The sequence below is a fragment of the Dreissena polymorpha genome, chromosome 4, assembly GCF_020536995.1.
Source record: "Dreissena polymorpha isolate Duluth1 chromosome 4, UMN_Dpol_1.0, whole genome shotgun sequence".
In the NCBI taxonomy this organism is placed as follows: Eukaryota; Metazoa; Mollusca; class Bivalvia; order Myida; family Dreissenidae; genus Dreissena; species Dreissena polymorpha.
Genome location: NC_068358.1, coordinates 100,777,680 through 100,849,768, shown reverse-complemented (window position 1 = coordinate 100,849,768; position 72,089 = coordinate 100,777,680). Strand labels below are relative to the sequence as shown.

Below are 72,089 nucleotides of genomic sequence, written 5' to 3'. Positions count from 1 at the left end.
ACGAGTACATAGAGAATTCCTAAGAAAAATTACTATGTCACGTAAAAGTACTCCGTCATATATGCTATACGGTGAACTTGGTAGATATCCGCTACATGTCACTATTTACAGCAAAATGATAGGCTTTTGGAGTAGAACTCTTTTAGGAAATGACAATAAATATTCTAAAAAAATGTATATTAACCTTATCAACAACAACTCGCGTAACTTTAAATGGATATCTAAAATTAAACAAATATTGGATACGACAGGCAAATCGATCGTGTGGCATGAACAAAACTCGCCCAGTATGAAATCACTATCATTACAAGTTAAACGTGTACTCATTGATCAATACATTCAGCAGTGGCATGCAGACTTGAACCAATCAAACAAAGGAAAATTTTATAATTCATTTAAAAACAATTTTGAATTTGAGAATTACCTTAAGCTTCTTCCCAAATCTAAGTATGTACCTATATTAAAGCTACGCACCGCTAATCATCATTTCCCAATCGAAACTGGCAGATGGAACGGCACACCCGAACTAAATAGACTGTGCACTTTATGTAATGAAGGCTATATCGGCAATGAAGAACCTTACATTTTAAACTGCACCCACTTTACTACCGCAAGAATCGATGTAAATATGTTCTCAAGACCTGTTCCTACTGTTAATAAACTCAAATATATAATGACCACAGAAAATGTTGATTACCTACATAGATTTAGTAAATTCGCTAACACCCTTTTAAGAAACATCAAATAATTCGACCTTTATCCTAGTTGTGTGTGTCCAAACATATATAAAATTGAAGTGTAAATTGTATTGTTAATTGTTTTGTGAATTGTATTGTGAATTGTATTGTGAATTGTGTTGTAAATTTTATAGATGTTTGTAATACTTCCCATCATTTATACGAGTAAGAAAATACAACGCTATTTTGTTCCTTGCATTATCCCAAAGACCTATATATAGATATATTTGTATTATAGGTCTTTGATTATCCCACTAACCATTGTTTTTCTGTTTGTTTTTGTTGTTGTAATTTTCTGTCTATTTGTTTTTGTCTCTTGTACATGTATTTTGACGGTACGCCGTTAACCGCGAAGCACATGTGCATTGAAATATTGTATAACTTCACATATATTGTTCCTCTTACTGCATACTTGTATGCCTGAGATGTAAATAAAGTTGTGTTCTGTTCTGTTCTGTTCTGTTCTGTTCTATGAACGAGCATCCTGCGGTTCTTCAGTAGCAGCGACATCTGTTGTCCACGCAGTGCCACCCCTTGTTGCAGGTTCGATCCGCGGTGTCACGGCAGTCGATCTGTAGCATGCATTGGGAATTGGCTGAAATGTTAGATCACAACCCGTATAAACGATGGAGGTGAAATAATCGCATAACACTATGGCGTAAACGCTTCATATATCTTTGTATTACGGCTTGTTTGCTGTCGGCTTTTTGTTTAAAGCGAGACTATATGATTTTAATATGTGTTTAATTGTAACAAATTGATAAAAAATATGTTACAATAACACAAAGTAGGCACGCAAAAGTATACATTGCAGACGAATTTCATAAAATGCAGCAATGACAAATTAGCGCCCTGAGCCGATTGTGACGAAGATATTTCGTACATATTTTTCTGCAATAACCGAAGCATTAGTCTTTTTATTAGGATCGGAGCTAGGGTTCGTGTGTCGTATGAATAGATATCATTGCAGGAATTTTAAATGAACCGTTAAACTAATTTAAGATGCACATCGTGCATGCATGATATACATGCTGGCGAATTCGACTGTACAGACATTTTCGATTTCAGATTTAAATATCCGGCTTATTTCGCATTTTTCGACACATTTTTTTCTTAATTTTTATTTTAATTTATGTTGAAATATATGTATAATAAGTTTTTTTACACATCTTATATAAATTCATAAATATTTGACAAAATCGTATAATCTCGCTTTAAAAGGGACGTCCAACAGATTTTGGCATGTTTTAAAGCTTGTCATTACCTGCTTTAAATGCTTTATACTGATAAATTTAACCATTTGAACTAAAAATATCCAGTAAAATAATAAGAATACAATTTAAAAAAAGGAAAAAAAAACGTTAACCTCCACAGGGCTCGAACCACTGACCCCTAGAGTCATGGAAGCTTGGAGTAAAATGTCTCCCGAGTTTACCTCTCGACCATCCACGCTCACATCAAATGATAAGGTATTTTTAAGCTATATAAGCAATCCTCGTAGTTTACCAAAATATCGATTCGCGTCGAACGACGCTTTAATCTGTTGGACAGTCTCTTTAAGTAAACATAATTATCACATGATATATCTACACATTTGACGTTCAAAATTAATTACCATATACTTGTTATTTAATTGACACTGATGCACGTTGGGGTCAAGTAGTTACCAGACCCGTGGTACAAAAGATCAGCTATGGATCAGTGACGAGTTACTATGTCAAAAACGAACTGGCTTTATGATCCCAATAGCAATTGTAAATTTAGGCAGTGTAGAGTAAATATTATAATATGTAATATAAATAATGCTGAATATACATATTACACAGTTTTTTTTAAATAAGGACACTCTTAAAAACGCTGATTTGAACGCATATATAGATGACCGGAGTTTTCTGTGAACTGTGGTTTCGCTAAAAGTTTTTCAGATAAATAAAACGTTGAAACTTTTTTAGAAACTGAAATTTAAATATAAAACTGAATGCTATGCCAACAAATGAATGCAGTCAGACATAGCACTTTGAAAGTTAAGAATGTATTGTGTTTAGATCAAATTAGAAACAGGTTAATAATGTTCATACAATAATATGTTCGTTTTGTACTAATTGTGTTAAAGCTTAAATCGTGTTAAGTTTTACTGTCCCAAATACACTGAAGTTTGCCATCTACTGTTTGATAGTGCTTGTAGTGTCACACATTCGATTTTTATTGATTTTTATTGTGATGTGGATAATTAAGCTCCCTGTTGTCTAATGAAAGACTTGTAAATATAACTGCTCAATCATGCACAGCTATGACAAAAAATAGTAGCCATTGTTTGCTCCATTTTTAAATAAAAGGACGTTTTATTTATTCAAGTTTTATTTTACTCTAATTACCATGATAATTTGATCATACTTTAAGGAGATTTTCAAATATTATGTTTATACATGAAGCAAAAAGTTGTCTTATTTTATATAAGGGTATGCACAATAACTTGTTACATAATTTCGGTATTGCGGCATACACATATTAATAACTTAAACAATTCATATGCATGTTAGTCCGTGGTGTTGCTTGGTAGTTTATAAATTCGAATGTTAGGAAATGTAAGTTAAATTTTTAATATTCCAAGATATTGGATACATACGTGCTCGAATAAATATTACCACCAATATCAAATTTAAATTAAAATTTAACATAAAATGGCCAATTAATACTGTGATTCACTTTTTGTGATCTTAAAGATTTTTTGTTTTAAATGTATTCTGAAGATGCATTTATGTATTTTAGTTTAAAGCGATTGAATAAATTCAAAAGCCTTTAACATTTTCTTAGATGTATTACATTTTATAAGAATAGTATCGGTATTAAACTACGAGTAATCAGCATTTCGTGAAACACTCGCTTGAGCACGTGCAAATTCTGTAAATGCATTCCCTGTGAAAACCGTCTGCACAAGTGATATGGGTGCATTCTTCTTTTACGTTGTTGGTTGGGCAGTCCTCCGCCATTACCATAGTGACTGAAATTATAAAAAGAATACGCAATTAAATTTTATATATATATATATATATATATATATATATATATATATATATATATATATATATATATATATATATATATATATATATATATATATACACATTATATATATATATATATAATATTTCAATCGCCCTTCATCATCGGCAGCATGGAATTGATATGAGCTAAGCTCAGAACCAGCCATATATGTGCGTGGAGGTTTACACGTTCTTCCATGTAATTTAAAAAAAAATTGATGTTATTGATAAAATCCGATTAAAACCATCAAGCTTTTGTAAACAAACGTAACTTGCAGCAGCTGTGAAGACCATTCTGCATACTTTTTTAACGGCGGAAATCTATTGTTAAAGTACTAACTAACAATAAAATCAATGTTATATTACAAAAACATTTCAACGAAATTTACCAATGGCGACAGCAATCAAGCAGGCAATGGTTTTCATGGTGGCGTTTGTTCTTGAATCCGATGAACCTTTTATGAGACTGTTCTATCATACATAAGGCAATTATTTTATACTGATATTCAACGTCTCTGTGACACATGACTTTGTGCGAGTCTCAAGTGTATTTATTCTATTTATGACAAATCGTGAAAGCACTAAGTCACGTAGTTTTGTTTGACTCTAGATTTGCCTTCTAAATAAGCGCCCACATAATGAATGACCCCCTCTCACCAGGTACTGAATGTCAAAATCATGCTTGTTACGTGGCTATATTTGGTCACTTTCGCATTACTATGTATGTGCTTATCGCTTATATATTGTCAGTTTTTTATATAACGATGAACTGATATTGTTCAAGTTATATGAATAAACTTTTTGTTCTATTCTGTTCTGTTCTGTTCTGTTCTGTGCTATTCAAAACCATAACACCGAACTGATCATAATTATATCGGTGTAATATCATATTGGTTTTACGTATTTGAAAAGACGATGTTTTCTAAACAAAAACGCACAAACAAAACTCCGCTAAAATAATTTTTTTCATGTATGGATTAGCGACGCTACAAAACATTAAAAGGAGAAAAATGTTACCATCTGTGAGTCTTTTATTTAAGACAGGAGACCAAGTGCCTATTTACATGATAAGCAGGATTAAAATACTACACATCATTAAACACGAATACAATTGAAGCTGTGGTATCAGCAAATGAACGGTCATGCAAAGCATTTGGTATTTTCCAATTAAAACACGGTCTACCATATGTGTTATGGTGTACCACTCTTTGACCACAATAAGTTAATAGAAGAGAGCAACCAGGGTTATTATTGAAAACTAAACGTTTCTTTTGAGTAAACCATTACAATGCACAAAGCATTAAAAGTGTACAAAACATTTTTTTATTTCATATAGGTATTTCTCTTTTTGGGTGGTGAAATTAGGTGCCTATGTTTTTAATCTAAAACCCTATTGATACCCAAGTAAATTCTATTTTAAGTGAAGAATATTCAAATCCATAACCACCGGTTTAATTCCATCCCAATATTTAAACCACTTTTATTAAGCCCTTGTCAATATAACGGCGGTTGGGCATTTTGTGTAACCCGTGTCGGGCAAACTACATGTTACCCGTGTATGCTTTTTGTAAAATTTCGAAGCTCAAGCTGCAATCAAGAACGTAACAATTCATTTAAAATTGGAATATGTCTCGCTGGTTTAAAATTGCATGGCATGTTACATCCACCCGTTTTTGTTCTGGATAAAATATTTATACCACAAATGACAGAACGGGGCAATGGTATAAATATTACAATGTTATTTCATCCGCATTTATGTTGTAGCAATACAATGCTTGATCGGATGAAAAACGTGCTTCGGTGTAATGCTTACTTTCTTTATAAAGATCACTTTGTTTCTTTAGAAAGTATTTGTTTCGAAAAAAAGAAAGAAAAATTGCATTCTATGAGGACAATCATGTGCGTAAGGATCGAGTGCCAGACGAACATTTAATTTATGTGTATATGTCAAGGCGTAAAACGCAAAATAAAGCTAATAAACCTTTAATCGCGCAAAACAAACAAATTATCATTTTAAAATATTGTGAAAAACTATATCATACATACAACTCACGAACAATAATGATTGTACAGTATAATAATCCCGCTCTATAATCATTTTCATTGACGGGCCAAATATAATTTAAAAAAAAATTAATTTCGATAAAAATTCATTTCTTTTATTTGAAGAAGCGAATACATATCTCCGGTAGATAAAGGTTTAAATCTCGTATCGATCATAAGATACAAGCAGACGAGAATAATCCATGCGTGAAATCGATTTCAGTAGTGACTGTCCTACGTCACTAATACGGTATATAAGCTCGGGTTTCACTTATCTCGTCGAGCCCCCAGGTCCGCACATAAGGCTGTCGTGAAGACGCAGCGAGACCTGTAAATAAACTCTGACATTCACACATCTCATCGAGCCCCAGGTCGGGCTGCAAAGACCTCGTGAAGAGGCCAGTAGGACCTGTAAATAAACTCTGATACAAACAAACAAATCTCGTCGAGCCCATAGCAGCCAAGTTCCAGATCAGGCCACGATACTAACCTGTCAGAATACAATAACACATAGGAATGCTGCCTTTGTCACCATATATATTATAACCAGAAACATTAACGTGCGCGCCCTCCCTAATACCAAATACACTAATACCTCAAACTCAGCCCCTCTCTTCTTTCGTCAAGTAAATGATCTATCAAAACTAGTCCGGCCCTTACAACACCACAGTGCCACAGACACCCAACTCAGCAAAAGGAAAGAATGTATCTAGAAAATGTCCCCAATGAAAGAGTCTTCTCGGTCCAATCACACACACTCAGTCCCTTTCTACTATCGTCAAGTACATGATCTTTCAAAACTAGTCAGACCCTCACAGCACCATACAAACAATATCCATAATGGCAACATAATGGGAGAGTCCGCGCCACTATAAGATCTGGCAGCAGAATTAGATTTGAACCAATACTAACACCATGTACTAATATGTCCTCCGCGAGGGACGTTAAAAGGGGGTGCAGTGTATCGGTGCTATACACCAGGCACTTAAAAGAACCAGGGGTGCCTCTGAAATCGGGGCGTTTTCTGTATCCTGCTCGAAACCCCACTAACACCTCTCTTGGGGCGGAGAGCACAACAGCCACACATAGATAAACGAAAACTAAAAGCAAGGCCATAAACTATAATACCAGGGGTTTTACAACATAATATCAATCATAAGTAAAATAATAAACATATGCTATAACAACGGCATTCATAGATCATTTCCTATTACTTTACCTATCCAATTATAATAAATGCAAAATAAATACAGTCCAGCTTGATGCATGGTCTGGATGTTTGACAGGCGGGTGGGAAAGAACGATGGTGACTCCGGGTGGGACTTTGTGATGCTCCTTGATCGGCCTTTGACTGACATGCTGTCAAGCAGCAAGAGGGTGGATGAGGGTGCTTGTCTCGAGAGGCTTCAGCGGCTGGGGGCTCGGGCCGGGGCCGTATGCGGGCGCGAGGGGGGGGGGTGCGCTCGTGCGGGGGTAGCGTGCTCTGCGCTCTTGGAACTGAAACGAGATACACCCTTCCACGACTGACCGACGGACGTAAACAACCGACAAACTCCTCCTCTTCCGCTCCAGACAAATGCACAACAAACACATACCACAAACTATACATAACCATCTACATATCACAAACACAAGACCCAGAACACACCGATATAACACTCACAAACACATCACTCACATACAAAACACTCCACATGATCCACACCACACCATCAGCACACGGTACAGGGCACATTAAGGTCTCATTGGCCAACGTGCACTGAACTTTATATGTTTGATACTTCATTCCAATATGTCATTTTTGCGGAAATTCTATGTCTTGGAGGTGATCGGAAGCATTAAAAGTATAAATATGTAACTATATAATGATGTTCATACGTCCGGGGGAGGTAAACTTAGCATTGTGTTGTCATCTATCACGTAGTGCTAGTCTGTGTGAGGATGGCAGGAATGCTTTCAAAATTATATTCGGGATAGTATGGGTATTCTAGTACTCGCTCGATGGCACGGCGTGCTTAGGCGTACCTGGAATAGCTTTTTTTGGCTTTGGAAATTATTGTGGCATTACGAATATTTTAATATATGTTGCACTGGACAATCTACGGTACGGCGTACCGAGAATTAATTTGGCCGGTTGCGGTGGCCTTAGCGATTTCCCGTGTATAATATCTTTTTCCGAACCAGCCAAGTGTTCGTTGAAATAGGAATTGCATAAATAAATATGAGCACATTGCGGAGCTCTTGCGAAATAGCATATAATGCGGTGCATTATCTGGTGGCGATTATTGCATAAACGAGAATCTAAATCAATAGTGCAACTGGGGTTGGGGCTATATTTAGGGCAGTACGTCCGGTCGCCTCCTTGACATGCCTCAGTTGTAGTGCTAGTTTATAGCTGAGGTTTATTTACTCTAGTGCTTTATTCTTGATTTTTTACTGGAGCTTTTTATATCCAATGTTTACATTTATCAATATAAAACATTAAATGACACACTTCAAAACAAGCCAAAATCTGGGAAAAGGCCCTTTTAAAAAACATAATCTAACACAAGATGGTCATTTTTTCTACGTATCAATAGTTTACAAGTTTAATCAATGATATGGAACGCAAAAGTTCATTATAATTTAATTCTGTCTAAATATAAGAATATTAAGTCAAAATAACCATGTTAAATTGTAAACATGTATGAACATATTTGCACTTATTGCTTTTCCGTGGATGAATATTCAAACATTCCCGACCATTTGATTATAAAAGATAGCATTCTAAGAAGTACACAAATCCTCTATAGCTGACCGGTCTATAGTTTAACACCATTCTTCACATGACTTTGTTTATATACATGTATTTGTTTATAGAGAAACCGATTATCCAGCCCGTAAGTGTACAGTCAGATAGCAGAGTTAGCATTGTGAATGTCCAGACAGAAAGCATCCAACCGTCCACGAGTACCTTTCCGTCCACACGTGTCCATTCAGAAATCACAGGTATTGCTTACAGTCTTTACTTGAATTAATAATGTTAATATAAATATATCGAGGCAGGGGCGTTCCTGAGGCTATTTCAACTATACGCACGACCGAGCAGCGAAGCTGCGAGTGGGGGTAGGTGCGGGATGGGGTTTGCCCTTCCTGCTAGGGAGGTTTGGGGGGCCTCCCCCTAGAAAATTTTGTAAAAATTCATTGCAGATGGTGCGATTTGGTGTTATCTTTCAGCCACGTTTTGGCAATTTAATCCGTCAATTTCTTGCTTGAAAAAGACCGATAAAAGAAAAGAAAAAACTAAGCCCGTCATTATTTTCTGCTGAAACTGATTTTATGTGGGGTATTTGGTAAACATAAAATTAAATTCTTTTTTAATTAAACTGTCAAAGAAACACTGTTTGAATGAAACAACAGCATGCTCGCTGAGTATTGAGCGAGCATGCTTAACTTTAATTTAACTCTATCAATAAAACAAGTTTGGACTATGTGTAATTTATTAAAAAGAAAACATCCTCTAATTTCACATGAAACACAGGTCCACTTGTATGTGCAATACTACACCCTGAAAAGTAATGCTTATCTTCGATCTATTCTTTGTGCAAAAATGTCGACCACATGCTCAGCGTTAATTTCTCTTTCCCTATATACATTAAGGAGTCCAAGTCCAGACAAGCGTTCCGTCCCCATTGTACTCCGCAAGTATGTCTTGACCCTTCGCATTGTGGAAAACGATCTTTCTGCAGTTGCGGTGGAGACAGGCATAACGAAGAGCAGCATGAAGCATTTTCTGATGCTGGGGTAAAGCTGCTCACTCGCAAAAGCTATGCTCTCTTCAAGTGTTTCAGCGGGGTCAAATCAACCCATTGCACACTTAAAATTAGTCGCAATCATGCACCTCGATGCAGGATTAACTTAAAATAAACCTTAATTAAAAGTTTAAGTGTTTGAGCTAGTTTTGGTATAAAGTTAAGATAATTATATTTTTCTACTGAAATTAAAAATAAAAAATAAACTAGGAAATGGTTATATTAGAAGAAAAAAAAAGTAAAGTGAAAGGTTCTTGTGGGGATCGAACCACTGCCCTTCAGGTCAATAATGGGACAAAATGTCGACCAGCTAACCGATTGCGCTACAGGGACAAGTACTGCAAAATGTCATTGATGTTTAATATACCTATATATATATAAACTAAATAGTGAAGAACAATTTCGAATAAAGATACCTACAATAATTTGAATGAAAAAATAATTTGGGCATTGCCTATCAATTTTTCATGATTTGAACGTCAAGAAATGTGAAAATTCATAGAAATGCTAAATTTCAGAAATACATTTCAAATTCAAGAACGGGTAGATCTATAAATCGAGTCTTAATCGACATATCTTAAGGGAAATGTAAAGCTGTGGACATTTTCCCACTTAGCTGTCAAAAGAGCTAGCTTCTGAGTCTCATCTCATGTTTCGCTGACGCTATCTCTAAAAACATCTGGATAAAGCGGAGCGTTCGCCGAAATTTTTGAAAATGTGTGCCATGTAAACATAATCTGGTACCCGTGTCCGAATATTGGTTCACAAAAAAATTGAAGGGCGACAACACAGTCGTAGAGTAGAGTCTACACAGTGATTACTACCCCTCATCAGTGAAAAAATACTTAACTTCGTATGTTTGGAATTAAGACTGTGTTGTGTTTTGTACCCACTGTTATTTTCTAAAAGTGGACCTCTTGTTTGCTTGTTTACATAATTATACCCCTAACCCCCCCTAAGCCTTCACTTTTTTATTGCATTTTTCGAGTTTTCAATTTTTCAAGTTTGAAACTGAATTATACGCACGTGCGTACTGCCGTATGCCTAGGTACGCCCCTGCGAGGCATTTTGTCCTCAAAAAACTTTGTATACGTTAATACGCCCTTAATACGCAATTTGTGTCACAAAATGAGCAAATGGGGCCTTATGATTATATCAATATCGTATGATTATAATTATAATTACAGTTCAAATTATAAATTACGGTGATTTAGCGCGAGAATCACGCAAATGATGTGCACAACATCTTTATGCTAAATCCACATTAAGTACATGTATTTGTTAAATTTACTGCTTTCAGTTGATGACAGTCTTCTTCATCAATATTGTATTGTACAGTACGACAATGTGCCGTATCCTGCGTTGATCACGAACGTTGAGTCTGATGGTGCAGGTCTGGAAGTCAGTGTGATGCACAGTATTGGCAACAATAGATGTTTTTTGGCCTAGAATGGAAGATGTGTATGTCTATGAAAATGAGGATGTTTTGTAAAAAGTAAATGCATCGGAACTTGTTGCATAGTATAATCAGACGTGTATTGTAACTATATTCGGAAACCCATTGCATAACATCAAACCAAAATGAAATAAAAGTCCTTTATCTCACATTTTTACGTGACTTTTTCAATTTAAGATGTATAAAATTAGGTTTTGTCCGGTTTGGGGCTATTAATTTGTCACCTGTTATGCTCTGTCATTTTGAACATAAAAAAGTAACACATTCCTTGTGAAGTTTTGAAATAAATTGTTAATTAGTACTTATTTGGTTCATTTTTTATAACGTTGCGGAGTGGAAAATTGTACATTGAGTCCGTCTTTTGAATGGCAAGTTAAAGGTCATTTATATCAATATATTTCATGGCCAATCAAGATGTGAATAGGTAAATGTTGTGGGAGTATAAAGCACCAAAAGAGCATTTAAATTTGTCATATTTATTATTTCACAATCACTTGAGCGAAAAGTAGCGCAATACGTCGTTTCACTGAACTGTGTGCCTTAAGTGATTATGCATTTCAAATCATTTAACAAGTTTGCTATAGCTATTTGTACAAATGCTTTGTATACCGGGTATGTACCGAACACAATGCAATTTTACCAGATTCCCATACATTTCTAGACAAGAACATACGTTATCATTTACAATTTGGACGATACAGAGGGTTCAACAAAAGTAGCGTCTTCAAGGACGAAAAATACTATGTCTCACACTCCGGGTCCCAACATTATGCAGCCTCGACGCGAAGGTAACTCATTACCTTGGAAAAACACAAATACACACACTGGGTGCAGCCTAGGCGCGTATAGACTCAAACAAGGCAACAAACTCAAGTGCGGGCACAATCATTTAAAATTTACATATTGAATACGATATTCTAACAGAAATTACACAACCACCTTAGTGTACATACCATGTTTGATATTTCGTTCGATTGTTAGATTTCAGCATATATATGTATAAGGTCATTTCGCTATTAGTTAACTTATCCATATGTTCATGGGCGAACTCGGATAGTCAAGTGCTCATACGAATGAGATCACATGGTCCGGCTATGTGCTCATACCTACTTTCGAGAATCATCATGAAGGTATTGCCATACTTAATGAACAAGAATGTGACCCGCCTCCCAGTTTCGCTCAATGGGTCAAGTTAACCACGGGTACTACTCCCCCGTACCCCTAAACTTTTTTTCGTACCAAAAATGTTTCGTACGCAAATTTTTTTCCTACCAATTTTTTTTTCGTACCCAAAATTTTCGTATCCAAATTTTTTATCGTACCCAAATGTTCGTATCAACATACACAATTGTGGTGATATAGATAAACTTTAATTGATGTTTTATATTCATCCTCTTCAAAAGCATCGTCACACCAGTACTGCCAGTACTTTGATTTAGGTATTTGATTGATTCGCCATCAATAAATGAATTATTATGTATGATACAGTAATACGGTTTTACCTACTGATGGTGCATCTGAGGTTTCTTTTTGTTTATATTACAAATGTTGGTGTTGATCTTATTCAAACTCAAACGCAGATATTACTTCTCGTACATGTTGATATTAATGATTACAATCACAAGATTTTGAAGGATGTTCGTGGTGAATGTTAAGATTTGAAATTGTGAAATTGCATTCTGATTTCGGATACACAATTTTATAAATAGTGCAGTATTTTGTGCAGTGTAACCGAATGGGGTTCACATCTTCCGTCGCACGGAATTGTCACTGGTGGCCATACTGGTCGAGACAGCAAGAACACCGGTGCAATGTTAACAGCACGAGTAGCATCATCTCTTGTGAGACAGCTTCCAAGGGCAGTACCGAAGGTTAGTATTGATGTATTTCATTGCAAAAACACGTCTAGACGTTTGCACTCGTTTTATGTGTGCGTATTTTTTACTAGAAAAATTGGGTCGCCGGTGCCCTTGCTTGACCTGGAAGGATTGTTAACACTATTTGAGACAATATTATTGATATGCATCTACTTGACATTTAAAATAGCTTAAATATAAAGATATGTTGCTTTACATTATATGGTCAAATTGTTTTCGTATTTTGTCGTTGCTATGATTTTATTTTAATCCAAGCACTTCCCCACCCACTTTTTGATAGGTTTTTCCTGTTTTCAAATTCAATATAAAATATTTTCTCCAATCTTAATTACATTGTGCAATCATACATATCATGGACATCAAAAAAATATTTTATATGAATAGTTGCTTTTTCTCTTTTCTCATTGTCTGACTGAGGGAGATCTTTTTTGAAGGTGACCCTTTCTTGAAGTCAAAAGCTTCAAACTGGACATGATATGGCTTGTCCAAACAGTGATTGCATATTACTATTCCTGACATTAAAACCAACTGGTGTGGATAGTGTAAAAATACTTTCCTTACAAGGTACGGCTGTTTCTTTTTCAGGTCTGCCGCAATGCCCTTGGAGCTAGTGCAGTGGCCAGTCGTAACATCTCAACGGCAAGCCAACTTTATGCAGCCAAATCTGGTAAATATTTTAATATTTTAAATATGACTTACTCAAAAATTCTTAAACATAAACAAATAAAAGAGTGCAGTGATATGTCAGTGATTGTAATCAGTGTTTTTATGCCCCCGGATCGAAAGATCGGGGGCATATTGTTTTTGGCCTTTCTGTCTGTCATTCATTCATTCATTGTGTGTGTCCCAAAACTTTAACCTTGGTTTAAGTTTTGCAATTACTTTTGCATTATTGAAGATAGCAACTTTATATTTGGCATGCATGTGTATCTCACGGAGCTGCAAATTTTGAGTGGTGAAAGGTCACCGTCATCCTTCAAGGTCAAGGGTCAAATATATGGCTTCAAAGCAGCGCAATAGGGGGCATTGTGTTTCTGACAAACACATCTCTTGTTTTTTCATTAAAAATCTGGTCTGGTGATCGGCCCCATTCATGATGGAAAAAAGTTTATATTTTTCCCAAATGGGAGCTAAAACTTCCCAATGGAAGGTTTCCAAAAATAATTTTTATGCCCTTAAACGGAGGGCATATAGTGATAGCACTGTCAGTCTGTCCGTCACGCTTTGCATTTAGGTTTAGAAAAATGCTCATAACTTCCAGTTTCTGACAAACACATATCTTGTTTTTTTTGGCCTGATATGCAATGTACATGTATACAACTGCAGTCTTGTGGAAATTGAATCCGATTTGCTGTTCATCTGGACAGGCAAGTTAAGATATATTGCTGGTCCAAAAACAAAGGTGCAGCTTGGAAACATTATAATGCTAAATTAAGGAAAGGAAGTGAAGAAGACAGGTTTACTTCTTGTCTTTTATTGTTGTACATAATCAATACTCATAAACTGTGTTTGTTAAACAACATAATCAAATTCTAGTGAACAAAGATGAGACATTAATTTTGCCGTTTAAGTTTTCTTTATTTACTTGAGTATGGTGTATGTTTAAGTTTTCTTTATTTACTTGAGTATGGTGTATGTCCATAGTCTTTATTGTTTGGGTAAAGTCAGTTAAGTATGGTGTGTTTTGTCTATGATTAGGTTCCAGGTTTGAGTAGCAGTTAAAGAGTGTTCTAACAATCTTCTTTAACACCAAATTTTGGTTCTACCTAAGGAACATACTCCAGTGTAATGCTACTAATTGGTTTAAACTTTGGAGACCCCTAGGCAGCGATTGTTTTTGCTTAATTGGTGTACCCACACCAGCCCAATCGGGAACAATTTGCATGAAAACAACTGAAATTGGGAAAAATCATGTAGTGAAGTCTTCATATTGGTTTGAATCTTCAGTTCGGATTTTGTTTATAGCAAGTGGGAAATGTGTAGTGTTTTTCTAATTGAGAAAGTGACGTTTTCCGGTACTTTATAAAGAAGGACAAAAATCACTGCTAGGAAAAAAACATCAAAATATTCCATATATCTATCAAATAAACTGCATTTTGGCAAAATGAGCCTCCCTCTGTGAAAACTGGTTTTAATGTATGTGGTAAAGTCACGTCCCAGATTAGCCTGTGCAGTAGAAACAGGCTTATCAGGGACAACACTATTACCCTTAACTGGATTTTCGTTGCGAAGTCTACCTTTAAACGAAAAATGTAATTAAAGCAGAAAGTGAAGTTCCTGATGTGCATGCTTATCAGGGATGACACTTTCTGCTCTTCTTAATGAATGTGCATGCTTATCAGGGATGACACTTTCTGCTCTTCTTAATGAATGTGCATGCTTATCAGGGATGACACTTTCTGCTCTATTACATTTCTTTTTAAAGGGAGACTCTTCTTAATGAAAATCCAGTTTAGGACTGCACAGGATAAAATGGGACAGCAATTTGCGCCCTTGAATTTAACCCCTTTTTACTCAGAGCGTGATTATTACATTTTCTAATGGAACATAATGTCAGTTAATGTTGGCTTGCAGGCGGTGCTGAAGTTTCATCCATCTTGGAGGAGAGAATCCTCGGTCAGTCAACAACAGCCAACTTGGAAGAGACTGGTCGTGTGTTGAGCATTGGTGATGGTATTGCTCGTGTATATGGCCTTAAAAACATTCAGGCTGAGGAGATGGTGGAGTTCTCTAGTGGGCTGAAGGTGACTGGCATTAGATTGTTCAGATGTGTTGCATTCCCATGAATAAGTGTACATTTTAATGAAACTATTTAATTAATTGGCTAATTATTTAATTTCCTTACCCCAGAGTAAACACTGATTTTTATCAAATAATTGAAGTCTTTATGTGAACCATGTCAATTGTGGTAATAAACAGTTCACATGGGAGTTAAGTACATACATTTAATTTTCATTCTGTTGAAATAAGTTTGTCTTGAGCACTGTGGTAACTTTTTATTATTCTGTTGTCCTGTGTTACTGTCACTAATAAAACACCATGGTAACAGGGCATGGCCTTGAACTTGGAGCCTGACAATGTTGGTGTGGTCGTGTTTGGTAACGACAGATTGATCAAGGAGGGTGATGTAGTAAAGAGGACAGGAGCCATCGTGGATGTGCCTGTGGGACTTGAGCTGCTTGGACGAGTTGTGGACGCTCTCGGAAACCCCATCGATGGCAAGGTAGGCACCATTAGAGCTTCACTCTGGGAATACTAGGCTTTCTGTATGTGCTTAAATTGTGGTCTCACCAAATTCACTTTAGCTGTGCGCACGGGCTTATCAGGGACTACACTTTACTTTTTGCTTTTATGGAATTGTTTCATTAAAAGAAGAATTGTTTCATTCTCTGAATAAAAATCCAGTTTAGGCTGATATTGTTGTCCCTGATTAGCCTGTGGGGACTGCACAGGCTAATCAGGGACAACACCTAACACACCTGAAATAACCCATCTCCAAAACATTCTGACTTCAGGGGTTTTTCAGCACTGTCTGCGCCTCTGGAAAACGAAGGTGTTCCCAAAGCAAATGGACCCGATCCCAAACCGAAATTATTTTAAAAAAAATCCCATTCCCCCCCCCCCCCCCCCCCCCCTTCAATTTTTTATTTTTTTAAGAAATAAGTGTCTTATGACTATTAGATTATTAATGTCCAGCTGATGTGTATCATACCAGCAAGCACTGCTGTGGTTGAGCGAGGATTCAGCACCATGAACCTGCTGTGCTCCCCATTACGCAGCACATTCACACAAACCAAACATACTCATCTGATGCTTACCTGCATTGAAGGTCTAGATCTGAATGACAAAACATTGGAGAAGCTGTGTGATGCTTTCAAAAACAGAAAGCAGAGAAAAATTATGCTGTAACTTGTGTGACTAACAAGTGTTTGTTTTGGTAAAATATATCTGCTATAAGTTTTTGACTGTACAGTTCTTATCTCAGAGTGTAACTGTAACTGAAAAACAAAATTGCAGTACTTTAATAAACGTTGATCATGCCCAATATTGCATGTGTTTATATAAAGAAGACAAAATAACAAATAAAAACACATTTATTTGTTAAACCACCGACTTATTTAAGCATGATAAATTCACAATGTTTTCCCAAAATGAGCTGTTTCATCGAAGCAAGAATTCCCAAAATGGACAATTTTGTCCATATAAATTCCCAATTTGGTCAGACTCCTTTTCCCAAAATAGGCAGAATAACCCCTGGACTTGGTGCTAGTTAATCTTTTCTTGTCCATAAGCATATGCATGTTGATTTCATAACATTATTTATTACCAATCAGTGATAAAAAGCTGATTTGTATCATTTTTAGCTCGACTATTATATATAAAATATATATAGTGGAGCTATCCTACTCACCCGGGCGTTGGCGTTAGCGTCTGCGTTAGCGTGCAAATGTTAAAGTTTTCGTACTTCCCCAATTATTTTCATTGTCCCTTGACATATTGCTTTCATATTTTGCATACTTGTTTACCAACATGACCCCAACCTATAAACAAGAGCAGACAACTCTATCAAGCATTTTGTCATAATTATTGCCCCTTTTATACGTAGAATATGCATATTATTGATAAATCTATGTTAAAGTTTGTGTACTACCCCAAATATTTCCTATATCCTTTGACATATTGCTTTTATATGTTGCATACTTGTTTACCAACATGACCCCAACCTATAAACAAGAGCAGACCACAGTATCAAGCATTTTGACATAATTATGTCCCCTTTTACACTTAGATAATTGAACATTTTGCTTAAATTGCCATGACTTCTTTATTTATTATCACATTTTATTATTACTTTGACAAAACAACACTTACCTGAAGACCACAATGGATTCCACCCAAATGATACCCCACGCCCCTACCCAGAATCCCTTCTCCCCCCCCCCCCCCCCTTACCTCCCCCCTCCCATTTTTTTTTTAACATAATCTAATAAATGACCCCACCCCACATTAAACCCACTCTCACCCCCCTACCCCTCCCCCCAATTTTTTTTTAAACATCATCTAATAAATGACCACACCCCACATTATACCCCCCTCTCACCCCCACCTACCCCCTACCCCTCCCTCCCAATTTTTTTTTATGTTTTTTTAAACAACATCTAATAAATTACCACACCCCACATTTTATCCCCCTCTCACCCCCCCCCCCCCCCCCTACCCCCATAACATTTTTTTTATTTTATTTTTTTTATTTTGAAAGATCATCTAATAAATGACCACACCCCACATTATACCCCCTCTCAACCCCCCCCCCCCCCCCCTTTGAAAGATCGTCTATTAAATTATTGAATATGAACAGTTTCCCCATGATGTTATACTTTATACTGTCAAGCATTCGAATAGTCGAGCGCGCTGTCCTCTGACAGCTCTTGTTATACATGTTCTTCAAATATCTTGATTTTGTATTAATTGTAAAGTTATGTTAAATAAAAAAATCTAAACTTTTTTCCCATATCACTTCCTTGAATAACTGCTAAAAGTCGTTTGATTAACCATCTTATTTTCCCACATGTAGGGCCCCCTTAACTGCAAGACCAGGGCTCGTGTGGGAACCAAGGCCCCAGGTATCATCCCTAGAATCTCCGTAAAGGAGCCCATGCAGACCGGCATTAAAGCCGTGGACAGCCTGGTACCCATCGGTCGTGGTCAGAGAGAGTTGATCTACGGGGACAGACAGACTGGGTAGGTTTGATTAAGTAAATGAACATTCCAGAAATTGTGCATGAATTTTATACAGTTTAGCAAGAAAAGCAAAAAAAAAAGATTTTTTTTCCTCTTTGTGTGCATAAACAAAGGTTAGTTTGGTTTTTGGCTGAGTCTTTCATTCTGCTAATCATGGGGAGTTCTAGTTTCTATCTTAGTTTATAAGTCACACTGTGATGACACCCATGCACCACTCTAATGGAGAATGATGATAACCAACTTACTGTCTGAGTGTGTATAAAATAAAATAGCTAATTACTTAATTCCTTCCTAAGTATGTTGTTCCAATTAACCTTGATAAGTGTAATAATTGTATGTAGTGCTTTTTCTCACTACTTTTGGAACATTACCTGAACCCGTTACAAAAGGAATTGAAGTATCAGTTATCTTCAAATTGATAATCAAGTTTTATTGTTTTATTTAAAAATCATATTAGTGAAATTCAGTGGAATTGGACTGTATTATTATCCCCCGCCAAAGGCAGAGGGATATAGAATTGGCATCCATCGGTCAGTCCGTCTGTATGTCACAAATTTTATTATTGGTGGGGGAAATCAGTTCAACAAATTTCTTGTTTTTATTAGCACAGCTGTTTTCGGAGAAAACCCGAGGTATTGTCATAGCCAGTTTGTCGTGTCGTCCGCCATGGGCGTCGTGCTAAAACCTTAACATTGGCTCTAAAATAAAAGTGCTTCCACCTACAACATTAAAACTTCATGTGTAGCTGCATCTTGACGAGTTCTACACGCCACACCCATTTTGGGGTCACTTGGTCAAAGGTCAAGGTCGCTGTGACCTCTTACAAAAATCTGACAAGCTTTCTTTTATTCAAAACTGCACGTGCAGCCGAGCGTTGGCACCCGTTATGCGGTGCTCTTGTTTTATTTTTTGCATTCCTGTACTTGTTTTCAAATACTGCATATGTGAACCACACGCATCATGCTTGTAGAGAATGGTCACATTATCGATGTCAGTAAAAAAAATCATGTCAGAGATAATTTAATAGACCTGAAGTTAAAAAAGATGGCTTAAAATGTTGGTACAACTGAATAAATTACAGGCCCGCTTAACAGACTAATCCCCAAAGCAAAATTGTGAAACAAATCCTAATGATGATTATATTTCAATTTTATTAAAATTCCATCTAACCAAATATATAAATATAAATGATTTTTGACGATGCTGCGAAGCAGCTTGTCTAAGTTATTCATACCATGAAAAAATTCTTCACAATGGCGACCTATGTAAAAGACCTAGCCAGTCCAATTGAGATAGCTCGATTTTTCTAATCAGCATACCTCGCTGATTATCATAATACCCCCACAAACGAAGCTTGGGGGGGGTATATAGGAGTGAACTTGTCTGTCGGTCGGTCTGTTTGTCCGTACTAAGTGTCAGCTCTCTTATTCAAGTAGTTTTTATCCGGTCTTCACCAAACTTGGTCAGAAGTTGTATCTACATGATGTCTTGGCCAAGTTCGAACCTGGGCCTTGCAGGGTCAAAAACTAGGTCATGGGGTCACTAAGTGCGTTTTAAACATTCAGCATGTTGTCCGCTCTCTAATTCAAGTAGTTTTCATCTAATCTTCACCAAACTTGGTCAGAAGTTGTAACTAGATGATGTCTAGGCCAAGTTCTAACATGGGCCTTGCCGGGTCAAAAACTAGGTCATGGGGTCTCTTAGTGGGTTTTAAACATTCAGCATGTTGTCCGCTCTCTAATTCAAGTAGTTTTCATCTGATCTTCACCAAACTTGGTCAGAAGTTGCATCTAGATGATCTTAAGGCCAAATTCGAACATGGGCCTTGCTGGGTCAAAAACTAGGTCAAGGGGTCACTTAGTGCGTTTTTTAACATTCAGCATGGTGTCCTCTCTTATTCAAGTAGTTTTCATCCGATCTTCACCAAACTTGGTCAGAAGTTTTATCAAGATGATCTGAAGGCCAAGTTTGAACATGGGCCATGCCGGATCAAAATTTAGGTCACAGGGTCACTTAGTACGTTTTACACATTTAGCATGGTGTCTGCTCTCTAATTCAAGTAGTTTAAATCCGATTTTCACCACACTTGGTCAGAAGTTGTAACTAGATGATGTGTAGGTCAAGTTCGAACATGGGCCATGCCGGGTCAAAAACTAGGTCACGGGGTCACTTAGTGTGTTTTTAACCTCACCATGTTGTCGGCTCTCTAATTTGAGTAGTTTTTATCCAATCTTCACCAAAATTCTTCAAAAGTTGTATCTTGATAATGTGTAGGGCAAGTTTGAATATGGGTCATGCCGGGTCAAAAACAAGGTCACTGGGTCACTTAGAGCGTTTTAAACATCACAATGTTGTCGGCTCTCTAATTCAAGTAGTTTTCATCCAATCTTCACCAAACTTGGTCAGAAGTTGTATCTAGATGATGTCTATGTCAAGTTTGAATATGGGTCATGCCGGGTCAAAAACTAGGTCACGGGGTATCTTAGTGTGTTTTAAACCTCGCCATGTTGTCCGCTCTCTAATTCAAGTAGTTTTTATCCAATCCTCACCAAACTTGGTCGCAAGTTTTATCTAAATGATCTCTAGGAAAAGTTTGAACATGGGCCATTCTGGGCCTAAAACTAGGTCACGGGGTCACTTAGTGCATTTTTTAACATTCAGCATGGTGTCCGCTCTCTAATTCAAGTAGTTCACATCCTATCTTCACCAAACTTGGTCAGAAGTTTTATGGAGATGATCTTAAGGCCAAGTTAGAACATGGGCATTTCTGTGTCAAAAACTAGGTCAAGGGGTCACTAAGTGCTTTTTAAAAATTGAGCATGGTGTCCGCTGTTTTTTGTGAAGACGACATGCAAAATATTATGTGTCAATGCGGCATGTGGGGGTATTCGTCAGGTCTGTGACAAAGCCCTAGTTGATAAAGGTATAGGAAGCTGAGGTATAAATAGGACAGCATATTCTGGGAAAAAGATTTAATAATAGTTTGAAAACGTTCATTTTAAATCAGTTATATTCAATCCATTATATGTTTATAGATCAATGAAACAACTATGCATTTTCTGTATTGTATCAGGGTTCTCAATAACTTTTGAGCCAACAGGCCAAACTGCGAGGCCAACCAGCCTTCTAGGGGGGTTCGGGGCTCATGCTCCCCCTGAAAATTTTAAAATTGAGCATTTGATAACCTGCATTTTGGGCCATTTTATGGCTATTTTAATGGTCAACAAGGCACTTACATTTGAGCATTTTTTTGTGCATTTTATGAATTTTAGCTTTTTTAACTAACAACAGATAATTGAAAAAAGCTATTTATTTCTTTTGTAAAATTTTAATGAATATAAAATGCGATTTTTCACAAATAAAGTGTATCATAATTCGGATAAATACGACTTTAGGATACGTTGCACTCAATTTTTAGGGTCAATTTTTACGATTTTGACGTTTTTTTTTGCACAAGGTTCCAATTGGAACATTTTGTTCTGATAAGGAAAAAACTTCAATTTTGGATTGGGAATGTGGCCTAAATTCGGCCCTACAGGACAGGGGAAATGGCCTGATCGTCCTTTTACCATGCACATTTTGCGTGACACTTCTAGTTTGAAACGTAACTGAATTAAAACAAACTTTCACAACAACAAAAAAATTCACCATGTGATGGAAAAACGTCAAAATATTTGACTGTTTTTTTACCGATTCCAATTTGCGCCATTTCATTGTTGTTGTTGTTGTAATGCGTTTAGGGAGATAATCAAGCGACGTCTTTGCTTAATAGCAAAAAGGAGCAAAATTACAGAAAAGACACGCAAATTTAGAAAAGTAAATTGCCGATATTCGGAATCTGAGCGATTTTCAACCGGCCAAAATCTGATTTCAAACGGCCGATTTGGCCGGCGGCCGGCTCTTATTGAGAACCCTGTTGTTTTTGACATTTGTCGTGATTCAGTAAATAAATTGCGAATTAAAAGGTGTATAATTAACTTTCAACGCGATCATGAGTGTAAAGAAAACGTATTATTTCAAACCTGCCTTTTGTAAACGTTGTAGCGACTATGGTATATGAACAGCATATTACAGTAGCCATAGGACGTCTGTGAAACCCGCTCTTATGAGTGCTTTCTCATTTTGCATATTTAATAAACTTTTCAAACAGAAATTACAGAGCCACATCAGTGCACATACTATGTTTGAAATTCATTCGTTTGTTGTATATCGATTGCCATTTTAAACACATATTAGGTCATATCGCGGAGATTTAGTTAACCTTACCATGTGTTCATGGGCAAACTCGCGTATTCAAGTGCTCTTACGACTATGTGCTCATACCTAATTTTGGGAATCATTATGAAATTATTGCTGTACTTAACAAACAAACATGCCTAAGCTTATTGAATTAGAGAAAAAAACAATAATCAAAAGAGGAAAATTATATGTTCATGCACATGGGTATGTGAAATCAGGTCCATACACATAACATCATTAGCTTAGGAAAGAAAACAACGAAATATAAAGTTTGGTATGATATACATGTGAAATTAAAGAGCATGGTGGAATTAAAGAGCATGTCAAGTTTTGAATTTATATGCTGAAACTTCATGTTATAACCCACAAACGTTTTACTGTAACAGAACGTTTTTAGCTCATCTATTTTTTGAAAAAAAAATTATGAGCTATTGTCATCACCTTGGCGTCTGCGTCGGCGTTGGCGTCTGGTTAAGTTTTGCATTGAGGTCCACTTTTTGAGATAGCTCGATTTTTCTAATCAGCATACCTTGCATTCAAACTTGGTACACTTACTAACTATCATGAGAGGACTGGGCAGGTAAAGTTAGATAACTCTGGCGTGCATTTGGACAGAATTATGTGTCCTTTTTATACTTAGAAAATTGAAAATTTTGGTTAAGTTTTGCGTTTAGGTCCACTTTTCTCAGAAAGTATCAATGCTATTGCATTCAAACTTGGTACACTTACTTTCTATCATGAGGGGACTGGGCAGGCAAAGTTAGATAACTCTGGCGTGCATTTTGACAGAATTATGTGCCCTTTTTATACTTAGAAAATTGAAAATTTTGGTTAAGTTTAATGTTTAGGTCCATTTTATTCCTTAAGTATCAAAGCTATTGCTTTCATACTTGCAGCACTTACTAACTATCATAAGAGGACTGTGCGGGCAAAGTAATGTAACTCTGACTGGCATTTTGACAGAATTATGTGCCCTTTTTATACTTAGAAAATTGAAAATTTGTTTAAGTTTTGTGTTTAGGTCCACTTTATTCCTACAGTATCAAAGCTATTGCTTTCATACTTGCAACACTTATTAACTATCATAAGGGGACTGTGCAGGCAAAGTTATGTAACTCTGACTGGCATTTGGACGGAATTATGGGCCCTTTATACTTAGAAAATTGAAAATTTGGTTAAGTTTTGTGTTTTGGTCCACTTTACCCCTAAAGTATCAAAGATATTGCTTTCATACTTGGAACACTCGCAAACTATCATAAGGGTACAGTAAAAGGACAAGTTGCATAACTCTGGTTGTCATTTGTACGGAATTATGGCCCTTTTTTTACTTAGTAACTTTGAATATATGGTTAAATGTTGTGTTTCGATCCACTTTACTTCTGAAGTATCAAGGCTATTGCTTTCAAACTTCAAATACTTTCATGCTATCATGAGGTTACTGTACCTGGCAAGTTGAATTTTACCTTGACCTTTGAATGACCTTGACTCTCGAGGTCAAATTATTAAATTTTGCTAAAATTGCCAACTTCTTTATTTATGATTAGATTTGATTGATACTTTGACAAAACTACTCTAACCTGACATTCCACAATAGACTCCTACCAAACCATCCCCCGTGCCCTTCCCCCCTCCCCCTCCCCCCCCCCCTCGAATCCTCCCCCCCCTAAATGTTTTTTTTTTATCATCTCACAAATGACCACCACACCCTCACACTATACCCCTCCACCCCACCCACCCCCTCAATTTTTTTTTAAACGGTTAAAAAACCCAAATATTTTTTTTATTATTTTATGTTTGAAATACCGTCCAACCATCGCACCCAAGAATCCCCCCAACCCCCCCTCCCCCCACCCGAACCCCCCCCCCTTATCTTTCTTTTTTTTTTTTTTAAGATCATCTCACAAATGACCACCACACCCTCACACTATAACATCCCCCCCCCCTCCACCCCCAATTTTATTTTTTATTTTTTTTGAAACGGTTAAAAAACACAAATATTTATTTTTATTATTTTATATTTGAAATACCGTCCAACCATCGCACCCCCCCCCCCCTCCCCCCGAATTATATAATTTTTTTCCGCATTTTTGGAAAATAATGTTATATGTCCACACCCCCACACTATACACCGCTCTTCACTCCACCCCTCCCTCCTTTGTGATTGAAAATGAGAGTCCCTTCACCTTTAAAAAGAAAATAGATGAGCGGTCTGCAACCGCAAGGCGGTGCTCTTGTTGTAAGATAAGTGGTACAGAAAATACATGTTGAATATCTTTTTAAGATATGTCTTGTTATATTTGATCGAAAATGTAACCCGCCACCCAGTTTCGCTGAATGGATCAAGTTCCCCACGCGTACTACTTCCCAGTACCCCCATTTTTTTTCGTACCCAATTTTTTTCGTACCCACATTTTTGCTCGTACCCAATTTTTTTTTCCCACCCAATTTTTTTTTCCTAACCAAATCTTTATTCGTACCCAATTTTTTTTTTTTTTCATAATTTTTGTACCCAAACTTTTCGTACCCATTTTTTTGTACCCACATACACAATTGTGGTGATGTAGATGAACTTAAATAGATGCTTTTATATCAATCCTCTTCAAAAGCATCATCACACCAGTACTGTCAGTACTTTGATTTTTAATACTTATCTGAATTATTTTCAAGAGTTATATTTTTTTTATTCCCAATTCAGTGCAATTTTAGCCGAAAATAACACTGAAATTGCATTTTTTCCTCAATGGCCAAAAAAAAGGCCTGTATAAAATAACAAAAATATCAGTTTTTCTATTCACAAACCATCTTATTAGTTGGTTGGAACTTTATGCTTTAAAAAGTTCTTCATAAACGGCCCTCAAAATAACCTGTCCATCTTATAACAATAAGAAATAGAAAGGGACAAATGAAACATAAACTTGAATAAAAATAAAATTTTACCAGCCACTTAACCCTTTGCATGCTGGGAAATTTGTCGTCTGCTAAAATGTTGTCTGCTAAATTTCTAAAATAAGCATTGTCTTATATTTTTTTTCAAAAAATACTATCAGAATAGCAAACAGTTTGGATCCTGATAGAACCACGTTTTGTGGCGTCTCATCTGAATCCAAACTGTTTGCAAAGGCCTTCTAATTCCGGTTCCAGCGCTCAAAGGGTTAAATGTCTGTCGGGTTTTATTCTAATTGACAATTTTCACAGTTATTGTTACTTCAAAGAATGAAAGGTGACCCAAAATTCTTCTTGATTTCAATGATATAAAATTGATGTCAAAATCAAGTGAAACATCGTCACTAACAAAGAGCATCTCTTTTTTTCTAGCAAAACTGCCATTGCCATTGACACAATCATCAACCAGAAACGTTTCAATGAAGGCAAGGATGAAAAGAAGAAGCTGTACTGTATCTACGTGGCCATTGGTCAGAAAAGATCCACTGTTGCACAGATCGTCAAGAGGCTGGCAGATGCTGGTGAGATGTGGGAGACAAAACAAGTCGCATTATGGGAAAACTGGGCTTAATCAGGGTCAACACCTACCACCTTGATGGAATTTTTGTTTAAAAGTCTCTTCATAGCGCAAATCCAGTGTTAGCTGAAAGCTGTGTCCCTAATTAGATTTTGCAGACTGCACATTCTAATCTGGGATGGAACTTTACTCACATGTATTAAGCCAAGTTTTCCCAGAACAGCTTAAATAAGCACTGGTCACAAGCAATGCACCTCAGTGATTCATTTTGAAATCTACATCAATGAGTCCCTGGGACTCGCATATTTTGAAACAATGGGTCCAAACTGAAAACAATGGGTCCCAGATTGTGTCTTTGTAAATTCGTTACAAATAATCTTCTTAACATGATACACCTTAGCCAGGGGCTCTTTTATGCAATTTTACAGCTAAAAACAAAAATAGGTATATAGCAAGTAAAATCTTTATTTGTTTTACTTTTAATAACAAACAGTGAAACATTTAATATCTTACACAGAGAGCTTTTAACATCTTTAACAATTCGGACTGACTAGAGTTTTAATAGATTGGATGACTAGTGTTTATAATTTTTTGGTCAAAATTAGCCCTTTCGAACAGTGTGACAAAAGACAATTTCTCCTTTGGTCAAAAGGTTAACACCTTCAATACATATTAAGTGTAACAACATTGGTACTCTGTTTAAGGTGTATAGCCTTCTCGCCTTGTTTTTTTTCTCCAAACAGGGAGCTTTTCCACAAATTCATTCTGGGCAAAATTGCACAACTTCACTCTCATAAGTTTGTCTGGTTTGGACTTTTCGCTAATTTTGTCATACCATTAACCTTGTTGTGGTCAGTACACACTGAACAAAACATGTAGCCTTCCGCGTTTTTTTCACTGGGGACATAGCCAAGAGTAGAGCCCGAGCCACTTTGTCTGAAATTTTCTTCTTTTTTTTCTTTAGAAACATCATTGTCATTGTAGTCTACGCAGGGAGTGTCAGTTTTGAGTTCTTCGGCCGAGGAACTGGTGTTTTTAAAGAAAAATATTAATTTATATTGTTGAGGACCAATTTTGAAAACCTTTTGGGTGGCATTTTCTTTGTTTACCATCCGGGAAAGCCAAATAACCGTCAAACGAACTTTTAATAAAACGTCGTAACTGATTGGATAATTGATATATTTCAACCAATCAAAATACGCGTACTACATTCCGAATGTGTTGACGTGTTTCGCTTATCACCACAAATCGAACTCTGTATGTACAACTTTGACGATGTTGAAAATCAGAGTTTTTAAACATTGCGTCCCAAGGACGCACATGTTTGAGAATGATGCGTCCCCAGAAAAACGTGCGTCTGGTACGCTGGACGCACAGAAAATGAATCACTGCAGACTTAAAGTTTCACAAAAGATAGTTTTGAATATTTTCTTGCATTAAAGTAATACAAGAAATTGGATATCCTTATCCAAATTGATACAAGAAATTGGATATCCTTATCCAAAAGCCTTAATTTGAAGACAAATGAAACATCTTAAGAAAATATTTTTTTAATATATAAAACATTTTAATATTTGATTTTGCATTGTTCATGGTTATGACTCTTTGTTGGGTTGTTAGATGCCATGAAGTACACCATCGTTGTGAGTGCCACGGCCTCGGATGCTGCCCCCCTGCAGTACCTGGCGCCCTACTCTGGTTGCACTATGGGCGAGTTCTTTAGAGATAACGGCAGACATGCACTCATCATCTATGATGATCTTTCCAAACAGGTGAGTGGGGATGAATTCAATTGTGCCTCGCTCTAGGAAAACCGGGTTAAATACATGTGCTTAAACTCAATCAATGCAAAAAAAAAAAAAAAAATGTTTCAGGACATGAGGTCCAATAACTTTTAAAATTAACATCACTAGATTTTACTGGACCTTGTTCTGCTTTAACCAACAATAAAAAATATTTTTTATTTTTATCATTATGACGTTCACAATGTTTAACATATCTAAATACACAGGTTTTTTTTTACCTCATATATAAGACGCCGAATATCGGCGTCTTCCCCCACGAAACTAGGCTGGTTTTTTTTCCCCTTTCTGGACCCAAAAATTCCCTCTCCCAAAAAAAAATTTTTTTTGAAAGATGTGTCTCATGATTATGAGAATTTGTTTTTTTTTTGTTTTTTTTTTTTTTGAAAGATGTGTCTCATGATTATGAGGGTTTGTTTTCTTGTTTCTATCTTAGTTCATTATGCACACTGTGATGACACCCCATGTACCAATCTAATGGAGAATGATGATAACCCATCACCCAACTTTTTGTCTGAGTGTGGTTTTATAGGACTGTACAATGTTGCTTATTAAGCTCAAATAGTCAGTTTGAAGACATGGGTGTAAGCTTTGTAAACAGGTCAGTATAAACAGAATGTTAATTAGTCTGTTCAGGCTGTATTAGCGCTTATTGACACACTGGTAAATAATTAAGACCAGGTATTGCAAACAAACCATATTTATTGATACAAATGCTTTTTCAAAGATCAAGTAAAAGCCAGCTTTTATTTAAATTGAAAAGATTTAAGATGTAGAAAGCAAGATATATTTGCGCTTCAGTTTCTGTGTACATTAGTAACATAACAAAATGTTGTGTCCCCCTTCCAGGCCGTAGCTTATCGTCAGATGTCCCTGCTGCTGCGTCGACCCCCCGGCCGAGAGGCGTACCCTGGTGACGTGTTCTACCTGCACTCTCGTCTGCTGGAGCGTGCGGCCAAGATGAATGACGCTCACGGAGGGGGCTCTCTCACCGCTCTACCTGTCATCGAGACACAGGCCGGTGATGTGTCTGCATACATCCCAACCAACGTCATCTCCATCACTGATGGTCAGATATTCTTGGAGACAGAGTTGTTCTACAAGGGTATCAGACCTGCCATCAACGTGGGTCTCTCTGTCAGCAGAGTAGGGTCTGCCGCCCAGACCAAGGCAATGAAACAGGTACACAGTTGTAAACAAAGGAGCATCGCGTTTAGTGAACACCCACTTTAGCATGTGCAGTCCGCACAAGTTAATCTGGGACAACACCTCTATGGACTGGATTTTCGTTTAAAAGACCTATTTTTAAAAAATGCATACAAGTGGAAAGTGTCCTGTGATTTGCCTGAGCAGACTATGGGCTTATCTGGACAACACTTTAGGTACATGCATTTAGCTCCATTTTTCTAGAAGAGGCTAAATTTAAACTATATTTGCATAAGCAGATCAGTGTTTTGTTCACTTAAGGTCTTTAATTTGAGTTGCCAATTGCCATAGATACAGGACATGAATTCCTGATGAGTACAAACAAAAATGGATTAACTTGAGGTCACTGCCTAAGAACTGTTGATGAAAATCATATCATTGACTAATGAGGGTTTAAACTGTTTTGTTTGGCACACACCTCATGCTTAGCTCAGTGCTATTGACTTAAATGGCATATAACACCACACAATACATGAAATACAAACACTGAAATGAATAAATGTGGTGTCATTGCTCTAGAAAAGTCAATTCAAAACAAATTGCAAGCTTGTTTTATCATAACCAAAATGGTTTTAGCATATTTATGCCCCCCTTCGAAGAAGAGGGGGTATGTTGATTTGCACATGTCGGTCGGTCCATCCACCAGATGGTTTCCGGATGATAACTCAAGAACGCTTAGGCCTAGGATCATGAAACTTTATAGGTACATTGATCATGACTGGCAGATGACCCCTATTGATTTGTCGGTCAAAGGTCAAGGTCACAGTTACTCAATATAGTTTAATTGTTTACGGATGATAACTCAAGAATGCTTAGGCCTAGGATCATGAAACTTCATAGGTACATTGATCATGACTCGCAGATGACCCCTATTGATTTGCAGGTCAAAGGTCAAGGTCACAGTGACTCGAAACAGTAGAATGGTTTCCGGATGATAACTCAAGAATGCTTAGGACTAGGATTATGAAACTTCATAGGTACATTGATCATGACTGGCAGATGACCCCCAGGGGTTTTTTTTAGAGAAAGGGGAAGACGCTGGGTGAAAGGGGAAAAAAGTGCGAAAGAGACATTTTAGGGGAAAAAATAAAAACTGTTCATTTCAATGTCTATCACTCATCAAAAGATGCTTGTCTCTGTCCTTTTTGTTCTTAAACACATTTAACACGTATTAAAGTCAAAGTCCTTAATTAAGTTGCAGGTGTAGATCTAATTATGGGAAATGTTTTCAACTATATTTCTGTACTGGGGCCGGGGGACGATGTCAATTTTGTGATTTCAATTTCATGATGAATGGGTTGACGATATTGACCTGCTACCGTATTGGAAGAGAAAGGAGCGGCAGCTGCTTATTGTCTACTTTCACTTTCACAATGTTCGATGTTGATTTCCTCAGAATCCTGCTGGGTTATAACGGTTTTTGATGATTCTTTCCTTAAAAAATGCCTCGATGCATTCAGTATCTTCCGAGTCCGAATGTTTTATTTTGTTTGTGTAAGAACGCCAATTGTGAGACATTTTTTTCTGTTTTCACGTTTATATCTTGGCTTGCACATAGCCCGGATGAAAATTCGACTGGTTTCCGGTAATTTATTGATGAAACACCCTTCTCGCGCAAGACCGGTATCCAGTAAAATAGTCACATGATTATTACGATTAGTTGCCCAGTTTACATGACGTAATTTAAGAGCTATATTTAGAATAACTGGGATTCCCAGATTTTTTGTGTGCGTCTGGAGAGAGAGAGAAAGATCGTTGTACATGGTGCAAATTGGATAATTGTCGAATGCTTAAAGGAAAAATAAACATTTCTTTGTGAGAAAATATTATATTTTGGTGAAAAATGATATTTTTGGTGGGGAAATTGTATTTTGAGGGGGAAAATTCTGGTAGGGGCTATAATAGAAACCAGGAGTGCAACTTGTTTTGCCGAAAAACTACACATCTTTACTTTAAACCATGTATCACGAACAATTTCTAACGAATAAACTGCACCCTGGTTGTTTTCGAAAGCTAATAAAATAAATTATCAGGATATATTAACATCAGTGCCATTGATCCAGCAGTATTTGATACCAGCCCGCAAAAGTTGACCCATTTCCAAAATCATGTTTGGTTGGACATCTTTGTGTCCACATAGAGATTTTCCATGTCGATCACTTATAAGAGCTAAATCTCAATAACCAAGTCATTAAACGGTAGATAAACAGCACCTGTATTCACATTATACATTTTTCAATCGGTTACAATACCCATTGTTATCGAAAAAGTATGGTAAACACCATTTTATCGCGTCTTTCGATCGGCGAGTACAAAATCTAATCAGAAAAATTCTATTTTGACTCTGGGAAACCCTTTGATGACTTCCAAGATTTTGTAAACACAAAATACGATTGGTCGGTTTTCATCAATTTCTCACTTACCTTTTACGGAGAACCTCGGGAAATTCCGCCCAACCAATAAAAAGAACGCATGCGAACACAATGCTTTATCGATTGACGTCAGAGGATTCCCACACTTCCTTCACAAATTAAACCTCTTGGTTGTTTACTTACACATCAGAGTGAATAACACTTTTGATGGTGTGCGAATGACTATAAAATGTATTGTTATCGATTCATAGATGTTTATTGAACGGGAAATAACCGTTTAAATGACGAACAGTCATGTAATCTTTGTGCTGCTGTTTGAAACAATCGGGAAACGAAGCTTTTTTGGACACTACGGTGTCCGACCAAAATGTTTTCCGTGAGTGTCAATTTCCGAGGGCTGGTATCTAAATACTGCTGGATCAATGGTACTGATGTTAATTTTTCCAGATAAATAATTGTATTAGCTTTCAAAAACAATCGGTGTGTAGTTGCTTTGTTAAAAATTGTTCGAGATACATGGTTTACAGAAAAGATGGTGTAGTTTTTCAGCAAATGAAGTTGCACTTCTTGTTTCTATTATAGCAAATATATATATATATATATATATATATATACTATGGGCTTCCCTCTTGTGGCTTTATGCATGTGTGTAGAGTTTCATTCCAGATGAGCCTGTGGTGCAAGGTATAAAAAGCTTTCTAACTTGCGTGTATGTGTTTTGCAGGTGACAGGCTCCATGAAGCTGGAGTTGGCCCAGTACCGAGAGGTGGCTGCCTTTGCCCAGTTCGGCTCTGACCTGGACCAGTCTACACAGAACCTCCTCAACCGTGGAGTGAGGCTCACTGAGCTCCTCAAGCAGGGACAGTATGGTATGTGCTGCACAGCGGGTTGTAATCTTCAGGGTCTCATGTAGAAATAAGCTACTGTCTGGGAAAACTGGGTCTTAATGATTGTTCATAAAATGTTGTCCCAGATTAGCCTGTGCAGTCCACACAGGGTAATCAGGGACAACAATTTATGCCTGAACTGGATTTTGATAAGGAGAGACTTCTTTTAAACAAAAAAATACAATTAAAAAGGGAAAGTTTCTTATTGTGTGCAGACTTCATATAATAATCTCGGAAGACACTTAGCTGACATGCATAAAGCCCCGTTTTCCCAGAGCTGGCTCAAATCTAAAAAAGGTACAATCATGTCACACTTAAGCCTAGATTTCTTGTGAGGATTGGGATAAAAGGAAATGACCCAAAGTTGACTTATCTGCCCTCAAGTCACACTGTGATGACACCCATGTACCACTCTAATGGAGAATGATGATAACCCATCACCCAATTAATTGTCTGAGTGTGATTAATGTCCATTAAAATAACTAGCTCCAGGAGGTCAAGTTTGATTGTGTCTAAGGTACTTACACATGCAGTGTGTTTTTAGCTCACCTGTCACGAAGTCAGGGATTGTAATTGGGTCATCTAGGGTCAAAAACTAGGTCAAATCATAAAACCTTGCGTAGACAGCAGAGGTCACAGTTTTCATTAGATCTTAATGAAATATAGTCAGAATGTTTGTCTTGTTAAAATCTGAGTTGGGATTATAAGGGTCAATTTTCACCCCGGGGACATTTAAGTTGATGTAGCAAGGTTAGTCAGGTGAGCCATTCAGGGCCATCATGGCCCTCTTGTTTTAATTTGTATTATCAAAAACTAATTTTACACATTTTAAAGGGGAACACAATTATTGTTATAAAAAGCTTGTACTGAAAACTAATTGACATGAAATCTTATCTGTTGCCCTGCACTTGTGAGAAAATAGATGAGCACACATCTGCCTGTTTACACTGTGATGACACGCATGTACCACTCTAATGGAGAATGATGATAACCCATCACCCAAACAGTTGTCTGAGTGTATATTTTGTTTCATAAAATATTGGTAACTGGATAAGAGATTTATTATGGCAGTCCGTTGCAGATTGAAGTTAACAGCCATGTCGGGTTCACATCCACTACTTTTGCACTTGAGGCCCTAACTGAACTTCCAATATAATGCTCATTTTTATGCCCCCATTCGAAGAAGAGGGGGTATATTGCTTTGCTCATGTCGGTCAGTCTGTCGGTCCGTCCACCAGGTGGTTTCCGGATGATAACTCGAGAACGCTTGGGCCTAGGATCATGAAACTTCATAGAAACATTGATCATGACTCGCAGATGACCTCTATTGATTTTGAGGTCACTAGGTCAAAGGTCAAGGTCACGGTGACCCGAAATAGTAAAATGGTCTGGATGATAACTCAAAAACGCTTATACCTAGGATCATGAAACTTGATAGGTAGATTGATCAGGACTCGCAGATGACCCCTATTGATTTTCAGGTCACTAGGTAAAAGGTCAAGGTCACGGTGACCCGAAATAGTAAAATGGTTTCCGGATGATAACTCAAGAACGCTTATGCCTAGAATCATGAAACTTCATAGGTAGATTGATAATGACTGGCAGATGACCCCTATTGATTTTCAGGTCACTAGGTCAAGGTCACGACGACCCGAAATAGTCATATGGTTTCCAGATGATAACTCTAGAAATCTTATGCCTAGAATCATGAAACTTCATAGGTAGGTTGATAATGACTGGCAGATGACCCCTATTGATTTTCAGGTCACTAGGTCAAAGGCCAAGGTCACGGTGACCCGAAATAGTAAAATGGTTTCCGGATGATAACTCAAGAACGCTTATGCCTAGGATCATGAAACTTGATAGGTAGATTGATAATGACTCGCAGATGACCCCTATTTTATTTCAGGACGTGGTCAAAGGTCAAGGTCACGGTGATCCAAAATAGTAAAATGGTTTCCGGATGATGACTCAAGAACGCTTATGCCTAGGATCATGAAACTTGATAGGTAGATTGATCATGACTCGCAGTTGACCCCTATTGATTTTCAGGTCACTATATCAAAGGTCAAGGTCACAGTGACCCAAAATAGTAAAATGGTTTCCAGATGATAACTCAAGAACGCTTATGCCTAGGATCATGAAACTTCATAGGTACATTGATCATGACTCGCAGATGACCCCTATTGATTTTGAGGTCACTAGGTCAAAGGTCAAGGTCATGGTGACCCAAAATAGAAACATGGTTTCCGGATGATAACTCAAGAACGCTTATGCTTAGGATCATGAAACTTCATAGGTACATTGATCATGACTCGCAGATGACCCCTATCGATTTTCAGGTCACTAGGTCAAAGGTCAAGGTCACAGTGACAAAAAACATTCACACAATGGCTGTCACAACAACTTAGAGCCCATATGGGGGGCATGCATGTTTTACAAACAGCCCTTGTTCACTCACTTTTTTCCCAGAAGTTTGGACTGAGAAAGGTGGAACATTCCTAAAACGTATTTTAACTTTAGTGCTGCTTCGTAAAACAACCATGCTTTAAACACCACTTCTGATGACACCAATTTACCACTGTTATGTCATAATGTGAAGTTCTGATAATCCATCTCCAATACTGTTGTCAGAGTTTTGATCCATCACCCATGCAGTTTCTTTTAGTATAATAATTCATCATACAAATATTATGTATTAAATTTTGATCTGTAATATGATGTTTATATTCAAAGTAAACGTTCTGAAATGAATGTTGAAAATTCTTTACTGATCAAAGATCAATTATTTTTTGTGGAAACTATTTAATTTTAAGACATACTCTAGGATCCTTTATTCCAAACTTTACCCTATTTTGGGTATTGAAACTTTATTGAAAGTGCACAACTGCACTGTTTGTTACAAAGTGATCCTGACATTTGTATAACTCTTGTTTATAACGATATTTCACCAGATTAAGCTGTGAAGTTTTAGTCCCTGTTTACACTGTGATGACACCCCATGTACCACACTAATGAAGAATGATGATAACCCATCACCCAAACAGTTGTCTGAGTGTTTACCATTAATATTTTTTTATAAGGTATTAATAACACTAAGTATTGTTATTTAAGTACTCCTTTGTGCAACAACCATGCTTTGAACTTACTAAAAACTCTTTCTGTTTACACTGTGATGACACCCCATGTACCACTCTAATGGAGAATGATGATAACCCATCACCCAAACAGTTGTCTGAGTGTATATAGTGGGACCGTGGTCTAGTGGTAGGACGCTGGTCTATGAATCGGAAGGTCTCTGGTTTAAATCCCACTCAGACCACGGAATTTTCCTGAGCAAAAAATAAATCCCAATGTTGCTCCTCTCCACCCACGAGTATATATGGGTACTTGTAAGGGAAGTAAGTCAATGTGCTGTGGCTGCATACTGCGCAGAATGTAAATGGACGATATATCTTATTGATCAGGGTGTAAATGTCAAAGTAGATTAAAGATGAGTCTAGTATCAAAATCAGACGATAACCCATGCATTTACCATCAACCATAAATATCTGTAATAGCACATGTAAATTGAAAAGGTTTCAATAACACTTAATATTGTAATTGAAGTGCTTCTTTGTGCAACAACTTTCTTTTAAACTAAAAACTTACTGTTTACACTGTGATGACACCCATGTACCACTCTAATGGAGAATGATGAAAACCCATCACCCAAACAGTTGTCTGAGTGTATACCATAAATATCTATAATAGTAATATAAAGGTAGCAATAACACTAAATATTTTAAGCCTTTTTGTACAACAACAATGATTTAAACACTGTTTTCTGTTGACACTTTGATGACACACATGCACCACTCTTAAAGGAGAATGATGAAAAGACATGCAGTTTTCTGAGTGTGTATTATAATATAACGTTATTATATTTCACAGTTGATGTTTGGTCTTTGATGTGATGTTCATATTCAAAGTAAACGTTCTGAAATGAATGTTGAAAATTCTTCACTGATCAAAGATATAATTGCTACCTAAACACAGTTTTATATAGAGCCATTGTCCTCCTTGCAATCTATTTTATGTACATGACACTGTTTTTGAATGCCAAAAAGTTGATTTATGGTTACTACAGTTTCTCTGGTTTCAAATTGCCCCACATCTAGGGGATAATTTTTAGCTCATCTATTTTTTGAAAAAAAATTATGAGCTATTGTCATCACCTTGGCGTCGGCGTTGGCGTTGGCGTTGGCGTTGGCGTTGGCGTCGGCGTCCGGTTAAGTTTTGCGTTTAGGTCCACTTTTCTCAGAAAGTATCAATGCTATTGCATTCAAACTTGGTACACTTACTTACTATCATGAGGGGACTAGGCAGGCAAAGTTAGATAACTCTGGCGTGCATTTTGACAGAATTATGTGCCCTTTTTGTACTTAAAAAATTGCAAATTTTGGTTAAGTTTTGCGTTTAGTTCCACTTTTCTCAGTAAGTATCAATGCTATTGCATTCAAACTTGGTACACTTACTTACTATCATGAGGGGACTGGGCAGGCAAAGTTAGATAACTCTGGCATGCATTTTGACAGAATTATGTGCCCTTTTTATACTTAGAAAATTGACAATTTTGGTTAAGTTTTGTGTTTAGGTCCATTTTATTCCTTAAGCATCAAAGCTATTGCTTTCATACTTGCAACACTTACTAACTATCATAAGGGGACTGTGCAGGCAAAGTAATGTAACTCTGACTGGCATTTTGACAGAATTATGTGCCCTTTTTATACTTAGAAAATTGAAAATTTGATTAAGTTTTGTGTTTAGGTCCACTTTATTCCTACAGTATCAAAGCTATTGCTTTCATACTTGCAAGATTTATGAACTATCATAAGGGGACGGTGCAGGCAAAGTTATGTAACTCTGACTGGCATTTGGACGGAATTATGGGCCCTTTATACTTAGAAAATTGAAAATTTGGTTAAGATTTATGTTTTGGTCACTTTACCCCTAAAGTATCATAGATATTGCTTTCATACTTGGAACACTCACAAACTATCATAAGGGTACAGTAAAAGGACAAGTTGCATAACTCTGGTTGTCATTGTTACGGAATTATGGCCCTTTTTTGACTTAGTAACTTTTAATATATGGTTAAATTTTGTGTTTCGATCCACTCGAAGTATCAAGGCTATTGCTTTCAAACTTCAAATACTTACATGCTATCATGAGGTTACTGTACCTGGCAACTTGAATTTTACTTTGACCTTTGAATGACCTTGACTCTCAAGGTCAAATTATTAAATTTTGCTAAAATTGCCATAACTTCTTTATTTATGATTAGATTTGATTGATACTTTGATGAAACTACTCTTACCTGACATACCACAATAGACTTCACCCAAACCATCCCCCGTGCCCTCCCCCCCCTCCCCCCCCTCCCCCCCCCCCCTAATTTTTTTTTTTTTTTTTTTTTTATAAGATCATCTCACAAATGACCACCACACCCTCACACTATACCCCCACCCCACCCCCCCACCCCCCCCCCCCAAATTTTTTTTTTGATTTTTTTTTTTTTTTTTTTTTTTTTTTTTAAGATCATCTCACAAATTATCACCACACCCTCACACTATACCCCCCCCCCCCGATTTTTTTTTTTTTTTTTTTTTTTTTCGCTTTTTTGGAAGATAATGTAATAAATGTCCACAACCCCACACTATACACCCCTCTTCACTCCACTCCTCCCTCCTTTGTGATTGAAAATGAGAGTCCCTTCACCTTTAAAAAGAAAATAGATGAGCGGTCTGCACCCGCAAGGCGGTGCTCTTGTCTATACTTGCTTTGATGGTATAAGAAATTGTTGTCATTTTGTAACAATAATTATAATCTTGAGCAGGGAAAATAAAAAGTCCTAGAGAAAGATCTGATTAAATGTTATAACAGAACATAAGTGAATGCATCAAGCAAATGACACCTTATAATGACCTTTGATGAGAAGTTGAGTCGCACTCTAGGAAAACTTTGCTGACTGCCAGTGCGTAAAGCGTTGTCCAGGATAAGCCTATGCAGTGCACACAGGCTATTCAGAGATAACAATTTAGGCATAAACAGGATTTTTTCATACAGAAGAGAACTTCCTCCTAACGAAAAACACAAGTACAGAAAGCGTGTCTCTTGTAAGTCTGGGAAAACTGCACTGGCTAATATGGGGCTACACCCCATTTTCCAAGAGCAAGGCTCGAGTTAAAGCAATAAATACTGTCAAACAATAAGACTCCTTAAAATACTAAAAGGTCCTTCTCTCATTTTCAGCTCCGATGGCGCTGGAGGAGCAGGTGGCGTGTATCTACGCCGGGGTCAAAGGTCACCTGGACAAAGTTGACCCCTCAAAGATCACAGAGGCCGAGGAGGAGCTAATGGAGCACATCCGCCTCACAGAGAAGGACTTGCTGACGGACATCAGGGAGAAGGGCATGATCACCCCAGACACTGACGCCAAGCTGAAGGCGACCATTTCTGGCTTTATGGCTGCGTGGAAGCCCAAGCCTTGAGTGCCGACACCAGTTAGGGAACAAACGCTTGTAGAGATTTATAATAATTTGTGTATTTGAGACTTTAACAAATGTGCTGCAGCTGTTTTTGAAGGAAGTATTTTCTGATGTGTGCTAGGATAAAATGCTCGCAGTTTGCTGGATGATGTGATGTTAACACGTGCTCTGAACTTCAACATTTGTTGAGTAAAACAATAAAATTTAAACAAAAGTTGTATTTATTTTTGGGGGATATTCACTTGACAGCACTCAGTCTTAGCACTTGTGGTGTTGTTGATTTGTTTGATGATGTTTATACAAGAAAATTAAAAAGATTTCCACATGTTCTGTTTCTTTTTCTTAATTATTGCTTGTTTAAGTTCTTTTCACAGCTTTTTAGCTCACCTGTCACTAAGTGACATGGTGAGCTTTTGTGACCGTGTGATGTCCGTTTGTGCGTGCGTGTGTGTGTCCGTCAACAATTTGTTGGTGTAGACAGTAGAGGTAACTTTTTTCATCCAATCTTTATGAAATTTGGTCAGAATGTTTATCTTGATGAAATCTGGGTTGGGATTGTATTTGGGTCATCTAGGGTCAAAAACTAGGTCACTAGGTCAAATAATAGAAAATCCTTGTGTAGACAATAGAGGCAGCAGTTCTCATCCAATCATTTTGAAATTTGGTCAGTATGATGAAATCTGGGTTGGGATTGTATTTGGGTCATCTGAGGTCAAATAATAGATAAACCGTCGACAATTTGTTTGTGTTGACAATAGAAGTCACAGTTTTCGTCCAATCTTTATGAAATTTGGTCAGAATGTTTATCTTGATGAAATCTGGGTTGGAATTGTATTTGGGTCATCTGGGGTCAAAAACTAGGTCAAATAATAGAAAAAACTTGTGTAGACAATAGAGATCACAGTTTTCATCCAATCCTAATGAAATTTGGTCGGAAAGTTTTTCTTGATGAAATCTGGGTTGGGATTGTATTTTGGTCATCTGGGGTCAAAAACTAGGTCAAATAATAGAAAAACCTTGTGTAGACAATAGAGGTCACAGTTTTCATCCAATCTTTATAAAATTTGATCAGAATGTTTATCTTGATGAAATCTGTGTTGGGATTGTATTTGGGTCACCTGGGGTCAAAAACTAGGTCACTTGGTCAAATATTAGAAAAACCTTGTGTAGACAATAGAGGTCACAGTTTTCATCCAAACTTTATGAAATTTGGTCAGAATGTTTATCTTGATGAAAACTGGGTTGAGATTGTATTTGGTTAGTCAGATGCAATTCAGGGCCATCATGGCCCTCTTGTTTATTTTACTTTGGTAAAACAAATTAGATCTGTATGACCATACATTTTAAGTTAGGGAAATGGGTTCAATATTTGTTGTGTAACTTGCAATTGAGGTCCTCTTCATGCAGTTTGTTCAAATCATGCCACTGGGGTAAATTCACATCCCAGGGTCAATTTTCATGCCCCCCTTCGAAGAAGAGGGATTATATTGCTTTGCACATGTCGGTCCGTCCACCAGGTGGTTTCCGGATGATAACTCAAGAACGCTTGGGCCTAGGATCATGAAACTTCATAGGTACATTGATCATGACTTGCAGATGACCCCTATTGATTTTGAGGTCAAAGGTCTCGGTGACCCGAAATAGTAAAATGGTTTCCAGATTTTCAGGTCACTAGGTCAAAGGTCAAGGTCACAGTGATTCGAAATAGTAAAATGGTTTCCGGATGATAACTCAAGAACGCTTAGGCCTAGGATCATGAAACTTGATAGGTAGATTGATCATGACTCGCAGATGACCCCTATTTATTTTCAGGTCAAGGTCAGGGTGACCCGAAATAGTAAAATGGTTTTCGGATGATAACTCGAGAACGCTAATGCCTAGGATCATGAATTTTCATAGGTACATTGATCATGACTAGCAGATGACCCCTATTGATTTTCAGGTCACTAGGTCAAGGTCATGGTGACCCGAAATGGTAAAATGGTTTCCGGATGATAACTCAAGAACGCTTATGCCTAGGATCATGAAACTTGATAGGTAGATTGATCATGACCCGCAGTTGACCCCTATTGATTTTCAGGTCACTATATCAAAGGTCAAGGTCACGGTGACCCGAAATAGTAAAATGATTTCCGGATGGTAACTCAAGAATGCTAATGGCTACGATAATGAAACTTCATAGGTACATTGATCATGACTCGCAGATGACCCCTATTGATTTTCAGGTCACTAGGTCAAAGGTCTAGGTCACAGTGACAAAAAACATATTTACAAAATGGCTGTCACTACAACTGAGAGCCCATATGGGGGGCATGCATGTTTTACAAACAGCCCTTGTTTTATTTTGAAATGAAATTTAAACTTGAAACATCTGCAACTGCATATGAGATGGTTTTCAAGCTTGATAGCAATAGCGTAAAATTTAAATGCCAGATGTATGATAGCTGAGCATAGATTTAACGAGATACAAAATGTCAGTTTGTACTTTTTGTGTGAAAATATATTCCATGTGAATTTCCAGCGACAATATCCAATTATTTACCTGCGAATAGGATATTAGCTTCGGTTGCTTATAAGAACTATGTTGTGCTTCAAACATTGCTCGAAGGGAATCTTGCGTTTTCTCATTTATGTTCGGATATCGTCTCATGAAATTTAAATGGAATATATTGTGACACAAAAAATAAGGCGCATTTTGTATCTCGTTGAATCTGTAACCATACCACATCTAAAGTTGAAATTTCGGTTATTGCTATAAGGAACACTGATTTTTAATGGGTTAACTTAATTTTACGAAATATTTATTGATTTTGAGTATTTATGTTGCTTTCATATTGGGTGGACTTTACCAAGTTTGTTAAATAATGTACCTGACATCAAAATAGACCCCCACCTTTACTAAGTGTGACTTGTATTCCATATATTTATGTTGGCAAAACTTACAAAAATATAATAAACCACATTCCCTAGAGGCTTTGTATGAAACACACTATGGTGATCTACAAAGTTTATTTAAATCTTGTCCATCCTGGGCTCAAATTTGCCACGCTCAAGGGGTCAAATGTTTAACATAATTGTATAGTGAATTAACTTTTATGAAACAAAGTGGTGTAAGTTTTTGCATATCAAAACCATATATAGTCCTTCAGCCAAGTACCCAAAATTGAGGTGGGGTGTACCAGTAAGGGGGGCAAAACTACATCTATATTTCTTTGAAGATGCATGCTAGTAGCATATGAAAACGGTTGATAACAGTCTGGTACTGGCAGCTTTTGGTATTTTTTTCTCCTTTAAAGATGGGGCATCAATCAGCTTAATTTTCATAAACTGTCTGGGAGAAATTAAACCGCAAAATGCATGTAGTATTAAAGAAGGGTCAATATATGTTGTTGTTTTTTTTAACTTTTTACTGAACCTGGTAGGGTAGAAGCTCCTTTAAAACATATCAAAAGTTTTTCACAATCGGACCTCCGGATGTTTTTTTTCGAAATGGCCGCCAAGATGGCCGCCAATACCTATTAATGATCATAACTATGAAACTGTACAATCAAATTTGATAAATTTGGTATCTATTCCTAGGTTTCAAGGGACAAAGAACACATAAAGATTATACGACATTGTTTAAGTGTACAATAGAATACACAAATCCAACATGGCGTCGAAAATGGCCGCCAAAACCTATAAATGATCATAACTATGTAAATATCCACTCAAATTTGATTATTTTGGTGGCTATATATGGGTTTCAAGGGGCAAAGAACACATTTAGATCACCATACATTGCATACGTTTAATATAATACACCCAAATCCAAAATGACGTCCAAAATGGCCGCCAAGATATCCACAAAAACCTATAAATGAGCATAACTATGTAACTATACACTCAAATTTGATGGATTTGGTGTCTTTACCTACGTTTCAAGGGGAAAACTACACATAAAGATCTTCAAACATTGTTTAAGTTAACAATAGCACACACAAATCCAACATGGCGTCTAAAATGGCCGCCAAGATGGCCGCCAAAACCTATTCATGATCATAACTATGTAAATATCCACTCAAATTTGATTATTTGGGTGGATATACATAGGTCTCAAGGGACAAAGAACACATTAAGATTATCAGACATTGTTTAAGTTTATTATATTTCACACAAATCCAACATGGCTCCAAAATGGCCGCCAAGATGGCCACCAAAAACTATTTATGATCATTACTATGTAACTTTCCACTCAGATTATATAATTTTGTTGTCTATACCGAGGTTTCGAGGGGTAAAGAACACATTACGATTGTAAGATATAGTTTAAGTTTATTACGTTACACATAAATCTCACATGGCGTCCAATGACACAATACGAAGGACCGCAAGTCCATTACTTTTGACGTGATGCTTGTTATGTGAAACGCCATAGTTTGGACCTGCCGCGATTTCTGGATTTTGACAAAAGGACCGATATTTTTCAGCTTCAGGCAAATAATTGGCAGGAAAGGATCTGTATCTTGCATCAGCAAAGCCATTACCCTGGGCTGTTGTCAGTCGAATTCTTGCCTATGATTAATATGTACAATGGGGACAAAGCGTGCATTTTGTCAACATAAGTCTTAGTTTGCCACAACCTTCACACCATTATAACGTTTGACCAACCCTTGTATTAGAAGACTGCCGAAACCATCATTGATGCGCCACAAAGTTGTTGAAAATGTTGGTCAGAATTTAGGATGTTTCATAAACGTATGAATTTGCGAGGGGGGGGGGCAAAGGATCCCTCATGGAAGAAACCGCAATCAAAAACATACTTGAGGCTGTCTATTGAAAAATGCAATTGTGCACATTTTGACACGAAACGCTGTCCAGAGGGCCTCACGGAACCATCTCCTTGTTGAAAAGTGCATACACAGCCAGCTTTCAGCCGAAATGACCAAGGAAGATCCAGACATTCAGATATTGCTGGATCATGCCAAGGATTTGTACTCTTTCCTTCTCACTGGGGGCTGACGAGGTCAAAGCGTAGTCCGTTTCGCTACGACGTCGGGTATATGTTTTACTACGAAAACATTGTTTATTTACACATGACATCGAGAACGGATTAGTCAAAAATTGTGTTTAAAACATGTAAGATTATGCTCTTCTAATAACAAAACTTTTAATTTAAGCATAATGACATTTCACAGGTCTGTAACATCAAATTATAATCCAAGATGTGTGTGGTTTAAACATGAAATATACCGCTGATTTATCAAGCAGAAGTCAAGTTTCACTTTAAAAAATGCAATTAAGGTTTACACCTGTTTTTAATTGACACAATTTGACAATTTCCATATTGATCTATGTATCGTTAAGCCAATGGTGTGTTTAGAAATGTGTAGGTTGACTCAGTTATCAGAAATAAAGGCAAAATATTATTATTAGGCATAATCATGTCTCTGACAGTATACGTATATGCCTCGCTACGACAACGCTTTTGCGTGTATGCGTTTCTCAAAGAAGACGTATTGGTTATCTCTCGAAGGCAAAATAAAGAAAAGTTTTTTTGATACAGAGTCATGGAGTGGCTGGATGTTTCCTTTGAGGAAGAGTTAGTAACAACGGCACAACATGATCTGAAGCGCACAGTCGACATGGTAATGCACATTATTATGATATAATTAAATTCACGACTAGGCCAAAGGAAACGATTAAAATCGAAAATCCAAATATAAGATGACAGTTGAGAGTCAAGAACATAATGTCGTCGGTCTCAATCAAAATGACGCATCTTCACCTCGTGACAATCCCTTATACGTTCATTTTGATAGAGACCGACGATAGGTTTTCAGCATACGGTACTCTTTGTCAAATAACATTCGATTCTCGTTATCCCAACTCGCTTATCTCGAAACTCCGCTTATGTCAAAGTAAATCCCATGTCCCAACTTCGATCATTATTTATCTCATACGGATTTTGATTTTTACATTGTATATATTAAAGCGAAAATCGGTTATCGTCAACTAATTTTGAGATGAATTTAATGTTCGAATACATGATATTACCTGTAAAACCCACACCTGTAACAGCCGTAAGGTGTGAAAAGAAGCACCCCAATGGCACAAATCCGCAATTGCATAACCAATATATTGTTGGAAAGGTGTGGCAGTGGGTTTCTGTCACAGGTTATTGTTTACTGCGTACATGACGGCTGGTAGATTTACCTCTATTACAATGCGGTTAAGGCCCAGTCTCACTATGATGCCGGCGGACCCCAGTGCGTGATCAGGCATCTACCTTGATGAACCGGGGCCCTACCGGGATGAACCGGTGCTCCACCGGGATGAACCGTGGACGACCGGCAACAACCGGTACTCCACCAGGAAAGTATTAAAATATTTAATACCTCCAGGATGAACCGGGAGTCACCGGGTAGGACCGGCAACGACCGGCGTGGCACCGGGAACAACCGGGACTGTACCGGGACGGCACCTTAGCTCCACCGGGGCCCAAACACACCCCGGCAGTGCTACGGCAACGCCCCGGTGGAGCCCCGGTGAATGCCGGCAGAGTCCCTTTATAGCTACGTTACATAAGTAAACCGGTGCTCTGACGGTGCCGTCCTGGTTGTTCCCGGTGCAGTCCCGATTGTTTCCAGTGCCAAGCTGGTCATTGCCTGTCCTTCCCGATAACTCCTGGTTCATCCCGGAGGTATTAAACATTTGAATACTTTCCCGGTGGAGCCCCGGTTAGACCAGGGCGTTGCCGCAGCTCTGCCGGGGTCTGATGCCTGTATAGCCCCGGTGAGTGCCGGCGTAGTGACAGTATACCGGGGCTCTGCCGGCTTTCACAGGTTTCAACCTTTCCGTTTGGATGTTCATGCGCACAGTGAAGCAAGGCATCTTTTGCACTGGGAAATGGCAGTCTGCAGTAACTGCATGTATATATCCTGAAATGGATACAGAAACTTCGTTGAGCAACCTATACATTATATTTGTACTTCGTTGCGCAACCAATACATACTCTGTGCGAAGCCTATACAAAAAGCTACTTGTAATTTCCTTCGAAACAAAGCATTTGAATAATTAAAATACATGTTAGTATCCTGTTTTGAACTTTAAAATGTGTAATGTACACTGAATAAACGTAACATGTAGTTTTATTTGATTTAAGTTACCGTAATTGGCTATTTTAACAGAATAACCACCTTATGCATTGCTTCAAATAAAAATATTTCGATTTTAGCTCAAAATAAACCTTAAGGTTGCAACTACGCGCATTTGTTATTGAAAATAAGTACCTACCATTACTGGATGTTCCGTTCTCTAATCCATAAACACCAGAAAAGATGAACCTCGCCTGATTAAGTAGTGTATTTACACAATGTTTTCGTAGTAAAACATATACCCGACGTCGTAGCGAAACGGACTACGCTTTGACCTCGTCAGCCCCCAGTGCTTCTGAGGGGCAAAACGACGCTAGCAGATGATATGTTATGCGATTTTGATCAAACTCGAGAGGGCTACAGAGAAGAAGAAACATGAAATTGCCCAGACCTCAAAGACAAGCATAGTATGGCTGAGTTATCAGCTTATGATTAACAATTCAAGGGTTTTGATTAAAGCATATCGCACTGGGTGTTGGTTGATGCATTAGGAAGCCCGATTTGCTATCCAACTTTGCTGCAGCTGGGTACATTACCTGCAATCTGCGTATTTCTACATTTATCTGCAGCAAAAAAAGCAACCTAGAGGAAACGCACCCGGACGTTTATCGAACGTTCTTTGTAGAAGCCATCAGGGCTGGGCTGGGCTAGGACTTGATCTTGTTATTGAGCAAACATTGATGATGATTTTATAGAGCACATGTGGTCTAACTCGCGGCAGTGGAATGGCCTAGAAAATGCAAACCCCTTGGAACTAATTGCAACATCCGAGCACAACAGTACGATGCAGGATTTCACAGACCTGACCTATACTACAAGTCCACAACACAAAGACTCAACTGAAGCATGCATCAAAGGGGATTCATCTGATCTAGAGAAAATGCAGACACCGATTACAACCTGCTCACCATACACAACTGACCCTACTCTGAGAAACATGGTCAATTGGATAGTGGCTGGGTCAGATATGAATGTTCATGCAATTTAGGCGGTTGGGAAAGCGATCATAAGATATATCATAGGAAAGTCGGTCTTTGCCTATAAATTAACGAGAAAATACAGAGCCAAATCTCTTGGGAATAGCATGGCTGTAAAAATTGCTTCTGACCGTGCTTTTGATCCTGCTCTTATGTTCCAGCGTTTTCTGGTGGTGTCAAAATCTGGAGATCCTTACCTTGCAGTCGTATTGTCTTATGAACTGAGCTCCCATCCTGCTGCCTTCTTTGAAGCCAAGAACATACTTTGTACAGCAGATAAGCCCCAGATCGCTCAGGCAATTTTAGAGTATGATGTAGATACATCGTGTGAGATTCAGAGAAAGGCATTACGGACAAGCGACGGTGGGGTTCGATGGCTACGAAGACGGTGATTATAACAAAGACAAAATGCACCGGAAACGTGAATCATATTGTGAGTTTCAGCAAAGAAACAGAATGCTCATGTAAAAAAGGAAGACTTTTTGTCTCGTGACAGAAACAAGGCCGGCATGATTGCTCTGATCAGCACAACTCTGACTAAAATGGGATGCTATGTTGTTCTCTCTTCAGGGGATGCAGACGTTCAAATTGTTAAATCAACAGTATAACTATCCCGTCGTAGCACAACAACGTTGGTGGGCGAGGATATAGATTTGCTCATCTTGATCCTGCATTTCTACGAAAGGGACAATAAGATCATCTACTTCCGCTTTTATGTAAATAAATAGTGAAAGGAACGCAATGTGTATAATATTAACCTTTTGAAAGAACTCGTGCTTATTCAGGCTGTAATTAATCTTCAATGATTTTTAGCAACGGTAAAAAAATGAAGTCTACAGAAGTAAGTAAAACCTGATCCTATCATGAAGTCATGTGCTGGTTCAATCTCTCTTCCAAATGTCGTTAATTGGATTTTATGATTATTCAACTTTTTTTAGTGATAACCTCAATTCGATTAAAGTGTTCCTTGTCTCCTTAACTATGGCATTTTACATAACAACCATAACGTTTGAGTAACAAGTTATGGACTAGTGGTCCTTCGTATTGTGTTGATGACTATTTTGGACGCCGTGTTGGATTTCTGTGTAACATAATTAGCTTACATTGTGTTTGATGATATTAATGTGATATTAATGTGTTGTTTGCTCTCTGAAACCTGGGTATATACACCAAATTCATCAAATTTGAGTGGATAGTTACATAGTTTTTTATGATCATAAATATGTTTTGACTGCCATTTTGGCGGCCATTTTGGACGCTGTCTTGGATTTGTGTGTAATATAGTAAACTTAAACAGTGTCTGATGATCTTAATGTGTTCTTTGCCCCCAATAGCCTATGTACAGACACCAAAATCGTCAAATTTGAGTGGATAGTAACATAGTTATAATCATTAATAGGTTTTTGCGACCATCTTTGCGGCCAACTTGGCGGCCATTTGGGACGCCATGTTGGATTTCTGTGAAACATAGTTAACTAACACTTTCATCAAATTTAAGTTAATAGTTACATAGTTATGATCATAAATAGGTTTTGGCGGCCATTTTCGACGCCATGTTGGATTTGTATGTACTATATTAAACTTGGACAATTTCTGATGATCATTTTGTGTTCTTTGCCACTTGAAACCTAGGTATATGCACCGAATTCATCAAATTTGATTGGATAGTTACATAGTCATGATCATTAAAAGGTCTTGGCGGCCATCTTGAAAAAAAAAATTCCGAAGGTCCGATTGTGGTAAACTTTTGATATGTTTTTTTATGGACCTTCTACCCTACCAGGATCAGTTAAAATACCTTTTGTACAAACTTTTTGGGGGGTTACTATTTTGGAGGTTCGCTAGTGTTTAGGAACTTTTCTTGGAATATCATTAATATTCATAGATAAATAGATATGCAAATGTACTTATTTGCATATTTAACTGCAGATCATACTAGGTAATAATCATAATCTTCATTTTAACACCGAACTTTTTTTTCTAGAACCTATTTTGAAGCAATATTAAAGAATTATACTACGTAAATTAGCTATTTAGTCAAAGCCTGACGGTTGCTATAGAAACAGCTCAATAATAAATTATAGCTGCCCAACTGAGATTGTTATCATACATTTTGTTTCTTTATATTGAGAATGCAATCAAGTGTTGTTTTGCCCGCCTGAGTGGTACACCCCAAGCCATCTTGCTGATAGACTAATAGTGGACCTCTGCTAAGAGTGTTCATATAATGCCCATGGTGTTAAAATATGTCATTCTTGGAAATATTGGGCTGAAATGTTGTGTACTGAATTATACAATTTTAGGATTATAAATAAAACTGAAAAAAATTAACACCATAAAGCACACAAGTTTGACATTGGGTGTGTTACATCAGACTTTGTTCCTTAAAATCATACCCCAGGGTTCAAAACTGGCCACGCCCCATTACACAGCTGAGCTAAAAGTGCCATGTTGGTCCTCTAGTTGAGAATTCGTTTGTGATGACCAAAAGAAATTCTTAGTCAGGCCCCCCTACATTGCTACAAAGGGTATTTTAACTGATCCTGGTAGGGTAGAAGGTACTTGATAACATCACAAGTTTACCAAAATCGCCTCTCTGGATTTTTTTTCAAGTTGGCCACCAAAACCCTATTTATCATCATAACTATGTATCTATCAAATTTGATGATTATGGGGTCTATACCAAGGTTTGGTGGGGGGGGGGGGGAAGCAAATAACAAATTAAGTTCATCGGATATAATGTATGTTAATAATGTTACACAAAACAAAAATTCAAGATGGCGTCAAAAATGGTCACAGAAACAATGCGAATGCATAGAGAGGATTAACATCCAACAGAACAGTTACAATTAAGGGGTGTTGCTGCAGTTTTGCAGATTTTTTCCATCAAATAGATTGTTACAAATGTACATTAAGATATGCATACAATTACTTTATGAAAAATGAAATAAAAACATAGGGTCACCGGCCTTGTTTTGATTTTATTCCCCATTATATAACTTTTTTTTTAATAAAACTGAAAAATCTCTAATTGCGTAAACATAATTAATAACCTATGAAAATGGCAACATGTAGATATTATTTAAGCTAAGATACATCATATTCCATTTATTTAAACCACACACTACCAATAAAATGGAGTACACAAGTTAAATTTTAAGAAAATTATTTTTAATATGTTATGTCACCCAAAAAAACATCATTTGTTTACTTTTTTAACAACATAAATGGAATTATTTTTCAATGCCGAATAGAATTCTGCGAAACTGCTCAAATATCTTCATCTACGTATTGTCATCATAAAACACAAATAAAAAAAGGGGGTCACCGCACTTTTAACAGAGATTTTTTGTTTAAATTATCCCTACCGTCTAGACGTCAAATTTCATTAAAAAACAGCAATAAGACAAAACCCAAATATCGGTGCATAGATTGTCAGAAATATGCATAAATATTAGAAATTGTTTACAATCTTAACTGGGTTCACAACAGCTTACCAAAAGACATTAATAAAAAACAACATTTAATCACAAACATAATACCATACAGTATCAAACTCGACCTTAATCATTAAGAACTTACATGTTCACAGATTTCCACATGTTTTCAAGTTTGTGTTTTAATGCTTTAAATTGATAAATGTAAACAACAGGACTAAAGAGCTCCAGTATAAAACAAGTATGAAAATAAAGAACGAAAAAAAAGTTAACCCCGCCTGGGATCGAACCACTGAAAATTGTATTATGAAACAACTCGGTCATTTCTGATGATACTGATAACAAAAATATTGAGTTGTGATAATAGCATCATCGGTGTTGCTATAAATACATTCTCGGTTAAATAAACTGCCGCAACACCCCTTAATGAGTTTCAATTGTTTTTCTTCTTCTTCCGGATTAAGTTCTGGGCCCCTCTGGAGCATCGTCGCACAATTGTGAATATGTTCATGAGTGAAGGGAACATCAGTGCAGTTAAAAACGGGTTAAAACCATCTTGCTCCAGAGTTACTCATGTAGCGCACTCATCCTTGTCTGGAAGACCTCTAGGGACGGGCCTGACATAACTTCTGGTAGACTGTTCCAAAGTCGGATTCCGGAGGGGAAGAAGGATAACTTGTAGGCATTTACGCTGGTGAATGGTTGTAAATGTCTGTTGGCGTGGCCCCTGGTGTGTACTCCAGAAGGGATCAGTATGTGATGGACTCGGATATCTACCTGGTTGTTGATGACTATACATCATGACTGCAGTGGTATATTGGCGGCGGGATGCTAAGGTGTCCCAGTTCAGTTTATTAATCATAGCAGTGACGCTGCTGGTATTGCGATAGTCGCCAGTGCAGAACCTGGCTGCTCCACGTTGGCAGTTCTCGAGCTTTCTGATGTTGGCCTTTTTGTGTGGGTCCCATACTTACGACACATACTCGAGCTGGAGTCTGACCAGTGTCTTGTAGCATGTTGCATTGATGTTACGTGGGCAGTGAGCTTAGTTTCGGCGGAGAATGGCAGTTGTTGAGTTCGCCTTCTTTGCTGTTGAGTCGATATGGCTGTTCAAGGAGTGTGTTGTCAATCGTAACACCCAGGTACTTTGCCTTCTTCGTCTGCTTCAGTGTCTTGCCATGGATGGAGTTAGGCTTGTCTATCACTTTTCGCTTGTTGGTGATGCGAATTATCTGGGTTTCTGGGTTAAACATCATTTGCCAGTCCTGCTCCCAGTCTTGTAGGCGGTCCAGATCCTCTTGTAGTGCACTGCAATCCTCCGCGGAGCCGATGGTCCTGTATAGTAGGCAGTCATCTGCGAAGAGGCGAGCTGTGGAGGAGACTCTACCTGGCCAGTCGTTGATGTAGACTAGGAACAGGCGGGGTCCTAGGACTGTGCCTTGTGGGACGCCTGATGTCACTTGTGCTTGAGACGACGTCTTACCGTTGAGTACCACCTGTTGTTGTCGGTGTGTGAGGAAACTTTCTACCCATCCCAGAGTCTTGCCCCTGATCCCGTAATGGTGGAGCTTAGCTGGTAGACGTCGATTGGGGACCTTATCGAAAGCCTTGGAGAAGTCAAGCAGTACTGCGTCTATACGTTGTTTGTTGTTCAGGCCTGCTGCAAGCTCCTGGACAGTGGTAATGAGTTGCGACTCGCAGAATCTCTTCTTCCGGAAGCCATGCTGTTGATCGGTGAGTAGATTGTTGGCGTCGAGGAAACACATCACGTGGCTATGGATATTGTGTTTCATAATCTTGCAGCAGATGGATGTCAGCGAGACTGGTCGATAATACGACGGGTTACTCTACTCTCCCTTCTTAAATAGCGGTGTTACAAGTGCACTCTTCCAGTCTTCTGGAACTTGGCTCTGGTCGTGAGAAGCTTGGAATATTTGTGTTATGGCTGTGGCCACTTCCTTCAAAAATCTAGAGGAGATCTGATCAAGACCTGTAGCCTTGTGTGGTTTGAGATTCTCACGGAGTTTATTCACGCCCTTCTCGTGGATATGTAGTAGAGGTGCTGCTTTTTGGTGACTTTGGCCCATGTTAGGAAGGTTCGTAGCATCCTCTTCAGTAAATACGGAGGAGAACCGGCTGTTGAAAATCTCGATTTTGGTGCTTGGGTCGGAGTTGCTGGTGCAGATTGTTTTGGGTCATGGGTGGACTTACTCGTAGTTGGTCGTTGTTCTGTTTCCATCCCTATTCAGTCAGTTTCACATTATTTGCCATCCCCATACATACCATGAGTTTATGCGTTGCTTTGGGGTACTTTTTAAAGTTATGTTTGGGGAAGTAGCTCAGATGATTGACGAAGGTTTCGACAGTAGCCACTTCCTTTGTGAAAATGTGATTGCGCGGTGTTTCTATGGAATAATTGGAATTGCCACTAAACAGATCAACCATCAAGCATTAACCATGATTTGACATGTCCTCTTGAGACTTCTTTGGAAGGAGGAATGAACAAGCACATGACTTCATGATAGGAACAGGTTTTACTTCTTTCATTAGACTTTAAGTTGAATAACAGTCAGAGTAAGCATTAACAGAGAGCAACTCGTTGCATACTTCGTCCCCTTTAAGTTCATTAAAAAGGTTAATTAAATGCAATAAGTGTTCCTATGACTGTTTGTTTACATCAGAGATGAAGTAGATGGTTTTATTGTCCCTTTCAGGTAAAGCAGGAGCAAGATTAGCAAATCTGTATCTTCGCCCACAAACGTAATGGTGCTATGACGAGATCGTTCCTCTGGTGCTACGACGAGATCGTTCCTCTGGTGATACAAAGACATAGCATCCCCTTTTAGTAAGCGATGTGCTGCTCTAAGCAATAATGCCTGCCTTGTTTTTGTCACGAGACAAAAATCCTCTTATTTTTTGCATTAGCAATCTGTTTGTTAGTTCCAACTCAAAATAGGGTTCACGCTTTTTCTTCGTCTATGGTGTGTGTTGTCTTTGAGAGAAGGACCGTCTTCGGAGCCGCCGAACACCACTGTCGCTTGTCCTTAATGTCGTTCAGTGAAATCTGCATAAGACTCAGCGATTGAGTTATATGAGTCGCCCTTGTCCATGGTAAACGATGGAACGTAGAGCCATCATTAAGCACATAACAATCTGTTTCAGTAATACATTTTATCGCAGCCTCACTTGATGCGTCTGCAGCATGATCTCTTATTGCCTGAAGCGTGTATGCTTAACGAAGTATGTTATTGGCTTCAAAGAGGGCAGGAAGATGGGGGCTCAGTTCGCACGACAATACGTCTCAAATGGGAAGATCTTTGGAGTTGAAAACCACCAGGAAACGCTGGAACAGAAGTTCATGATCAAAAGCAGGGTTTAAAGTGATCGTATCAGCGAAGCTATTTCCAAGAGTTTCGGCTCTGTATTTCCTCTTGAATCTAAAGACAATGCATACTTTCCTTTGATCTTATCACATTGTTCGCATCCTCCCAAACCGCTCGGAATGACCCAGCAGTATCTGAATCTCGGGATATTCCTGGGTCATTTCGGCTATAAGCTTGCTTAGTATGTACTTGTCTACAAGAAGATGGCCTCGCAAAGCCATCTTGACAGCTTCCCCTTTCATAATGTGCACAATTGCAATTGACCTATAGAAAGTCTCAATTATGTTTTTGAGACCGGTTCCTTCCACGAGGTGTCGTATGACCCCCAGCAAGTTTTTTTCAGGCAACTAATTTGTGGCGCATCAATTATGATTTCGGCAGCCTTCATATACAAGGGTTGGTCAAACTAATGATGGGAAGGTAGTGCTTTATGAGAAGGTTGAAAACCAACACTTATGTTAACAGAATGACCGAATTGTCCCCAGAGTACATTTTTATCAGGCAAGAACCGGACGGACTGCCAAGGGTGCTGGCGTTCATGATGGAAGATATGCATAATTCCCTTCCAATACTGTGGTTCCTGCCGGAAGGAAAACTCCCACAAAATATCGATCCTCATGTCATAATCCAGAAATCGCAGCAGGTACAAACCATGTTTTAGATCATAACGTTATGAATTTTCGACACTTCGTATTGTGTCAGCGGCCAGTTTGGACGCCATGCTGGATTTCTGTGAAATAACATAGACTTACACTATGTCTGGTGATTTTAATGTTTTCCTTGCCCACCGAAACCTAGGTGGACACACCAAAATCATCAAATTTGAGTGGTTATGATAATATGTTTTGGCGGCCATCTTAGAGGCCATTTGGAAAAACAACTTCCAGAGGTCCGATTTAGGTAAACTTTTGATATGTTATAAAACATCTTCTACCCCACACGCATCAGCTAAAATGTAGTGCTTTTTAATAGTTGAAAGGATATTTTCCATAAAATGACACGACCAAAGAAAAACGGCCATTCCCAATGTTGGCAATGTCCTTTTAAGTCCCCAAAAGACATGAACGTAGTCAAATGTTTCATAACAAATTGTACAAAATGTACCATATAATGAACATGCTGCTAAAATTGCATTATTTACGTTAAAGCTATGTCTATGCATGATAATGTAAAGTATAGTATGATAGATTTCACTTGGCCCGCATGAATATCTGGTTCAAATTCCATTCTAAACTGAAATACATTTGTAATAAATACAGTTTATAATCGGTAGGACTATCTGATGAGGCTGTTATATGTGTATGCATACATCAACCATAACTTGTCCAATCGACAACCCATTGGTAACAATGCAAAGCAAATAACCTGTGTTTGTCTTGATCGAGACTCGAAATTGCCGTTTAAAGCTCACCTTCATAAATGATACAGGTATACATTCATTTCCCAATCTTGATGAAAGTAAGTCTGATTTCTTTTTCTTGAGAATTTAAGGTGAGTCCGAAAACGGTTAAGCTTCGTCGAAACACATAGCCGCCAGGGGCGGGGCAGTTTTACTCATATGACTATAGGTAAGATTTCATTAATTCATTGTGTATCCCTCCGTGTTCCATTCGAAATTAGTGCTCAGTAGTGCCCAGTTGCTTTTCTCTCCAGGGTAAACAAGTAATTTAGCGATCGCACCCATGCTTTGTGTGTTCATGTCAGGTATCTAATGTGTTTCTGCTACATTTTGATGCATTACCTTAGGGACTTATTTTAAAGATGTTACTGTTTTGAATGTTTGAGGTTTGGTGCTTTTGTCGAAATCTCACTACCTAAGCCGTGTTTTCCGAGGATGCTTGTATTTTAGCAAATTTTACTTGTGTTGTTCTTTTAGTTGCTTGGCTAGTTTTCTTCCTTCCCTTCATCATTGCAGTCGAATAAGTTAACTACCTTCCAACGGTTGCCTAGCAAGTTTTATCCCCATCTTCCTAGCAAGTTGTCTCCCTTTCCTTTATTTGGTAGCTTTTCACCTACCCTTTTCAATTCTCTCTTTTTTTCTTGCCAAGTTTTTAATTTTTTCTCGTTTGCTTATCTTCCTTTCTTGTGTGATCCTTTTAAGCTAATCTATTTATTTTTTTGAAAATTAGCTATTGTCATCACCTTGGCGTCGGCGTCGGCGTCGGCGTCCGGTTAAGTTTTGCGTTTAGGTACATTTTTCTCATAAAGTATCAATGCTATTGCATTCAAACTTGGTACACTAACTTACTATCATGAGGGGACTGGGCAGGCAAAGTTAGATAATTCTGGCTTGCATTTTGACAGAATTATGTGCCCTTTTTATACTTAGAAAATTGAAATTTTTGGTTAAGTTTTGTATTTAGGTCCATTTTATTCCTTAAGTATCAAAGTTATCGCTTTCATACTTGCAACACTTACTAACTATCATAAGGGGACTGTGCAGGCAAAGTTATGTAACTCTGACTGGCATTTTGACAGAATTATGTGCCCTTTTTATACTTGGAAAATTGAAAATTTGGTTAAATTTTGTGTTTAGGTCCACTTTTTTTCTAAAGTATCAAAGCCATTGCTTTCATACTTGCAACACTTACTAACTATCCTAAGGGCACTGTGCAGGCAAAGTTATGTAACTCTGACTGGCATTTTGACAGAATTATGTGCCCTTTTTATGCTTAGAAAATTAAAAATTTGGTTAAGTTTTGTGTTTAGGTCCACTTTTTTCCTAAAGTATCAAAGCCATTGCTTTCATACTTGCAACACTTACTAACTATCGTAAGGGGACTGTGCAGGCAAAGTTACGTAACTCTGACTGGCATTTTGACGGAATTATGGGCCCTTTATATTTGGAAATCTGGTTAAGTTTTGGGTTTTGGTCCACTGTACCCCTAAAGTATCATAGATATTGCTTTCATGCTTGGAACACTCGCCAACTATCATAAGGGTACAGTAAAAGGACAAGTTGCATAACTCTGGTTGTCATTTTTACCGAATTATGGCCCTTTTTGACTTAGTAACTTTGAATATATGATTACATTTTGTGTTTAGATTCACTTTACTTCTAAAGTATCAAGGCTATTGCTTTTAAACTTTAAATACTTTCATGCTATCATGAGGGTACTGTACCTGGCAAGTAGAATTTTACCTTGACCTTTGAATGACCTTGACTCTCAAGGTCAAATTATTAAATTTTGCTAAAATTGCCATAACTTCTTTATTTATGATTAGATTCGATTGATACTTTGACAAAACAACTCTTACCAGACATACCACAATCGACTCCGTCCACACCGTCCCACACGCCCCCCCCCCGAATTCACCCCCCCCCCGAATCCCCCCTCAATCACCCCATTATTAATTTTTAATTAAAGATCATCTAATAAATGACCACCACACCCTCACAATATACCCCCCACCCCCACCCCAAAAACATAATTTTTATGCCCCCGGTAGGGTAGCATATAGCAGTAAAACTGTCCGTCAGTATGTCAGTCAGTCTGTCTGTCAGTCCCAAAATAACTTTAACATTGGCCATAACTTTTTCACTTTTTAAGATAGCAACTTGATATTTGGCATGCATGTGTATCTCATGGAGCTGCACATTTTGAGTGGTGAAAGGTCAAGGTCAATGTCATTCTTCAAGGTCAAATGTAAAATTTATGGTGTCTGTCCGTCCGAAAACTATAACATTGGCCATTACTTTTTCAATATTGAAGATAGCAACTTGATATTTGGCATGCATGTGTATCTCATTGAGCTGAACATTTTGAGTGGTGAAAGTGACTGTGAAGGTCAGCCTTCAAGGTCAAATGTCAAATATATTGCGTCTATCCGTCCGAAAACTTAAACATTGGCCATAACTTTTTTAATATTGAAAATAGCAACTTTATATTTGGCATGCATGTGTATCTCATGAAGCTGCACATTTTGAGTGGTGGAAGTTCAAGGTCAAGGTCATCCTTCAAGGTCATCCTTCAAAATAAAATAAAAATTCAAAGCGGCGTTCTCATGAAGCTGCAAATTTTGAGTGGTGGATGTTCAAGGTCATCCTTCAAGGTCAAGGTCATCCTTTACGGTCAAAGGTCAAAAAACAAATAAAAAAATTCAAAGCGGCATTATCATGAAGCAGCACATAATGAGTGGTGTAGGTTCAAGGTCAAGGTCATCTTTCATGGTCAAGGTCATCCTTCAAGGTCAATGATCAAACAAAATAAAAAAATAAAGCGGCGTTATCATGAAGCGGCACGTTTTGAGTGGTGGAAGTTCAAGGTCATCCTTCAAGGTAAAAAAAATTAAAAAATCTAAGCGGCGTTCTCATGAAGCTGCGCATTTTGAGTGGTGGAAGTTCAATGTCAAGGGGTTCCTTCAAGGTCAAGGTCATCCTTCAATGTCAAAGGTCAAAAAAAATAATAATAAAATTCAAAGCGGCGTTCTCATGAAGCTGCACATTTTGAGTGGTGGAAGTTTAAGGTCAAGGTCATTCTTCAAAGTCAAGGTCATCCTTGAAGGTCAAAAGTAAAAAAATAATAATTTCAAAGCGGCGTTATCATGAAGCTGCACATTTTGAGTGTAGGAGGTTCAAAGTCATCCTTCAAGGTCAAGGTCATCCTTCAAGGACAAGGGTCAAAAAATAATTTTTCAAAGTGGCCTTCTCATAAAGCTGCATATTTTGAGTGGTGGAAGTCGAAGGTCAAGGTCATCCTTCAAGGTCAAAGGTAAAAAAATAATAATTTCAAAGCGGCGCAAAAGGGGGCATCGTGTTTCTGACAAACACATCTCTTGTTTTTTTCAAACATGGATAAAAGCACAAATATTTATTTTTATTATTTTATTTTTGAAATACAGTCCAACCATCCCACCCAAGAATCCCCCCCCCTCCCAATTTTTTTTTTCATTTTTTTTTGCATTTTTGGAAGATAATGAAATAAATGAACACACCCCACACTATACACCCCTCTCCACGCCACCCCTCCATCCTTTGTGATTGAGATGAGCGGTCTGCACCCGCAAGGCGGTGCTCTTGTTGATAAGTTGTGTCTTTTCCATTTGTAATTTATATTTGTTCCCTCGGCAAATTATCTCCCTTCCATTGGTAAATTGTATCTTTCACCATGTAATTTTCCCCTTTTTTCCATTGTAAGGTGGCTGTCTTTCCTTAGTAAAATGTCGCTCTTAATTTGGTAAGTTTTCTCTATTCACTTTATTGCAAAACCCCTTTCTTTGCATTAGTTTTGGGTCCCTTAGTAGATTAGCTTCCTTGCCTTGATGAGATATCCATTGGCAAGTTGTCTCCGTTTCCTTGTAAAGCAGTCTTTCTTCCCTTAATAAGTCGTCTATGTATGTTAAAATAGAATTATCATATGAAACCGTTTGGTTTTTATGAACCCCCATATAATTCAATTGTTGTGTCATATGTTCATCTCATCTTTTAGCTATATTAAACAAAATGCATTGCTGTATAACTTGCTTTTAAAACTCGCACTGACCTTTATGCATGAATATATTTAATACCGTTACAAAGAATAGATTCATGTCCGTATAAGAAGCGATTTCAATCGGTCCAATCGTACCTCACTTGGTATACTGTAATGGCGATATTAAACTCGTGCAAACACATGAAAGTACATGTACTAGTGAAAGGTCGAGCCATAAAATGTGTACAAGTTTTAAGTTATATATTCAACATGAACAATTAATCTGTACATTGGCATCGCTCTGCAATGTTATACATGTATCTCACTTTCTTATGCCCATATGGCGTGGGAGGAATTATATATTGCACGTGTCTTTCTGTCATAACGCAGGTGAATCCTGAACCGTTTGGACTGCTCTTTAACTACTGAGTGGATCTCGCCGAAACATTCACAGTTTTAATTATTGTGTTGAGGATTTTGAATAACAGAACTTTGGCTCAGCAGAGTTCTGGCAGAATTAGACAACTTAGTCTGTTTTTCCCCCCACTTTAGAGTAGTACGTTCCTTGACGCTTGTGTGTTCAACTTCTTTCTTCTTTTTACTCCTGATTGAATCTCGTTCAAACGTTCACTGTTTCATAACTATAATGTGTCGACGATCTTAAAGAAAGTTATTTTGGCTGTGAGCTTTCACAGAAGAATGACTCTGTGTCTGTTATTAAACTTAAACATGATTTGCGTTTACAAATTCACTTATTGTAATGTGCGGAGCTTGCTTCAATATTCCTAGTAAAATACCTTGTTTCGATGATTTTAAAGGAAAGGATATCTGACTGTTGAACAGTTTTTGAACTGAAGTATAACCCTGTGTCTTTTTTTCACTGTAGAATATAATGTGAATTCGTTTGTGTCAAAAAAGTGGGGTCATCTGCGGCTTTGGCACCTTTAGATTTATAACAATAATTACGTCAAAATATTAATTTCTACCGCTTATAAACAGCTTCGGAGCAAGCGGGCTTCATATAGTTTGGTTTATCTTATTATAATGTACTTATTTAAGGAAAATAAACAAATTTTGACAAGACTTATGCTTAAAACGATCAAATCAAACTATGGTTTGTTATACTTACTCGCTGATATTTGAATATTCAGTCTTTAGAATTTCTATGTTTTAGCAGAGTATTATTAAACAGAAAAAAATCGCTGTACTTTATTTTGGACTTCATTCTTAGAAGTCACTTTGTTTTATATTAGTTCGTCTTTGTTTAAATGCATGTTCAATTGTGTAATTTGTAAAGGTGTTTTAACAAAAGCTTGCAAATTGAAATAACCCGCACACACCGTGTTTCTACATGTTCATGTAATGTTTTGGTACGAAATAGAAAAATAAACGTCTGGACTCTAATGATGCAGCTGCAATTACATTTTATTATTTACCTAAACATAGATTTAATTATTTGTATTATATATGTTTTGCACATTTGAACATCTTCCTTGCGCAATTTTTGCCGTTATTTAAATATTATTATTCCTATATCATATTTTTGTATATCGTATTTTTACTATCATAAATTACAATAATATTACAAAAAGCACTGCGTCTGTCTATATTTCACTATCACCGGTATAAGAGTTTCATATTTAAACATTTTTATGTAAGACTGCTTATTTCCTAAGAAATATACACGTATTACAAGGTCTCGTTCTACTAAAGGGATTGGCGCGTCTGTTTGTTCTTTCTCGCGAACGAGGTGAACTCTATATGGCTCGTTTCCTATGAGACTAAATAGAAGTTATTAAGAATCTAATAACCGTTCCTGTATTTCAAATGTTCAGTACAACTGACTCCTGAAACAAAATACATGGTATCGGTCCGCTAAAATATAATTTGGGTTTATACGCGAAAAACAGAAATTGTGTTAGGTTAAATATTACATAAACATATATTGCACATTTTCCCTATAACTGTGTTTATAAAAATTTGGTTTGAAATAAGAACTTATGGTACTATTTTTAGATATGTGGATTCTTTTGTTATATCCTTATATCTGCAGTTCTTTATTTATATCCGGAACCACAAATCAGCTATTGATTATGCATCAACAGTGTATTCATCTGTCCAGTTATAACAGAATGCAAAACTGAAATGAAAAAACACACTCACCAATAAGTGCACGAATATTGTATCGGAGTGCATTGATTTTGCATTTAGCCATATATAAAACAAATATAATTACAAAAGAAAACAAATAAATGCATCAATTGTGCAGCTCTTCCATATGCCAACCAATGCTAATAACCTTTACCAAGAAAATAATTAGACATGATAGTTTTGTCTGCTGTTTAAATAACATACCTGGAAACAAGGATGGTGATCTAAACAAGTAAGGCGAAAAGCGGAAAACTTAGCTCTTTGATTTATAATATAATGCACACCACAGTGGCCTCTCCAACAGAACTACGCTGCAGTTCCTCGACGGACAAGGCAGACTGTGTACGCAATTATTTGCTCTTTTCTAATCACTTAAAGTGCTTGCAAGTTGTTTTATTTATGTAAGGATATAACTTATAGTTTAGAACTTTGTGTCACATAGTTGCATCAATTTTGATTGATAATAATATATGTTATGCAAAGATTCTCTTTGTTGAATAGTGTTTATGTCATATAATTGTTCTCGCGTGCATTTGTTGTTGCATGCGCGATGCGCTTATGTCTGGCGAAATTTTAAATGACTCAAATTAGTGTTGCTGTATTTTGCCAATCTGTTTTGTTATTGCGTGCGAATGAGCCTTTTTAAACAAAAAGACAGTATCGGGAGATCTTTTAGTGAGTTATTCGAGATTTTCGTAATTAAGAAGTTGTCTCCCATTCGGGAAGATATCACGAGTATCCCGAGTAAAAAGCGGTCCGTCTAAAATGCGTATATGACTCATATCCGCGGATATGACCGAAAAGTGCGGTTATGGACGAATACAAGCAATATCGACACTTTTTCTGCAATGTTCATTTCAATGTTCAATGAATAATACACAATATGTATAAAATATGTAATGTAAAATATCTTATATTTGTTTGTTACTATATATTATAGTTTATTGGTACGTAAAAATATGCACGTTATTGTATTTATTCAAATGAACAAAGGATATCGTAGTGCTACATTTAAATGTTTCAAGAATGATTATAACCATTATGTTAGCGCTGTTATTGAAAAGCAATGCATGTCCCGCATTTTTTTTAGATTTTTCCTTAATATTTCAACAGTTCAAATCCCGAAAAGTTCAAATACGAAGCCTATATGTTTAAGATTAATATTACAGCTGTTACATTCACCTATTAAACATAATATTAACGAAAAATATAATATTTTAGCGGGGCATGCATTGCTTTTCAATAACAGTGCAACTATAATGGTTATATGAACATGATGTGGACAATTTTGATTATGACTACAAAACATGCTTCCTGTCTGGTACTTACGAATGGAAATGTAGGGCAGAGGTGACAGAGATATTTTCCGGAAGTGGCTGTCTTAATATACACTGCTTTCTTTCATGTTTTTTTACCTTTTCGCGCTGAGGAAAATTTTCAGTAGGAATTTTGTTTCGGTCAACAGAGTTTGGACCGATTCCGTCTCGAAAGTGGTCGGAACAGACTTGAGTATACGCGTTGGAAACCAAGTTTTCCGGCTAATTGCTGTCATCCAAGCTTTTCTTGTAATGAGTCTTTAGGCAATTTATGTAATGTTACTTTTGTTGAAAATGTACCTATTATACCGCTACAATTAAGGCATTTGACGATTGACCAGTAGTATTTCCCCATTGTTTTCCTTAACACCGGAAGAAGTTATACCTACTCGCACGAACGACAACTCTGTCAAGACGGAATTACGAAAATCGGGACATATTGTATAAGAGTTTAACTAAAGATTTTCGGTGGGATAATGACGTCATTTCGTCAAAAAAAATGTCGTCATTTCACAGTAAAAAGTGAAAATTATCGATATTTTTCACTGTTTATTTTCACTGTTTGAAACATTGAAATTATCAGTTTCCATTCACTTATATTTCTCAATAAACCACCGGAAAGCATATAATAAATAGTAACAATCAAATATAAGATATTTTTACCCTGCATACAGTTATCATAGCACTACAGATATAGATCCTTTATTGGATAAACCACATTCGTCGATTTTATCATACCTCGCGCATTTAATATCATCATTTATTTTCAAATGAAAAATGACACTTGAAACAGTGACATTTCAGACAATATTTACTGCATTCATAACATTCAGTATATAAACATTTTTATATCAAATAAAAATATAACCAGGGAAAAGTTACATCATTAATTACTTGTGGTCTGGCGATAATCGGCCCAAAAATATTTTAATATTTTCTAAAGCATATTGTACATCTAAATACTAAAGTTTTGAGACGACATCAAGAATAATAATACATTCAGTATATTATATAAACATTATGTAAACTTATACAACAAAACATATGTGGTGTCGGCATGGTTATATTGTTTGTGGTGTGTAGCCCTAAAACAATCTTCTGGCACTTCGTCATGTCCGCGGATATTAATTAAGAGTTAGAAAAATGATAATGTCTATTAAATTGTTATAATTTGAAACAATACTAACATATTTAACCCATATTATGTTTTTTTATTACACATTGCAGACAAAGTGTCGATATTGCCTGTATTCGTCCATATCCGCACTTTTCGGTCGATCCGCGGATATGAGTCATATTCGCATGTTAGACGGACCGCGTTTTACACGAGATACTCGTGATACCTTCCCGAATGGGAGACAACTTCTTAATTACGAAAAGACCTAATACAGCCAATGCAATCGCTAGTAAATCGGACGTTCTCGGTGATCAAAACTATATATTTAATATTTCACTGAAAAATGTTAGATTATCCCCAGTCACAGAATTAAATGTATTAAATGTGAAACCCAATAACCAATCCGTTCAATAAAATGGAGGTTAACAACAAATTTTAAAACAATTTTCTTTGGCCGTCACATACTGAATATAAAGCAACGTTGAACTTACATGCACTGTCACACTAATTAACATTTATTTACAATCGACAATTATAGTAACATGTATATAATTATTGGCGTCGAACTAAAGTGCGGCGACTAGTATGTAATACGTTTTTTTCGCTTATGGGAGGAAAAGTTATTTTACGGATCAATGTATATATTTTTGTTGTCAGAATATCTTGCATAGTGGTGATTTCTTTAGTAAATTAGTGTAAATAAGTACTGCATTTGTGCCTATTACATTTACTACAACATTTATTGCCAATAATGCAAAGCTAATTCTTTTAACTGATCACAGGGACTGGGCAATAATAAAAGATCACAGGGACTGGCCAAATACGCGAACCGGTGAAACTTTCTGGTTTTGTATAAAAACAAAACTTCTTTGTTCCACTATCCTAGCAACAATCTAGTTACTAATAAAGGCGCTTTAGAGCGCGAAGCGCGACACGTATAATTTATTGTAATAATGAGTCTTGATAAAGGAAGCAGCCGCTTATCAATGAGGTGCACCATCACAGCACTCCAGTCTCATTACTATCAAGTCCTCCTACAGGTTTTTTTAAGAACCACTTATAGAAGGCCGCAGGCCTGAGCCGTATCTTGTCAGTGGTATGGACCCTTTGGTATGGACCTTTAACCCCGCTCACTATCCAGCGTTTAAACGTCCGGGTGAACATTTAAACCGACTATTAATAGCTTATTAATATCTTAGTTAGAAGGTGATTTTTCAAGCGGTTCCTTAGTGAAGTGGGTAGTGGTTACACGCTCGCTTCACATGTGAGAGGCCCAAGGTTCGAGTCCCAGTAGAATCAAATTATATTATTTGTGTTCTATGTTAACTTTTTGATATAGACATTTTAGTTTAAATAAATATGCTGTTTTATTGTTACCTTTTTTTTTTATTCTGCCCATGAAATATATGTGTGAGAGGGTGGGGGAGGGGGTGGATTCGTAAACACATTAAAACTTTTACAGTGTTTTCATATCAATAAGTACTCAACCCCTATCATAAATGAGCAACGTAAGAATAAGTCCAGAATCATCTCCCCTTGAAGTTGAGAAAAATATGAAATTACGCTTACAAGATGAAGCAGATTTTTTTCAAACCTACACAGTTCTGTTCCATTAATAAAAACTGCATACGGATGCCAGTAAAAAAAGGAAACCAATGTAAATAAAATGAACTATGAAATATTTGGGGGTTACAACACAAAATCATGGATAATGGTTATTTGGGGGTTATAACACAACATCATAGATAATGGTTATTTGGGGGTTATAACACAAAATCATAGATAATGGTTTTACCAGTATCTTTTTCTATTTTGTTAAAAAATAATCGGCCAATATATTAATATTTACAGTAGAAAACAAGAAATGTGTTTGTCAGAAACACTATGTCTCCTTCTGCGCCGCTTTGATTTAGTTTTTTTACCGTAGACCTTGAAGGATGACCTTGACCTTTTACCACTCAAAATGTGCTGTTCCTTGAGATACACATGCATGCCAAATATGAAGTGGCTATCTTCAATATAGCAAAAGTTATTGCAAAATGTTAAAGTTGGCGCAAACAGACCAACAGACCAACAGACAGGGCAAAAACAATATGTCCCCCACTATAGTGGTGGGGAACATAAAAAAATCGTTCCATGTAACTTCATTGAGTGCCTATTACACTGAAATTCCCGACGCCCTTTGATGCTTTGCATCAATACTTATCTTGTAAGAACTGTTATAACAATTTTTGGTGGTTCATTTCTCCTATGAGAATGTGTTGTTAAGTCGCTCAGGTTGCAAGATTTTTTTTACAGATACAGAAGTTCCAATGTGAAAATTGCTGTAATTCTGGTGTGCATTTACATAATGCCGTGCAAAATAAAGGCATTAGTTATTTTGTGCGTGTTAAAATATAATACATTCTACAAATATTTGAAGACAGCTCAGTCATTATTAATAAAACTGTGCTAATTTGGGATTGCACAAAGTTTTATTCGGAAATAAACGTCTGCATAGAGTAAAAAAATATATATATATGAAAGTATACAAGAAATCGATACGGATCAGGCTCTAGACATCTTGCCATATTGATACTCCTGTTAGTTTTTAGTTGTTTTTTTTTTTGTTTTACGCAAACAAAGCATATATTAATTAAACATAATGATATGTGTCCAGAAACAGGAGTGTTCAAATTATTGTGTTTTTGTTCATAGAATCATTTGAAATTATGGGGTTCTCTCTCTCTCTTCAACTGACAGAACTGCACCTTATGTCTGTTGGCACGTCAAGTGATTGCCTGTTGATATATAAAGGCATGCTCGCCGTCTTTGAAGAACGTAGCTTTCAAGACTCTGTAACAGCTAGAACATGGTGAGGATCGCTGGAAACTCCAAGCCGCATAGAAAATGGTCATCGTTGACGACTGCCGCGTTCATCCAAATGTTCGTCTGTCTGTTCGCCTCCAGCCACAACCACCTCGTCAATCACGTAAATGGTTCTCTGCACTACAACGTTTGTTCAAGAGGTAAGTGACATGTTGTAGAACTGGTGATGTGTTTATATAGTATTGAAAATATGATGCTCGTAATGCGCCATTTCTTAAGTTCGGCTACATACTATATGTGCCATGAAAACAGAACATGCTGGCAGCGATAACGGTTTCACGTATTTGAAAGTGGAATAAAGACTGTATCGATGGCCATTAAATCTTTTTCTACGCTTCAATGATCGCAATATTTTAACCGAATAACATGAAAAAATAAGACGTAGTATAAAAAGAAGCAAATACGTTAACTTCGCTTTTTCTGCATTTAATCTTTCCTGCCTTTGATTAAAAGCGTGTATTTATGACCTTTACACCAAGTATTATCAAGATAACAAGGTAAAATTGACATGTAAGGAAAACAAAACAAAATCAATAATAATGGAGGAAACATGTTAAAATAGAATAAATCATAGGATCATTTACCAACGTAATATTAATTGGTTTTGTGCAAGAATATGTTCGATGCCCGTTCGTATTCGACGTTTATAAACAAGAACTGTCAGAGGACAGCGCGCTTGACTATTCGAGTGCTTGACCGTATAATGAAAGCCATCCTGGAGAAATTGTTCATATTCAATAATTTATTAGACGATTTCTCAAAAACTAAAAGAGAAAAAAAATCGGTGGGGGGGTAGGGGGGTTAAGAGGGAGGTATTATAAGGGGTGGGGTCTTTTATTAGACGATCTTTCAAAAATAAAAAAAAGGAAAATAAAAAAATGGGGGGGATAGGGGGGGTGAGAGGGGGGTATAATGTGGGGTGTGGTCATTTATTAGATGATATTTAAATAATAAAAAAATATTTATTTTTTTTGGGGGGGTGGGGGGGGGCAGGGATTCTGGGTTGGGGCGTGGGGTATTGTTTGGGTGAAATCCATTGTGGTATTCAGGTATTGTTTTGTCAAAGTATAAATAAAATCTGATCACAAATAAAGAAGTAATGGCAATGTAAGCAAAATGTTCAATTATCTAAGTACGAAAGGGGCAATAATTCTGTCAAAATGCTTGATACAGCTGTCTGCTCTTGTTTATAGGTTGGGGTAATGATGGTCAACAAGTATGCACAAGATGAAAGCAATATGTAAAGGGACACAGGAAATATTTGGGGTAGTACGCAAACTTTAACATAGATTTATCAATAATATGCATATTCTAAGTATAAAAGGGGCAATAATGATGTCAAAATGCTTGATACAGTTGTCTGCTCTTGTTTATAGGTTGGTTCATGATGGTAAACAAGTATGCAAAATATGAAAGCAACATGTTAAGGAACACAGAAAATACTTGGGGTAGTACGCAAACTTTGACATAGATTTATCAATAATATGCATATTCTAAGTATAAAAGGGGCAATAATTCTGTCAAAATTCTTGACACAGTTGTCTGCTCTTGTTTATATGTTGGGGTCATTATGGTTAACAAGTATGCAAAATATAAAAGCAATATGTCAAGGGACACAGGAAATATTTGGGGTAGTACGCAAACTTTAACATAGATTTATCAATAATATGCATATTCTAAGTATAAAAGGGGCAATAATTATGTCAAAATGCTTGATACAGTTGTCTGCTCTTGTTTATAGGTTGGGGTCATGATGGTAAACAAGTATGCAAAACATGAAAGCAATATGTCAAGTGGTAGTACGCAAGCTTTTACATTTGCACGCTAACGCCAACGCTAACGCCAACGCCGACGCCGGTGTGAGTGGGATAGCTCCAATATATATATTTCATATATAAATGAAGCTTTCCTATAATTGTTTAATATTTGTTAAACATCCCATATGTAAATGCGTTTTCCGACCGACCGGTACCTTACTATAACAAACTCTTTTCTGGAACAATGTCGGTGAATGCTATGTGCATTTGTATTGAATATTCAGTATACAACTAACAACGGTTCATATATACAAGAATTTCGACGTACTTTGGAATTATTCAAGCTCGTGTATTTATTAAATGTGTCGATGTTGTGCAGGCGCATTTAAGGCGAACGCTAATCATCCGGATATCTTGATATACGGATGGAAGTTCGATCACAGAGAGAACAAAATTACACTTGCGAGAGATTTGTTCCTCGGTTTTCGTTAAAATTTGCATCCTTAGCATAAGTTTTTGAGACACGGGACAAGGTGAAGTTGATAATGGTATATCCTTTTTTATTGTAAAGAACCAATAGCATAAATTTCAACAGTATAAAAATACTAAGAAATATTGCAAGAAAGTGTTTGCAATTCCAGCATGTTGAATATCTGTGCTTCAAATTCTGAAATTTTGATAGCGTTCAATGAAATAAGAACGAAGATATCGTAAATGTTAATAGGTGGTTTGCATGATGCTGTAGACACTTTGAATTCCCGATAAAGGAATGGTCGGATAGCAGAGATTGTTATGATCGGTTAAAAAAGAATTAAAAATTATGAAAATTGGACATCTTTAAACATTTGTATTTGTTCAAACACTTTAGTTACTATAAATTTAATTTGTGGTAAAATTAATATACATATTTTGATCTTTCACTTTGAATAGTAAAGACATGCTTGGCTTGTTTCGTTGTATTTTAGTTTTTTTTTTAATATGTACTGATCATCGAGTAAATGTCGATTTTCGATGGAATGTTCTCGTGATTTTTTATGAATTCCACCGTTATTCTGCGAATGTCTTTCTTCGAAATACGAAGTCGGCAAAACCATGTTCCGTGTCATAATACCCAATAAACAGGGCATAAATGCACACAAACTGACGACTTCTCCTCTCGCGTTAGGCTTTTGTTTTTCTCTGTTATCGAAGTTCCATTCGTATATCGAAGTATCCGGATGACCGTCGTGAGGCGGTACTTATCACCTTAAGCGTCCCTTAAAATTTAGCTTTAAGTAAAGATAGAACGTTCGGGCAGACGAGAGCCGACCTAGCATTTCTACGAGTTCGAGAAGTGTTTTCTTGTAGTTTATGTTGGCAAGTAGCCGTTCGTGGTCATTTGTCGTCACGAGGCAATCTTTCCCAACAAAATGGTACATAATTTACGAAAATCGACCGCCATTTAGGCACTTTATGGCTTAAAAATGTTGATGTAGGCGATTTTCCTGTGTAAAGAGATACCTACCTTGTATATATGTATTATATCAGAAAAACAAATTTTGGTCAAAATGATGTAAATGTTGTTTTATGACATATTGATAGTGTTAAAGTGACTTGGCCCCGCGACCAACACCTGCGCACCAGAGGAATCATTGTTTACATTTACAATGGTTCCCGGTCCGTAAGCGAGGCATTGGTTCCTGGCTAAGACGAAAAATAATTTTGTCGTTTCCACCAAGTATAGATTACAGACTTTACAACTGTTCAAAAGTCAATGTGTTACATTGCAAGATGTAAACATACGCGATGACTAATCTACACGTGTTTACATGCTCACAGTGGAAATCGGCAGTTCGTTAAAGTTACTGTTGCAAATGTGTATACTTTAGCATTCACCTTTGTAAAGAAGCGTTAGAGTTGTGATAAAGTTGAGTTCGTTGTGCATGCGATTTAAAAATAAAAGTAAATGTATAGTTTAAATTTTGAACATGTTTTTAACTCATTGATCAGTTTTAATTAGAAAATGCACAAGACATATTTGAGATGCCTCCACCTTAAAAATTAACATTGTTGAAAATGGAAACATTAAATATCAAACATTGTTTATTTGAACGGATATTATTTGACATGTATGTATAATCTATAATTGCAACATGGAACATATTAGCTGAATACTCAACACGTGCAACATTTCTGATGATAAATAATATTGACAGTCTGGGTCTGCGCTGTTTGATTAAAGAAATTTCTGTAAGAAATAGTCTAACTATAGAAATATGTATACTAGACATACCTAATTTTGGAAATAAATTGATCCAATTTAAAAGGATGGGAGAGTCCACTAGGAATAAACGTGTTAATGTTTGGAAGAAAAAGGCTTACGCAATGCGAAGCGGACATTTTTCATTTCTGTTTGTTGCTTTGTGCTTTTTTCGCGGTTATGTTTGTGCTGGTTGTTGAAGATCATCCGTTTGTTGTTGTTATTTATCAACGATAACGGTTCAGAAAGGTTTAACTTTTACAACGAATTTACATAGTTTCAAATAGTTTCGTGTCGTTTGGATTACAAAAATCGAATGTGGTTTTAGTTGGTTTTATTGCCAAATAAGTATTTTGTTAACTTAATTGCATGCGGTTTTTATATGAGCTTCGTTATGGTTTAATGGACGTGCGTAAAGTGAAGTCTATTTAAAACGTAAATCCATTTTAAGTGCAAAGTGTCGTCTCTTATTAGCCTGTGTGGCCGGCACAGGCTAATCTAAGAAGACACTTAAAGCACGTGCATTAAGCTCATTTTTTCCAGAATGAGATTCATAAACTCCTTATAATTTTTTGGTACGATTTTAGTAATTTGAAGTTTGCAACATGTCGTTGCTTTATCACTAGGGTTTTAGGTGACCGGTTTTACTTTAATAATAATTGTTTCAGATGCATGCCCGATGTTTCGAATGAATTTGCGGGACTTCAACAAAAACTGGGTTCTGGAAGACTACCGTTTTAGATACAACTTTACGATCAATAGCATTTTATGGGAACTGGATACTGTGAGAGTAAACTGCATCAAAACCCATGGTTTGACCACATTTTTATTGTTATGACTATTAAACTTAGTAAAACAGGATTATGGCACTCGTGCATAATCAAGATATAATTGTATTTCAATGTGTTATCAAATTTTCGAAGCAAACCAACTAAAACATACCTCCCGTATAGCATCTTGAATTATTATGTTTTATTACAGCATGCTTGTATCTCTTACATGAGTGCACCAATAGCGTGTATTTTATTATTCTGAGAATGAATACTTCGTGTTTTGTGTATGAGTATTATAATAAAACAAAAAAATAGCTACAAACTATAGTGTTTTATTG

At 37.1% G+C, this 72,089-nt stretch overlaps 1 protein-coding gene and 1 long non-coding RNA gene across 2 annotated transcripts in view; both read left to right on the top strand.

Moving 5' to 3' along the window:
- Positions 1-12,793: 12,793 nt before the first annotated feature.
- Positions 12,794-39,513, top strand: LOC127879760 (ATP synthase subunit alpha, mitochondrial-like). The gene is made up of 10 exons (XM_052426807.1): positions 12,794-12,942; positions 13,534-13,615; positions 15,523-15,692; positions 15,998-16,171; positions 18,524-18,690; positions 26,245-26,393; positions 28,010-28,161; positions 29,041-29,373; positions 32,494-32,638; positions 38,951-39,513. Exons 1-10 carry the CDS (start codon positions 12,883-12,885, stop codon positions 39,187-39,189), a joined length of 1,671 nt encoding a protein of 556 aa, XP_052282767.1. The 5' UTR covers positions 12,794-12,882; the 3' UTR covers positions 39,190-39,513.
- A 31,602-nt stretch (positions 39,514-71,115) lies between these two features.
- Positions 71,116-72,089, top strand: part of LOC127879767 (uncharacterized) — a 2,136-nt gene continuing 1,162 nt past the window's right edge. The window contains exons 1-2 of the long non-coding RNA XR_008049232.1: positions 71,116-71,227; positions 71,647-71,790. This is a non-coding gene — a long non-coding RNA (uncharacterized LOC127879767). The remainder of the gene's footprint in view (positions 71,228-71,646; positions 71,791-72,089) is intronic.

Coding starts and splice junctions, on each gene's coding strand:
- LOC127879760 (XM_052426807.1), top strand. CDS start 12,883: ATGTTAACAGCACGAGTAGCATCATCTCTTGTGAGACAGCTTCCAAGG. Junction 13,616..15,522: donor ACTTTATGCAGCCAAATCTG/GTAAATATTTTA, acceptor GTTGGCTTGCAG/GCGGTGCTGAAGTTTCATCC. Junction 18,691..26,244: donor TACGGGGACAGACAGACTGG/GTAGGTTTGATT, acceptor CTTTTTTTCTAG/CAAAACTGCCATTGCCATTG.